Below are 72,089 nucleotides of genomic sequence, written 5' to 3' on the forward strand. Positions count from 1 at the left end.
ACATAACACAACACTAAAATTATTCAGATTTTTTTTTTTTCATTTTTTTACATCACTCCAAACTGAAATAAAACACAACTGAACACATAAACATACTGAGAATTTATTCCACTCAACGCACACACACAAACTAGAATCCTAAGACAAAAAACCATTATTCCCCGGCAACGGCGCCAAATTTGATCGAAGCCGTATCCGGTCAAATAAATACAAGTAAATGTAATACTAGGAAGTGACTCCTAGGTCGTTCTCTCAAGGAATAATGCATTTAAGCCATAGGATTCAAGCAACGGAAATTAAAATAGAGGGGGGGGGTTTTGATTGAAAAAGAAACAAATAAATGGTAACCAAACGGTAACAAACAATAAACTAAAAAGTTGGATTCCTTAACTAGATAGCTTGACCTCTTATCCTCAATTAATCTAAACATGCAAGTTACTGAGTTAAATCACATTCGAGCTCCTAATTAACCAACTAAGCGAAGATTAATTAAGAATTAAACAAAGTAAGTTGCAGTTAAGCACTTACACAACCCACTTCAATTCTCTATTTGTAAATCTCATCACAATTCACATAATCTCGTTAACTAAGCGAAAACCCAATTATATGACTTGTGAAATTAATAATGATTCGTCAATTAACTAAGCGAAAATCTAAGAACCATTCATTAAGAACTCAAATAGAGATTATGGAATGTAATTCAACTCAAAAACAACATTAAAACACCATTAACCTCAAAGAGAAGGGCCTTTCAAAGGTGCGGCTGGACCACGAGAGCGCCTCGACCGACATGGACTCGCTGTGGAGCGCGGGGGTGACCGCCGAGAAGTTCTTCCCTTAGGACTCTTTGAGCTCCGAGGACCAGGGGTTGATAGATGAGGCCGGCCCCGAGGATAGTTTCGACGCTGCCCAGATCCTTCTGCATAGGGCTATGGGCATCCTGGGCCACTAGAAGCCTAGGTGGGCCAAGCAGCAGGAGGACCTGGCCAAGAAGCAAGAGGACCTGGCCAAGATGAGGGGCCGACTTCAACCTTGGAAGGATGCGAATAAGATCCTGAGGGAGGAGAACAAGGCTCTTAGTGCTGCCCTTGGTGAGGCGAAGCGGCAGGAGGCCGAGCGTCGATCTGCGTGGGGCGACCTTGCAAGGGTGCAGAAGTCTCTTGAGATCGCCTTGCGATCCAACGAGGCTTATGCTTCCCAGGTGGGGGAGCTGCAGGAGCTCGTCACCTTCTCTCGGGGTCGCGCCCGCTCTTTGGAGGATGAGGTGACGTCTTCTCGCGGCCAAGTGCGGGCTCTAGAGGATGTTGTGACCTCTCTTAAAGGAGAGTTGGCGGCGGAGGCTGAGGAGCACCTTCGTAGCGAGGTCATTCTTGGTGGCCGGGAGGACGAGATTTCTACCTTGAGGGCGGAGCTTGCGGAGCTGGCGGCGGGGAAGGCTGTCGTGGAAGGGAGGCTTGCGGAGGTCGAACGCTTCGTTGTGATGGAGCACAAGAGGGGCTTCCACAAGGCTACTTGTCAGGCATGGCTCCTTGCTTCCGGGTTCGACTTTTCCTCCATGCATGTGGAGAAGGTTGTCCACTTTGGGAGGCTGGTTAAGGAGGACGATGTCGATGACAGTTCTAGTGAGAACGCCTCAGCCTAGGCCGCCTTTGTAATAGCTTAGTTTATTTTTCCCTTTTCTATTTCCTTGTTTAGTATATTCCTTTGAACTCAAGCGTTAAACTCCGCAAGTGTTTTGTATGTATATTGCTCTTCGAGATTTGCTTTTCCTTGCTTTGATTATTTTTTGTCTTGTCTTTGATTGTTTTTCTGCCTTATCGGGCTTAATCTTGTTTTTAGAGTAGGATAGACTGTATTAAGGGTTCGAATTCGACCTCAAACGGTGGTCCTAAGGTTCGGACTTGACTTCGGGTTTGCGTAAAATGAATTGAATTGGGGTTCGTACTTGACCTCAATTTTTGTGTAAAATGAATTTCATTGAGGTTCGGATTCGACTTCGAATGAGCGCGCCAAGGTTCGTATTCGTCCTCAATCTGGAGTAAAACGAGTTTTGCCGAGGTTCGTACTCGACCTCGTTTTGGAGTAAAATGAATTTTGCCGAGGTTCGTACTCGACCTCATTTTGGAGTAAAATGAATTTTGCCGAGGTTCGTACTCGACCTCGGATAAGAGTGTTAAGGTTTGTACTCGACCTTATAATTTTACCGAGGTTCGGACTCAACCTCGGATAAGAGTGTTAAGGTTCGTACTCGACCTCGAATAAGAGTGTTAAGGTTCGTACTCGACCTTATAATTTTACCGAGGTTCAGACTCGACCTCGGATAAGAGCGTTAAGGTTCGTACTCGACCTCGTTTTGGAGTAAAACGAATTTTGCCGAGGTTCGTACTCGACCTCGGATAAGAGTGTTAAGGTTTGTACTCGACCTTATAATTTTACCGAGGTTCGGACTCGACCTCGGATAAGAGTGTTGAGGTTCGTACTCGACCTCGTTTTGGAGTAAAACGAATTTTGCCGAGGTTCATACTCGACCTCGGATAAGAGTGTTAAGGTTTGTACTCGACCTTATAATTTTAACGGGGTTCGAACTTGACCTCGATTTGAAGTGTTGAGGTTCGTACTCGACCTTATTAAGGGTGAAAGAGATTGGTTCGATTTTGTTTTTTATAAAAACAATAAATAAGAAAATGGATTCAGCAAAATGAGTAATTTTATTGATCGTTTTTGTGTGCCTCGTTAAAAACCCTCTCAGTCAAGGACTGAGGCGGGAAAAGAGTGCACAATTTTGTTCATACAGAAAGGAGAAATAGAACCTAATGAGCTATGGTGGGGGGACCCCCTTGCTCCGGATGAGGAGATCTTCAGACTCTCGGCGTAACATTGCCAAGCTGTCTTATGATTTGCCTTGACGGAGATGATCTTGACGTCATTCCCTGGGAACTTCATGGTGAGGTGTGGGGTGGACACTACCGCTCCGAGCTGATTCAAGGTTGGCCTCCCGATGATGATGTTATAGGAGGTGTTGGCCTCCACGAGAAGGTATCGAACCATGATTCTCCTTGTATCCGGGGGTACCCCGAAGGTTGTCAGTAGGTCTATGTACCCGCGAGTGTGAACTCGCTCTCCTGCAAAGCCGACTAAGGGCTCCGTGTGAGGTTGGATGAGAGAATGGGGGACGTCTAGCTAAAGGAACGTTGGCCAGTACAGGACATCGGCCGAACTTCCTTGGTCAATGAGTGTCTTCTGTACCTCCCAGTTGGCGACCTCCACCATGATAACCATGGGATCATCTTGGTTAGGGCTGACACCCGCGTAGTCCTCGTCAGAGAAGGAGATCGGCGACGAGCTTTGGTGCGAGGCCGAGGTGGTAGAGTGGATGCAATTGACATTCCGTAAGTGCCTCTTTCGGGCCGAGCTGTTGGCGCCTCCCCTAGCGAAACCACCTGCGATTGTGTTAATCACTCCCCGTAAGGGGGCTGTCCCTGTCTCCTGGCCTATCTCGGCTTGCACTATGCCGCTGACATTTTGTTGGGAGCCAGAGGGTTGGTCCGTGCGAGCTCCCGAACCTCGGCCTCTGCCACGCCCCCGACCGCCATAGCCTCCTCGGTGACCTTGCTGTCGCTGGATGTATTGGCCGAGGTGGCCTGCCTGGACAAGCTCTTCGATACAGTCCCGGAGCGTGCGACACTCCTCCGTGGTGTGACCGTGGTTCTTGTGGTACCGACAGTGCTTGGACTTGTCGACGCTGTTGGGAGTGTGACCTGGTGGTGGAAGGGCGAGTAGGTTGTTGTTGCTGGCTTCTTCCAGAATGTGGACTCTGGGTGCGTTCAGGAGAGTGTAGAAGTCATACCTCCCCCCTCTGTTTGCCCTAGCCGACTTCTTGAACTGGCTGTCATTGTTGACTTTGACCTTATCGTTGTGCCCCTGCTCTGGCTTCGCTGGTCCTTTTCCGCGAACCTGGTCACGGAAGGCGGAGTGCTCCTCCATCTGGATGTAACCTGCAGCTCGGGCACGAAGCTCGTCCATGTCGCGGGGAGACTCATGACATAAGCTGTCGACGAATGGCCCGGGCTTGAGTGCCATGAGCATGGCATGTAGGGTGACCTCGGGATTCAGGTTCCTGATCTTGATCGAGGTGGCAGCGAACCGTTCCATGAATTCCCGGAGCGGTTCGTCATCGTTTTGCCTGAGACTGACCAGGGCGGCTGAAGTGACATGGTGAGGTCGGCTCGTCGCATATTGCACGATGAACCTCCGGACTAGGGTGTCGAAGCTGTCCATGGACTCGGCAGGCAGTTGGGTGTACCAGTTGAGCGCGGAACCCTTAAGTGAGGTCGGAAACACCCTGCACAAGATAACATCGTTGTTGGTGTAGAGATTTACCTGTGTTGTGTACAGGTCGATGTGCTCGTCCGGGTCCGTCGTGCCATCGTAGCGGTAGAGGTGGAGAGGCTTCCACCCATGAGGGAGTGGTGTCTTCATAATGCCATCCACAAAAGGGTGGCGGCGGAAGGTTGCCCGATCCCCCGCGGCATGAGTAGGAGCCTTGCTGACTTCATGGGTCGGCTTGTGCATCGGTGCATGGGACCGATGTGAAGCAGGTCTGGGGGTTGGAACCCTAGTTGCAGTCCGGGATTGGGAGACTGAGTGCTCCTCCTTCTCATTGTGGTTGCTCGTATGAGGAGGATGATCGGAATGGTGTTGAGGTAGTTGAGCGTGGATTCGCTCGTTCTCGGCGCGTAGCGCAGCCAGGTTGGCTTCATTAGCGGTACGCATTGCCGCTAGGTCAGTGTCGTGCTTGGCACGCATGTTTTGTAGGTTGGAGGCGTGTTGCTGCCGCATCTGTTCGACCTGGTCGATTAGTCTCCTCAACGCTGCTTCGTTATCCATGGTAGTTGAGTGGTTTGCGTCGTCTGTTGTGCGTCTACTATGGCTTCTGGTGAAAACCATAAGCGTGGCCGATAAAGAGCTGTCTTGATCGGCCCCACAGTGGGCGCCAAATGTTCTTACCGGAAATCTGCTGTAGAGCTGATCTGCCAGGTAAGATCGGTGAGCCTCCTTCGCTGGTACGCTTGATGCTCCAAGATGGGGGTGGTACCTGCCAAAGAGACTCCGATGCTAAAGTTTGTGTTTGTGGGAGTATGAATCTCGTATAAGTAATGCACGTACCTTAGTGTGAATTAGAGTTGCTTTGGGCCTTGGGCCTGAGATAAGATATGATAGGATTAAATGGTGGATCCCGTCTGAAGCGAGATCCCTCGAGATCGGTTATGATCTGCTTAAATGCCGAGCTGACGTCGCGTAGCGCGTGCCCGACCTCATTTTGTGCTGTGATGCCGAGCTCGGAGCTCGGCTTCGCGGTACGGACAGTACAGGTAGCAATGGAGCATGCCTGTATAATTAATTTAGTTGAAAATAATTTCTGTATTAAGATTTTTATTTTATTTCATAAAAAACATTATTATTAATTGAATTTTATTTGAGAATTTTAAGAAGTAATATAAATATAATTACTTTTTTTTATAATTACAACTTATATTTTCAGAATTTAATTTTTTAGTAATTATTAATATTAGTATTTAGTAATGAAACACAAATTTAGTAGCAATTAATAATGTTTACATTGAAAAATATTAAAAAAATATTTTTTTTAAAATTACATTGTTTCTGCCCAACTCTATTTTTTTACGTTAATTTTGTGGAAAATAATTTTTATTATAATATTTTGTATTTTTTTATTAGATTAAATAATTTACTATTACTATTAATTTTGTATAAAATAATGAATAATTTTATAATTAATACTACCTTTGGTCTTAATTATGAGAAGCAAATTAGATTTTTTTTATCCTAATGATAAGTAACAATCATTAGTTTTTAAAATTATTAAAGAGTAAATTTCTTTCATGTCCTTGACTAATTGTTAACTCAATTTCTCATGCATTTACGTATAACTAACATTAAATATAACAATTACTTAAAACAAATGGTATCTTAAGAATAAAATTTGAATTTATGGTATAATTAATTAAAAACAACCAACTTAGTAAATTCTCTTGGTCTTGAACTCTTGATAATTTATCCTATGTTGCTTATAATTAAGACTAGAGGTAGTTATTTTTTATATAAATTTTTTATTTATATTTATTTTAAAATTGCAATTAGGGGTGTTCAGATCATCTAATCCAATCTATTTGCTTTTGTTCATTTATCATCCAATCAGTTTGATTTAAAATTTAAATCAAATTTAATTCAATCCAATTATATTTCAGTTTGGATGGGATAGTTTTACGATTTTCAAACATAGCTATAACATTTTTATGAGTCAAAAAAGTTATAATACTATTATGTGATAAATATTAATATAATTAATTATTAATAATAATCTATAATATGTAAATATATAAAGACAATAGTCTGGATTGGTGTACACATTTTTTAAATGATTTTACTTTTAAATTTTTAAATATTAAAAATAATGTTGAAAAATAATTGTCTTTACAAACTTAAGACTCAAAATTAAGGCCTTAAATTTTAAGACTAGATGAAACATCAATTGTTTTAAAAAATATTGACAATTTTTTAAACACCTTTATTAAATAAAATATAGAGGTACAAAATATATCAACCTTAATAATAATAATAATAATAATAATAATAATAATAATAATTTATAACATATATAAAGGTGATAACCTGAATTCGTGTACATATTTTTTAAACAATTTTACTCTTAAATTTTAAATATTTAAAAATAATATAAAAAATTAACTATCTTTATAAACTCAAAATTCAAATTCAAGACCTTGAGATTTTAGGACCAAATGCAACACTAATTGATTAAAAAAATATTGATAATTTTTAAACATAGTTATTAAATAAAATATAGAGATACAAAATGTCTCGATCTCACTAATAATAATAATAATAATAATAATAATAATAATAATAATAATAATAATAATAATAATAATAATAATAATAATAATAATAATGATAATAGTATAACTCATAATATGCAAATTCATGAATTTAAATAATCTATCAATATTTAATAATATAATAAAATTACTACTTTAAAATAAACAAGTAAACCAATAGATTTTTAAGTACAAAATAGAAAGGTAATAACGAGATATATATATATATATATATATATATATATAATAGTATAACTCATAATATATATACAAATTCACGAATTGAAATAATCTATCAATATTTAATAATATAATAAAATTACTACCTTAAAATAAACAAGTAAACCAATAGATTTTTAAGTAAAAAATAAAAAGGTAATAACGAGATATATATATAGAGAGAGAAATTCCAATTTAATTTGATCAATCCAATCCAATTTTAAAAATAAATAATTTTTGGTTTTTTTGATTTTTTGACTTTTAGTCTTTTCAGCTCGATTTATGTAATTTACATTGGACTGGATTGGTTATGAAAAACCTAACCGCCATAAATTAATTAAATTAATTAATATGATTATTATTTTATAATATTATTTATTATCATAATGTATTATTATGTAATTAATAAAATTTTAATTTGATTTTAAAAGAATTTTATATAAAGATATTTTGGTGGAAACTTTTGGAGAGAAATAAATATATATTGTCTGCTTTATATAAATTTTTTAATTTATATCAATTTAATTATTGTAATTAATATTTTATGATACGGTTACAATTTCTTATATTAATATGTTAATATTATATAATTAATGAAAAAATTAATTTTATTTAATAAAATTTTTATATGGATTATTTTTAAAGTGACTTTATTAAACTTTAAGAATAATTATATATCTATATATTAAAATAATTCTTTATTTTCTTGTACATAATTTTAACTATTTTATCCTTATAAATTATAATCACATCTAATGTGTTCAATTACATTTTTTTTCTACAAACTTCTCTCACTTCTTAAATAATCAATTATCTATTATTTTTAGTTTTGTTTTTTATTTTTGAAATATAGAAAGGCACATTATATCTCTTTTACCCTAGTTATTTTTATCAGAAGTAATTATTGGGTGTAGAAATTAATGTATTATTACGTGAATCATGAATAGCAATTATGGCCAGATTGGTCGCTTATAAGTAAGATATATAAGAAGTAAGGTAAGACCGTAAGATAAGAATATTTTTCATTATAATTCGCGTTAGAATTATATAAATTACATTCCGAACAAAATTTGCAAAGTTGAAGCTAATTAAACAAAGTAGAATATAATGAGATGGATAATGAGAAACCACATAATCCAGTGCACAACATGAATGGAATAACCGCATTTAACTGCAAGAAGAATGTTTGTGAGGAAACGTGTATTGTATATCTCATTTTCCTTGCTTTAAATTCTCTGCATGTGTTTCTATTGCCTCTTCGTTTTCTATTCCGTGCCACCACCCTTTGCAATTGTCTCTCTGTCGTTTCCCTGCCCCTTGCGCCGAAACAACGACGTCATCATGTATAAGGTCACCGTTGTTGGTAGCGGCAATTGGGGCAGTGTTGCGGCAAAGCTTATTGCCTCCAACACCCTTAGGCTTAACTCTTTCCATGGTAATTTCATTTCTTACTTAACCATCTTCTTCCACGTATTTTAATAACTGAATTATCACCTTATTTTCAACTATTTTGTTTTTAAAGATTTTTACAACAAAAATCATGTGTATTTCTCTAGTAATGTTGGTATCGTTCTCTAACCAGAATTAAAGTTTTAACTTGATATTATGCGTAAATGTATATGATTGAGATTTATATTAAATACAAATGCATAATATGAACTAAAGGATTGTATATGAGTTTTATCCAAATAAAAATAAATCGAAATAAGCCTTTGAAAATAAGGTGGTTCATAGTTTTGTAATTAAAATGTGAAAATACAAAAATAAAAATACAAGCTGAGGGACCCCTAAAGTTTGTCTAATTAAAAATTCTAGTAACTGGTGATAGATCAAAAAATCAATTCATTATTTTCGTAGCTTTTTTTAAACATAGGAAATATAAGAACTAAAAATCTTTAAATTTTAAAGAGACTTTAAAGCTAAAATAGGTCATATTTTCATAGACTATAAGCATACTTAAAGCTACTTTTGTTTTCTCTGAAGCTTTCTTCCAAGTCTCTTGTTCTGCCCATGCATGCAATTTGCACAACAGCATAAATAGTGAATGAGTGTTCTTTACTAATTATGTATCTTTTGGGTAGAGTGATTTTCAATTTTGTAATTTGATGTGCCAAGTTGTTCTGCTAGAGACACAAATGATAAAATGGTTGTGTGAATTTTACTTGCCAAAGGAGTATATACACAGCCCCATCAGTGAGCAAATAAATTTTTCATTTTAATGTTAATTTTTCCATTTCATTTGATGAACTCTCGAATGAAATCAGATGAAGTGAGGATGTGGGTATTCGAGGAAAAATTACCAAGTGGGGAGAAGCTCACAGATGTTATCAACAAAACCAATGTAAGGGCTAGTCATGCATTTCACTCATTGTGTATGCAATATTTTTTCAATCAATATTAAGAATTTACTATTCTTTTTGGCAGGAAAATGTCAAGTATCTCCCTGGAATCAAGCTTGGCAAAAATGTAGTCGCAGATCCAGACCTTGAAAATGCAGGTACTAATCAAATTGTTCACTTTTTTTTTTCAAATTTTGTTTTCAGTGTTTCTACTTTACAAGTATTAACAGTTGTTGCCTTTTCTGAATGGTTGATTATGCAGTGAAGGATGCCAACATGCTAGTGTTTGTAACTCCACATCAATTCATGGAAGGAATATGCAAAAGGCTTGCTGGGAAAATAAGACCAGACGCAGAGGGGATTTCTCTTATCAAAGGGATGGAAGTCAAGAAGGAAGGCCCATGCATGATCTCTACTCTCATTTCCAAAAGACTAGGAATCAATTGTTCTGTTTTAATGGGGGCCAACATAGCAAATGAGGTAGTGAGAGGATACTATAACTTTTCTTTTTAATAATTATGTTATTGAAATGAAATATTCATTCGTCGATGACTAATCTTATTACACCTTTGTTTAATGAAATTACTTAGGCAAGTATATAATTAATTTATTTTCTGCTTTTATGTATACTGCTTGAACAGATAGCCATGGAGAAATTTAGTGAAGCAACAGTTGGATATAGTAAAAACAAAGAAGCAGCAGAGAGATGGGTTCAGTTGTTTAGAACTCCTTATTTCATTGTGACAGATGTGAGTTTAGTACTACATTCTTTCTTGATAAGCAATAAACTTGTGAAAAACTTGAACAAATAGTCCTTAATGGAAAAAAAAATATAGCTAAATCCATAGCAAGTTGCTTATTGTAATCAGTAATCAGTAATGACAAGAAATATTGTCATGGCAGAATCATACACAATAATGATCATTTCTTTCTTCTTCTTCTTTTATTGGTTTTCCCTTATAATCTTAAGTAATTTTAAATTGGTAATTGGTAAGTATTGAGGTACTCTTTATGCTTATGATTTTTTCATTATGATTTTATAGGTCCAGGATGTTGAAGGGGTGGAACTGTGTGGAACCCTGAAAAATGTAGTGGCCATAGCTGCAGGTTTGTAATATAGCTTCTGCAGTTTGTTGTTTTCCTTTATAGATTCTGTGAATGATCAAGAAATTGCATGCAATGGGACAGGTTTTGTTGATGGCTTGGAGATGGGAAATAATACAAAAGTAAGTCTAAAGGATTTGATGTTGAGAAAAGTTGCTTCCCCCTCCCTTTGGTTCCTATTGTTGGTTAATTTTCTTATTCTGTAAATATGTGTAGGCTGCAATCATGAGAATTGGTCTGAATGAGATGATGGTATTTTCAAAGATGTTGTTTCCATCTGTTAAGGAAAGCACCTACTTTGAGAGCTGTGGTGTAGCTGACCTTATCACAACATGCTGTAAGGACACTGATTGACTTCACCTTATTTTTCATTTTTTTTATCTTGGATTCATTAAAAATAAAAACCATGTCATTTGTGGCAGTGGGTGGAAGAAATAGGAAAGTTGGTGAGGCTTATGCCAGATATGGAGGGAAGAGATCTTTTGATGAGCTTGAAGCAGAGTTGCTTAATGGCCAGAAATTGCAGGTACATACATGAAACTTACTATGCCAAACTACTAGATATTCCGAGACACACATTTTGAATGTGCATAAATATCTAAATAATTTTGATAAATATGAAAGAATAAATTACACAAACACCCTTCAAAATTATGTGACATTGCACATAAACCTGTTATGCCCTTACACTAACCCCCTATTGTGTAACTTGGACATTACATTAATTCCTCTTAATTGTTTGTACTGTGACTTCCCAAAGGAATCTTACTGTAAACCTTATAAAAACAAGGAAATATATGCAATTTCATGAAACTTTAGAGTGTCAGAATAATTTACTCTGGATGAAAAGTAGCAAAGTAGAAGGTCTTTTAACAAAATCTGGCATAACAAGTTAAACAATCAAAACTGAGTGTAGATTTCCATATTCATTCAAAGCTCTTCGGACAACAAAGTAAAAGAAAAGAGCATTATACCAAATGATTCGTGCACGAGACATTAACCAGATTCTTCTACATCTAGAATATAATAAGTGTTTAGTGTTACATATTCCTGTGTCCTTATTGATCCCTTTTTCTTCCACGAAGGGTGTCTTAACTGCACTAGAGGTTCATGAGGTTCTAAGTGATCGAGGATGCGTACACATGTTTCCTCTCTTCTCAGCAGTTCATGCAATCAGCGCAGGTCGCCTTCCACCATCAGCCATAGTTGAAATCAGCAATGAAAAACCCAGGTATACTCTTCATTATAAGCTCAGGGAAGCAGTAGTATTTCATGTTAAGAAATAAAAGTCTATATGGATAAATTTTTCTCTAAACAATTTTAGGAAAGAAAAAAACAAAATAAAACTTTTCAAAAGTTAAAATTAACTCATACATAAATTAATTTATAGAAATCATTTCATATTAGCTTCTTTAAAGGTTAATTTTTAACTTACAAAGAAACTTATTTCATCTTTTCTTTCTATCTTTATCTTCAGAAAGTGTTTTGTCTAAACATTTCCTTTGAATAAATTCTATTTACTGTTACAATTTTAATTTGTAGAATTGCACAAAGCAGACTTTAGATGCATTTCTTTTTGAAAATCACACGTCAACGAAGACCACATCTACAAAGATAGAAGGTCATCACATACTCTCAAAAGGTTGGTAGCTGTTCTCATAGGAATCTAACTCTTACTCGAAGTTCATAGCAAGTTATATTTCAACACATGCAACAGGCTGAAATACAGCAAAGAGATTTGAATCTATCCACTGATTGCACTTACCAATTTTGAGCATGTATTAAGTCATCCAATTTTGTAATCCCCTATATGGAGCAATTGCTTCCTGATTTTGTATGATGTAGAACTGCCCCTTCTGGGATTAATATATATATATACATATAGTTCCTTACTTCCTTTTTAATTCCCCCTCTGATTTTACCCCCTGTCAAAACTTCTTAAATATAACTAGTGTCTAAGAAAAAAAGTAATAATAGTTAGACTTTTATCCTCATTCTTATAGCAAAAAACACCACGACTTATAATTCGTAATAAGCCTTAGAAACTCCAACTTTAAATTATAATAATAACAATTAAACTTACGTGAATAAGACACATCTTGTTGAGCTAATAATATCTTTAACAATATAACAACAAATAGATTGAATATAGTCTAACTTTTGTTAAAGAATGACGCATCCTGCAACACACCATCAGATAGACTCATAAGCTTCATTGGTCAATGCTTCATCTAGTTGGAAGGATTTTGTCTTATAAGGTTACAAATTAAAGTATTAGAAAATGTATCTTACAAGACTCGGTTCTTCATTCATTTGACTTTGAAAATATAAACTTGCGAAGAAATTTGTATCCTGATTATAGTACAATGTTGTCAAGTGACAAACACAAAAATAAATGAGGTATGTTAAAAAAAAAAATCATGCATCAATCATACAAATGAAAGTTTCCAAAATTCCGCCTATTGTGCAGCCAAAGTACAAAATGCTCAGACAACATAATTTTGCCCTGGATATTATTTAGTTATTTCATTAGCCTTAATTTTTTTTTTTATTATATTAGCTTTTTAAAGTTTTAAAATTGATCCCAGTGGTTCTTGCCAAAAACTAAAATAATAAATGAAAAAATAAATTTAATAATTTTCTGTATCTTTTGATAAAATAATTTAATGACAAATGTTTTAGAAGATATCAATGTGCTGACTTGCGCACAAGGTGGGAGAGCAAGAGAGGTAAAGATGCCATACCATGTGAATGAAAAGTGAATCCCACGGTAACACCAAACCTTTTCTTCAATGCTAATAGTTATCATATCTGGCATAAGCCATACTACACAACCATATGACCAATATAAAAAAGAAAAAGAACCCCATAAAACCAACCCATGCATGAACATAATTTCATTATAAGAAGAATTATTATCCACTCCTTATTCTGTCCAGCCGGTCAACACTCTTCCTTCCTTTTTCTAATTGATGATCAATGCTTTTTCGAGATTTCTCATAGCAATCAACACTTCTCCGAGACCTTTCCTTGTGATCAAAAGTCATTCTCAACTTCTCTAACATATCAGCATTATTAGACAAATTTTTCAGCTTTTCTGGCCTGTCTGTGCTCTTCCTAGGCTTTTCTCTTCGATCAGTGCTCTTTCTACTTACATCGAAAACATCCGTACTCTTTCGAGGCTGATCAAACTGATCAGTGCTCCGCCGGAAACTGTATCGTTGCGATGGAGATTTCTCAACTGTTGTTATGAACTTCTTCAGATGCCTGATATACTCAGGGAAGAGCTCCAAATCACAGTGGTTGCCTCCTTTGAGCCACAATGGTTCATACTTCTCTTTACACAGTTCCCAGAGTTGCTTGCCATGGGAGCAATCTACAACTTCATCTGAAGTTCCCTACACGATGGCATCAAGGACTATGACATATACTGGGTCATTACTATTCTTTAAGAATTTTAAAAGTTTGAAATTTAAATGCTCTTACCACCCTAACTGCATGGCAAGCACATTCTAAAATTTTACACTGAAAACAATGTATTGACCTCAGCTAATCCATTTTAGTAAAACAACATAGTAGACAAGCATTGTAATAAAAGAAAGGAGTCTGAAGGTCTTTCATTTACAGTAGGAATTATGAAATGTTTTGAAAAATTTGGAAAATATTTTAATCATTAGAAATCCTTTTAAACCATAGACAGGTAGACATGTACAGCAAGCAATGTCCAAAGAAGAGTACAAAACCATTGGCATTTTGACTTTAATCTTGCTTTCAAATTTACAGATATAGTCTTCAAAAAACAATATAGTGGCTCAATGCATGAATTGTGATGCAGCTGTATAAGCAACAAGAGCTCATGACCTGTAGGTTGCAATGCAAGGAAGCAACCTTACCTTATGTAGAATGGATTGTTAGTTAATGTTATTTTAATTAGGTTTTAATTTTGTTAGCAACATTTTAATTTGAGATTATTTTTCTATTTAGGGAGCACTCCACCCTAGAGGAGTTCTCTAGATTTATCAGGGAGTACCCTGCCAATAGTAGCTCACCCTCTACAATTAAACTCTGTCTGAATAAATTTATGTACCTATCAATAGCAGTTTGGTAACATGCTGACCATAAAGTTCATGGCCTGAAAAACCAATCATAGGCCCAAGACTTACAAAATATCAATCATTAAATAATTAAGTGCATTATCCATATAGAAGAAAATTATACCCGCATCTATTAGAACATTCTATCCTTCTTTCACGTGTCTGAACTCTGAACATTAAAAAGGTGCTTGACATACAGATTTGTGTTCTAAACTTTTTGTGATAAATAATTGAAAATGAAATATATTTTGAATTTTCAAAGTCTAGAACTAGTTAAAAAAAATCAATAGAAGGGACTTAGACTACGGGTGTCAAGAAAAAAAAAACATAAGATACCAAAAAAAGCAAGAATGCCAGTCAGGTATCCTAAGATAAAATATGGCAAAGAAAAATGTCAGAAGAATGCAACCAAACCAGAAGCTAAGCCAATACAATTAAACTATAGATGCAGTTATATAGCATACAAAATATCTTTGAAGAAAACTTACATGAATTATGAGAACTGGACAATTAACTTGAGGAATTTTGTCAATATTCTGCATATCAACACAAAGCAGCATCTAATTAGATTAAGGAATTCACAAGTATGATAAGAAATAAAAACAGCATACTACCTTATATATGTCAAACCAGTATGTACGCTTTACTGGATACATGACCCTTAAGCCAGACAGTATAGGACTGTGCAGGACAACAGCTCTTAAATGAGGCAACCTAGCTGCAAGATCCAAAGTTGGGCCACTGCCAACAGATTGTCCATACAGGATTATATCTTCCTGCTTGGCACCAAAACTTTCTTCTAGACACTTATATGCAGCCTCAATATCTGAATATGTATTCTGCTCACTTGGCTACAGTTCAGGCAAAACAATGTTCATCAGCATGGATGTTTACAGCTCTACCACCATCCAAATTTACAACATGAACAAGCATTTCATATTATTAGCAGAACACAAACCTTCCCTGATGACTGTCCATACCCAGAATAGTCATACCTGCACAACATCATAGATTACCATGAGAAAAACTCCCATTTCACACTCCATCTTTCAGCTTGAACTCAATCAACAATGTTCTCTCTAAACAAATGCTCTACGCATAAAGTACATGTACTTCCACAATTTTTGGCAACAAAGGGTAGTCCAGTATCAACAAATTAGATCAATTTCACAAAGTTGAGCTAAGTTACCCTGTTTGTGTTGCTCTAATGTCACGATCAGGGACTTGAATTACGAACACTTAATAATAGCCACTTATAGAGGAAGAAAACAAGGTAAAATGAAATAAGCTACATCAATAAGTTAAAATTAACTCATATAAAAGTTAATTTATAGCAACTCTCACATTTAACTTTTTAAAAAGGTTATTTTAACTTATACATAAGTTAATTTTAACTTATGGAAGAATATTAATTCATTTACCACAAGTGCTTACGAGGTAGATCATCTAAAGAAAGTTTAACACACGAGCTGAGACACAGTAGTAAAGGTAGTAAACTGACACCAATTAATTATATAAACGCATTACGTTAGGGTGATTACTATATATGCAACGTGTAACCACACGGTTGATATTAAGAATAAAGATTAACAAGTACTATAACAATAACCAACAAATCCTTCTTCCCAGTGGAACCGGATTCATGATTTCGGTTCGAGTTTTATGCATAGAAATAACATGATTGGGTGAGAAGACACATTTAAAGGTGATCAGTTAGACTTTCCTACCAAAATTAGACATCAACAAAGTCAAAGTCTGTGAATACTTCTCACAACTAAAGATGTATTTTAGAAATTAGTTGAGGTAAACTCAATTGGAGTTGAAAAAACATGCACACTCAAGTGTTTTTACTCTCTTCTTTCTTTCTTTTTTTTTTTTCATTGGAGGGCATGTTCATGAAAATAACTCAAAAAAGAAGACGAATTCAAGTATACTACAACACCCAGAAAACAGACATTCACAGACAACCATAACAGAAGACAAATTCAACAGCTTGGAACGAATTTGAAAAACCAAAATTTGCAGAAAGTGCAAAAGAGAGAGAGAGAGAGAAAAGGGAGGAAGCGAGCGACCCCATGAGGTTAACGCGCAAGTGGATGCTGAGCTGGATGAAGAGCTCATACATCTGGCCGAGATCAGCGGCGTTGCCGTGGGAGTAGAGCACGGTGGAGGTGGCCATGGGATGCCGCACGTACACCGCCACAACCTCCGTCCCCCGCCGCGTCGTAAGCTTCACGATTTCCACGTTCTCGCGGTGCGGGAACGGCGTCAGGAGGAGCAGCCCCGTCAGCTCGTCCGTCACCACCTTGTACGACGGCGGGCTCGGCGGGAAGAAGGCGAACTTCGCCGCCATGGATGACGTCACCCCTCCCATCCCCTCAAACGCCAGTTGCTTCCTTCAGATCTTGGCGGGTTTCTGTTTCTAGAAAGAAGAAAAGGGTGCCCAGTGGTGACAGTGAAAGAGAGCTACTTTGCCACTCAGATAAGAGAGAGAAAGTGAGACGACAAGGAACCAATGTCATTCATAATTTCCTCTGTTTTTTTCTCAGTTAATGTTCCTCCTCTCTAACTACCCATCACTCCTGAGTCCTAACTTTAACTTTAAGTAATTTCATCAAATATTCAGTTTAAGCCTTTTTTAAAAATGAATGGTGTATATAAAGAAGACATCTTTATCGATAAATACTTATTCAACTAGTATAAAGTAGAGAAGGGAGTATGACTGAAAATAAAATAAAAAAATTGAAAAAAAAAAAAGGAATTTTGCTACCATGTCTATAAAGCTTGGCAAAACGGGGTTCTTCAATGTCGTTTGGAATGGATTTTTTTTATACTGTTTTCTCGGATTCATTTTTCTTTGTCTTCTGATTTATGTTTCTTTTGTCAGAGTATTTTAGCTTTTGAGCTTGGTAACCCCTTAATGCACAGAAGAAGAAAAAAAAAATTATTCATAGTTTTTCTAGTTTAATCTACAATATAAAATTTATGTCCTAAGTAATTAGATATGCGGTTGTGTACTTGTGTTAAAAGTTCAGATGAAAGAACTTTGGTGCCTTGATGGTACTCTGTTCAAACAGAATTCATACTATTGAAATTGTAACTGGTAAATAATAAGGGTTTTGAAGCCATCTTTGCTATGTAATTTATATTCATTCTGGTTTTCTTACTACTATTTGGTTGATAAATCTTTTGTACCAGTTGTTGAACTTGCGGAAGAGATTATAAATTTGAAAAATAAAAATGTGTGCATATTAGAATTTCTTGTTTCCCCAAGCTGTGCTATGATTTTCCATAAAGGGATTTAAGTGAATTGTAATCTTATAAAAATAAGATGGTTAGCACTGTGCAACAATATAGCAGTAGGAATACAAAAGAAAAGAAAAAAATTTAAACAAAATTGTTTTAAACCATGTGTTAAATTGTTGCTAGTGTTTTATTAAGAGTTAATTACTTATACACCGTTAGTGTAAAGTCTTTTTATCAATTATATATTTTAATTGTGTCATGTTACTATTAAAAGTAAAATTACTTAAAAATTAACTCTTTATTTAATTAAGAAAATTATTTACGATTTTATTTAGTTTCTCTTAACTGTATGGTTCATCAAAGGGAGATGAGCTTCAAGAAATAATTAAAAATATTTCATTTTTTTCAAAATTTTTCTTTCGAAATTGTTTAAAATTCTATTTAATTTCTTTTTTTCATAATAGGTATTTCATATATAAAATTAGGTAAAATTTCAAGTAATTCAATAAAAAAACAAAAATTTCATTATTACTAAACAGATTTAGAATGGTAACAAAATTATGAAATATTTTTCTATAAAATTCACGGAAAAAATTATTTAAAAAATTAAATTATTTTATTAAAATTTTCCATTTAAATACATTGTTGAATTTTTTTTCTAATAAAAAACTACTAATTCAAACACTATACCCTATAATCATATATTTAAATCTGAAGGGCATCAATTTTGCCATAATTATAAAGTGCTGTTAATAAGTTTCAAATTGGTTTGAAAATTGAAGTAGCTTAATGTGTTAATTGACAGAAATTTGAAAACACAATATTTAAATAGCATAGACACTGTATGGATTTGGGATTTTTAATTATCTATATTTGATATATTATGTCTAGGCATTATTATATATCTATTACAGTTTAGTCAAACCCAAAAATATTGGAAAACTAGAATGACCCGATCCCCATTTGCTACTATTATATTGAGGTAAACTTATGTTTTGAAATCAAAATGGTCCAAACAAATTACAATAATGTTTTTTCGCAGACAAATCATATATATGCTTTTATTGAGTTTTCATTAGTGCACGAGACTAAAGTTAAGGAGGACCACAAATAGCAATGGTCTAGCATTATAGACCACAAATGGTTAGATATCAATAAAAACGTCCCTGTTGGTTTTTAATGAAATATAACAGCTAATTTTCCAATAGATAAAAAACAAAAACAAAAAACAGATTATTTTGGATACATTAATCTTTTACGGTTAGTCAAAAGTTAAAAAAGATTGTTTAATATAGAAAAAAGTTATGAAACACGCACTTAGAGGAGAGATTTTTCTGAATTAACTAATTAGCTTTTTGTTTCTTTTCCTTTTTGGGGTAACTTGTTGATTTATGAAAAGATGAATAGTGGTGATAAAAGAATTTAGCAAAAATCAATAAAGACAGCTGGAATTATGGAACCGAGGACAACTTTTGCATCCCACATAGAAACAATGACCACCACTGTCATGTTTGGCTGTGAGACCGAGAATAGAGACTTCCCGAACAAACAAACTCTGATTCCATATAATATTTCATAAATGATAAGTCAAATTTCCTCATAACTTGACCAGTAACCATGCATGCAACACACAGACCATAGGGTGATTTCATGTACGGTGTGTTAACCGTCTGTATATAGCTGCTCATCAGGTTAAATACCAAAAATGGTGATGGTTCAACTCATAATTTTTTTTTTTTTTCTAACATCCCTATTATAGACACTGATTCTATTAAAACCCTCATGCTAGATTACTTATATTTAAAGGTGAAAATGGGTTAATATAAATAAATTTTGAATATATAAATTAAATATATATGTTATATAAAATTAAAATTTCAATCTGATTTATAATCTATCATAATATTTTTTTTATAAATTTAATATGATATTTTTAATGTTTGACATGACCTATTAACTTATTTAAAAATTTATTTTATAATTAATTTATTTAAAAATTTATTTTATATTAATAACGTTAAATAAGTTAAAATTTTTAAAAGGTTAAATTGTTTTATTATTTCCTTTATTTTCATTGATTTATAATTTTGGTCTATATATTTTAAAATAAATATATTTAGTCTTTTTTTTTTTAATATAGAAATTTGATCCTTTCATTAATTTGATGTTCATGTATTATTAAGTTTTGATGTTGTCAACTGATCTATCGTTACTTAAGTGATGTGATATTTAGTGATGCGACATATAAAAATAAAAATTAAAAATAACATACAAAAGGTTTTCGTATGTATTTATTTTTAGGATTTAGGGTTTAAGGTATATAAGTAATTGATATTTATTTTATTAATAAAAATCTTATTAGTATATTTTTTTTTTCAATTTTTCTTCTTCTTAATGTTATGTTACTAAATTTTATATTATTTAAATATGAGTAAATGTTAAAACTTAATAATTAGTATATGTCAATTTGATGGGAAGATAAAAGTTCTGTACTTTTAAAATTAAAATGACTAAATGTCTCTATTTTAAAAATAGAGGGACCAAAAATGTAATTTAGTCAATTTAAAATTTTAAATAAGTTAACAATTATATTTTTAAATATAATGCAAATTTTTGTTTAATTTGCATGATAAAAAATAGTTTATTATGTTATTATTAAAATTTAGAGTTTAAAATAAAATAAAATAAAAGCTAATTGTGGGACAACTCATGCATATCCATGTACACTCATGCACATCTTATAATGAAGAAGATAATCTTCTTAAAAGTAAATAATTTTTCTAAATATTTTCTATATAATTTGAAATATTTTAAATAATCTTTATGAAGATGAAAGAAAATAGTAGGTAAAAATGTAATTACTAAATTTTTTATTTTCGATATCTTAATTTTGTACGAACAAGGAATATAAGATGTTTAAGTGTAGTAGAAATATAAAAAAAAATATTAATATCTTAAATTTTTGTATTACAAATTTATTTATTTAATTATATTATTAACAATATTATATATATATATGTATTTTTTTTATTATATTATAAATAAATAGATTAATTTATCATGTTTAATAGACTTTTTATAAATTTAAGTTCAATCTTTTTAAATAAAAAATATTTTTAAAAATTTAAGTTTAATTTATTATTAAATAAGTCAATACAATCTTTAAATAAATAAATTCATAAAATCTTGTATTAAGGTTTAATCTATTCATGTCCCGACTTATACTAATTCTTATAAAAATCTCCTATTAGTGCATGTTTTATTTTATTGGTAAGATCCGTTCTGAAACTTAAGAACATATTTTTAAATAATCAACAGGTTCTTAAGTCTTAACATTAAAACATTAATTTCTTTTATTATTTATTTCTTTAATTATTTTTTTAACATGTTAAAAAATGAAGTGTACATATAAATATAAAATTATAAAAATGTGAACTATTTATAATATTTTATTATTAAAGTAAAACTTGTAAAAATAAATTAAATTTATTTAGAAGTAATATAATATAACTTATTTAAAGTGGAATAAAAATTTAGATTACGTATAGGAACTTGCATCATATATATTCTTAATATTTAAATAACAGAAGCAGCTGTATGAGAGAAAGAAATAAGTTGTTTTTGAATTTATTTTACAATATGAGAAATGTTAATATATTTTCTCAAATTTTGAATATAAAGAAACACATGTAAAGTAGTCTTAAACATAAATAAATTTTAAGTAAATTTATTTCATTTAATTACATTATTTTAAAATATTATCCACTTAATTAAAATTATTTTTTTAATATTCTTTCTTTATGTTTGATGTCAAATTTCATTGATAATTTAGAAAAAATTTTATATTTTAAATGAAATCAGTAATAACTAACTTTCTTATTTAAAGTGAATTTGTATTTTTCTCCCTTTATATTTGAGAGCAAGAAAGAGGACATAAAAAAGGTACTTTCTAACATTTTCTTAAACACTTTCTATTAATAGTTTAAATTTATTAAAATTTAAAAAAATTTGTAGATCACATTTTTTTTAATTAGTCTCATTTGTGTGTGTGTGTTTTTTTAATAGTACAGAGGGCATGTTAATTAGAAGAAAAATTATTTGCTAGTGGTAGACTCCACAGGTCCATGTGTCATATAATTATTTTTTTAATTATAAAAAATAACAATCAATTACATATTATATAAAAATTATTAAAAATAATCATAATCTTGAATTACCTAATAACTTTCAAATCACAGTATATTTGTAACATTTATTTTCTTTAATCTTTGTTAGAATGAATTTATGTCAGAAAGGTAACGAAAATAAGTCATACTAACTAAATAGGCATATATCATAATTGGTGAATGGTTGAGTTTGAGACAGAACGTGGTATGTCCTCTAATTGTGGCAAACAAGTGAGATAATTACAATTCGAAGTGTTTGTTTAAGGAGGGCTCAATGACAATCATAATTTGTAAAAAGGAATGCTACAAAATAGTCCAATGATCTTTGCCAACGTCCACATCTGAAGCTCAATTTCACGTGGAGTTGCCACTCCCATCAACCTGACAAAAGTATTCTAGTGCAAATCGTACCAGCAAGCAACATAAACACAAGCACGTGAACATCAACATGGAAAAGCAAAACTTGCTATGAACCAAAAAAATTAAAGGGGAAATCCCAAGGAGATGATCCCAATGTTTCATATCTGGTCTGGGATCCCCAGATAGTGATGAATAAAGGTTGGGAATAAGTTATATGCAGACACAGCTCAAAGGGTCCTTTGGTCAAAATTACCCATATCAGTTTTCTAAAGGACAAATGTCTTCTGATGGACCCCTTCCCCAACAACCTCTATGAGTGTGGTAAATAATCATGCCAATCACCCTGTGGACCCAAACAATAATCTTGCAGGTAGAAAAGGACCACATAACAACTAATTATAGTCAGAGAATAACTAGGATTGAAAGCCTCGGATGGGATCAAGGGATGTTTGGTTTGTTGTGGGTCCTGTAAATGAAGCAAATTAAGAGAAAGTTAGGCTGGGATGCACTCAACTTAGCTCTCTATCTTCTAGTTGGCATGATGGGATCATGAGATGAAACATGTCTCGTGTCTGCAACATTTCCTGTTCTAATATGCCTGCCATGAGTTGCTTTCACAGTTTGGTATGGTTAAAGGCTAAAGGGCAGTAGTATAAGACATGCAAGAGTGTTCTTAATAATATTTGATGAAGAACCAAAAGGATTATCCTAATGGTGAAAAGATTAGAATAATATACATAGACTTAGAGATAAATTTGAACCATGTTATCATTATTGTAATTCCTATGAATTAAAAAAACAAGGGGTCCAATTAAAATGAATTGGAGGCACCATAAACATATGATCATGTCTTATTTTTCCTCCTAGCAATAACTCCCAAAAAAAAAAAAAAGGTTGAATTGGACAAGGGAAACTATAAGTATAAAACTCTCAATTTCTCAACCATAATTTTAATTGGATGTACACTCAAATTCTTTAGGGACGTGGAAGAAGTATGGTGCGGATTTTACAGATAAAGCCCAAAGAAATTCTAATTGACTTGGTCATTCCCAGGAGATGTTGTCCCCTTTGTCAATAACTAGGGTGAACCAGCTGCCAAAACTTGCATATATATAGACAAATGCTTAATAGGGTCACATTCTTAAATCAAACGTTTGAATTATCTTCTCCTTAATATAGAAGACATATACAAAAGAATAAATCTTCTGGATCTATTAAAAATGACTATATAATAAGGGAAAACACAAGTACAACAAACTGGACAATGAAACACTTCAAACTCCAGAAGCATCTTAGGACAGCATTATTAAACATGGCTGCATCCGAAAACCAACTGACATACACACGAGGAAATGCACTTCATGTAAACTAAGTGCCAAATAGAAAAGAAGCAAAATAACAAACAAATTTTGAAATATTAGAATTTAAAGGAGACTAAAAATGATCAAGAGAAACTACAAATGATAACAATAATAATAGTCTTATTCTATGAGGTGAGGTTTATATGAATCACACATTATTAGTATAATCTTGGTTAGAAACTAGATTCTCAAGGATATTACCTACTATGAGATCCTTTGTAATAGAGGGAAATTTTTTTTCAAAAAATCATGATTCTTGAAAATTATAAATCCAAGAATCATGATTCTTAGAAATATCTAAAATATGTTTTATTATTCATAAAAATATTCATATAGTATTCTCAAAAATTAAATATTTTCATTTTTGGTTACACTACTATATTCATAAAAATATAAATATTTTTTTACAAAAATATCCTTTATTAAAATAAATTTATTAGATGTATTTATTTACTCAAATCTTATAACAAATATGACATTAAACTATTTTTAAAAAATTAAAAATTTATAAAAATTATTTAAATACATAATTCAACGAAAAAATAGACAAAGAAAAATGGTACATAATAATTAAGAAGGATAAAAATGCATATTTTATTTTATTCAAATAAATAAATTAAAAAAAATTAACAAATACCATTAAACTATAAAAATAAAACAAATTTTAATAATATTATTAAAATTGATAAGGTTAAGAAATAATAAAATATGAGAAAGAGAGAGAAAAATAAAGATATGGGAGGGAGAGAGAGGGAGAGGGAGAGGGAGAGGGAGAGGGAGAGGAGGAGTGAGAGTGAGAGTGAGAGAGAGAAATAGAAGGAGAAAGAGAGCGAGAGAGAGAGAGAGAGAGAGAAAGAGAGAGAGGGGGGAGAGGGAGAGAGGAAGAGAGGGAGAGTGAGAGTGAGAGTGAGAGAGAGAAAGAGAAATAGAAGGAGAGAGAGAATGAAAAAGATTTTGTTTAAAAAAAAAAGATATTGTGATCTTTTATATGCATTAAAATTTCTCCCTTAGAAAAGTTAGATTTATATCACCTTCATAAGAATACTTTTGTGAAAAAGTGGGATAAAAATAATTCTTGGAAAACTATTTTCTTGTAAACTCTTTAAAAAAAATAATTATAAAAAATAAAAAACTAAGATTCACACTTTAACATTTTTATAAATATAAAAATATTTAACATACCAACTTATGGCTTCACCGGTGCTTCTAATGGCCTTCTTTGCATGTGATCAAATCATTTAACCGATTGACAAACATAAACTATTGCACAAAAAAAGAAGCTAATAAACTCTAATTCAAGTAGAATTAACACATTCAAGGTTGAATCAGAAAGAGTCATTAGAAAATTCTTCAGCCATGATTGTCTCAGTCTACAACATGGCTGAACACACACACACAAAAAAAAATAAGTTGGAAAAACAATGGCTATTTGAGAAAGGGGGGACAAATGAGCACCGGTCTGAACAGGTAAGTTTGCAGGATGTTCTCTCATGTCTGTCATAGATGGTGCACAAATTCCATGCACACAGAGGGAGGACATGTGAAACAATGTCTGATAGAAATAGGGTCTGTATATTCAGCTTCAATGAAGCCAAGCTAGAGTTTGGCAAAAGCAAAGTCTATAAGATTGGGAGCTCTAATACAAAGTTAAAAGTTAAATGTAAAAATATAAATGTTATTTCTGGCTATAAAAATGAACAAATATATAAAAGCAATCTAAAAACTAATAGTACTCTAAAAAATATAAAATCATTAAAACAAGCAAGCTGTCCTAATTTCTAATAATTACAATAGCATGGGAATGTTAAAACAAATAGGCATGAATGCATGATAGGACAAACCAAAATTGGAAAAATGCAAATTATATTGAAATTAGGAAAACTCGTAATCAAATTACAAGATTCACCATACCATTAGCAAGGATTTAGCTACTCATATCCATAGAGAAATACAAAACCCAGACCAGAATCCTTAAGATATTCCATAAAAGCAGAGATAAAAGAATCCAAAACCCCCTATGTGGGGGCATTTGGTCTTCAAATCTTCAAGAAATAGATATTCCTTGAATTTGCAACATTGAACCCCTCACAAAACTGTCTGAGAGCTCAAAAAAAAAAAAAAAAAAAACTTAAGAATGTGTCAACAGTGACCAAAAGTTCTTCCCTTGGTCAATTGACAGGCTTGAATAGCACAAAACTGAATCAGAATTACAAAAACAGGGTCAGAGTTTTGGTCAATGGCACAACTGAGGCTCATTACATACAGCCATGTAACTTCTAGCACAAACATGCTATTTCCAAACAAAGATTGTTTTCCAATGGTGCTCCAAGGCTTTCGCATGGCCATGTTGGAGATCCAGGGGCTGAAATCAGGTTTGGAAGGCTCAAATGCTTTGATAACATACTTTTTTCTGCACATTTTGGCAGATATGCCAAACCTTTTAATTCATCAACAAAATAAGGAAAATTTGGAGTTTGAGACAACCAACGTATTCAAGAACAAGACAAAGAACTAATCTTAGCTTCCAGTATCTTGATTGAAATACCAATCAATGATATATTTTTGTAGAAATAATATTCTTGCTTATTTCAACAATCCTCAATACCAGATAAAGAGCTCAAGAATTACTAAATATGAGACTAAAGGTATAAATTCCATATTTAAAAAAGAGGATGAACAGATAATATGTTTTAACAATATTAGCAATTCATTGTTCTTTTCCATTCAATTTCAAGCAACATTCACACACAAGTATGGCCAATCTTTTGTCAATAAATACACTCTGAGTGGGGGGTGACTGCTGCCACAGACTTGATTCCCAAAGCAAGCAGTATTAGCAAGAGTATGAGGCAAGTAATATTGAGTCGCTGACAAATATACAAGGCACCGGTTGTGTAACTCAGTAGTTGAGCATAGATATCTTCCACAGAGGGAATAGAAACACTAGCCAATAGATGTTGATGGACAGAATCAATATCACAAGGGAAGCCAGCCAAACTGATGAGCATGAATAACTTATCATAATTTTTCATTTGTGTTTCAATGTCAGCAGAAAGAGTTAATATAACTGAAGAAACATCTTGGTAACTATCTGAATGTGTCCCAAGTAGATAGACTTAAACTCATCTTGTTTAGGAATACTGAGCATATCTTGAATGACAGCATACAACCTCTTAATATCATTGGTATATAACGACTTCACTTTGTTCCATTCATAGCATGTCTAATACATAGTAAATGGCGAAAATACCTCTTTGGGAAAGCATGCAGAGAATAGAACCAATCCTGAATATGTCGTGTGCATTTGCATTAGAAGACTTCTTTGAAGAATTTAGAGGCACCATTTTTCTTTGACAAGTCAGTGGTCAGAGAGGATGAAGTCAATCTAGTCGTGAGATCTGACAAGAAAAAGAAAAATGGTATTTGACAAGACGTTGAGAAACAGATATGAAGTGGCAAAGACAATGAACACAACAACAAAATGCTTTATTGAAAAATGGCAAACCAACAAACACAATGGCACTGGCAGCAAATTGAAATGAATGTTGGGAGGGCATGTGAAATTAAGGCTTCACCTTCCTTGCTGTTTATCTTTCTCTATTTTAGCAGTTTTTTCTTATTTTGTTTTAGAAAAAAATTAAATTAAGGAAAAATAACCTCACATGCCAAGTGTCTTTGCTTTAAAGGGAATGGATACATACTCCAGGAATACTGGAAAATTTTCTATACGAGAAGATGCATAGTGGCGGGGCATGGTTGGAAACCAAAGCTGTTGGGATTTATTGCCCAAAAAGTACAAGAAGTAGTAGCAACTTAAATTAGAGTTTTTCTGATGTGAATGAGTTGAGAGAATTCTCCATAATCATATTAAATTTATAATTACAATATACACAACTAAACCCTTAGTTTTAGGGATTGACCAGACTAAGAACAGCAAGCATATAATATGTTTTCTATCATATTTACATAAGGTTTCTTCTGTTCACAAGGAATATAAAAGAAACAAGATTACAAATGGTCAAAAATATCAATGTAATTCTTTCAAATCAATGAAAACCAAATATTTTGGAAAATCTAATTTATGGTTCTATATGTTACACATACGGTACCTGCTGTTCATCACAAGGAACATAAAATAAACAAGAGATTACAAATGGTCAAAAATATCAATGTAATTCTTTCAAATCAATGAAAAAGAAATATCTTGGAAAATCTCATTCTTCTTTGTTATATGTTACACAGGACCCTTGGAACAATGTCTAGCTCTATTATCTACATCTATTCTATTCCACATAACTTTTTCACCTCTCTTTCCACAAATTCCTCGAACCTGGACAGACCTATCTTTATCAATAGTGTAACCTAATAATGTTTAACCAACTCTGAAAGGCCTATATCATGTTCCATGTTTTCGACCAAACCCGTATATTCGATATCATAAGCATTATTCAAGGAACCAAAGCAACATTATTTGGGAAGAAATTTTCTTTCTTAAGGTTTTTCTAGTTTCAAAGTGTATTTTCCACTCAAAATACAAGTATCTGAAAATATGATATCTCATCTCAAGAACCTATGAGATTCATCAATCTTATGCAATGCAATAGATACAAGTTGGTTCCAGACTCCAGTTATGTGTTTGCACATATATGTCATCACAAATAAATTCCCCATCCTACTACAGATTGGTATCAAAAACAAACATTTCCTGGCTCACTTTACCAGATCTAATAATACATGCATAAAATGAAATAAAAAAATAAAAATAAATAAATAAATAAAAGGTGGGGTGGGGGAATAAATTTCAACCATCAAAAACAAGTCTTTTTCTTGATTTCCCTGGAGACAGACCTTTGGACCGATTGCTTAACAATTGTTTCAATACAGTATCATTCCCGTGAATCACATTAAAAGTCACTATGTCTATTAAGAAATATCAAGCAAAATGCACCCAAAAACGTTGTCACTGACTTTTCGCGAGATCACAAGACAACAATTAGAGCCACTCTTTTCCAAAACAAATGGATTCCAAGCAACTGCATGTACCAAGTAACCCTCACTAAACCCTCAAATCTATAATTATATATATAAATGACTCCTGATTTGGTATACATAATTTTGTATATATAATTTAATAAACTTTCAATTTAACAGTTGAATTTACAAAATTTACATTTATATAAAGTTATTGAGCAGTGTAACACTTAATAAAAGTTATACCATTATTATAACCTTTATCTATATATATTATTTTATCCTTAAATTTTTAAATAATAAAAAATAATATTAAAAATTAATTATTTTTATAAATTTAAGAACTAGATACAATACTAGTTGACTTTATAAATATTAATAATTTTAAAATATTTTTTAATAAATATAAGTATACGAAATGTCTCGACTCCACTAATATATTTAATATTAATTCTTATTTTATTATTTTAGTTAAAATATTTCTTTAATATAATTTTAGTTATTGATTAAATATTTTTTTTCTCATATATATATATATATATAGTTTGTAAATAAAAAGAAATTATTTTCTAATATTATAAATAATTCATAATTTTTCATCCTAAAATTTAGTTTAGTAGTTTACGATTTTATAAAATACCGTTTAAATATTATATTGCATATTTGGAGAAAAAACACTTTTTAGTAGTTTACAATTTTCTAAAATACATTTTATGTTATATGTTAATTTTGTAAACTTAAACTACGCATTTGGAAAAAATATATATTTATAAATAAGTGTAGTTTGATTCGGTTTAAAGTGATTTCACATTTCAATCCAAAAATTAAACTAAATCATAAATTTTTAAAAATTTAAAAACATAAATCAAGCTACTCATTTTGTGATTTTTCATTGGTTTTTGATATTTTGGATCAATTTGCAGTTTTTTATTTGAGTTAATTTGATTTTGAACACCCCTAATTCAGAATGTAATATTACTTAAAACTAAACTTATAATTAATATCTATATATTAAATAAGAATCTCTATCTTGCATAAAAACTTGTTTAGAACTTGTCTTATATAAAAAGATTTTGAGGATTTTTTTTAAGTTATTATCTAATTCAATTTTTATTTACATAATTATTTATGAATTATTTTAATATTTTAAAAATAAATTATCAATAAACAAAAAAAATACTATGTTATAATATAAATTATTTATTATTAACATTTATATAATAAACATGAATGTCTGCAAGAGTATTTTTAGAAACTTTTTTTCAATAAGAGATTTTTTAGGAATTTTTTAACTTCTTATCTAATTCAATTTTTATTTGTATAATTATTTATAAATTAAATTTTAATATTTTAATAATAAATTATCAATGAATAAAAAATTATAATATAATATAAATTATTTATTATAAATTTAAACGATAATGTATATACTTAAAAATATTTTTTTATACAAATTTTAATTATAATGTATATATTTAAATATGATACCTTTTATATATAATTTATTATAAATTTTAATCTATACTAATATATAAAGGGAATACTTAGATATGTTAATAGACAATTATATCTCTCATACATAAAAAAATATCTTATATATCCTTTATAAATAATCACACACAATCTTTTAATATTTTATCTATATATAATTATTAGAAGTACGAAGTGTCTCGAACTCGACCCTTAATTATATATAATAATTATTTAACTTATGTATTACATATATTAAAATATTGATAAATGATAATTAAATAAGAATACTTTGATTAGAATGCATTGCTTTCTCAGCTTCTTGTATTTGTGCTCGTTCATCTTCCTCTTCTCCTCATGCCACAACACTCTCGAAGGTGTTTTGTTTTGTTGTTTGGTATGTGACTATTTTTATTGAACTGGGTTTAGTACTAATTCGTGTTTCCAAATGGAAAAAATTAAGTGGAAAACTAATTAAGGGAAAAAATCAAAAACAACTGCCCCCATGCAGGATCGAACTACAGACCTTCAGTTTACAAGACTGACGCTCTACCACTGAGCTATAGGGGCCACTGTTGAACATAAAATTCAATTTATTTTCTTGTATTTTAGTATAACTCAAATTCAAAGCTGCCCAACTAATAAGAAATGAAACATAATTTGAAGCTTTTTAGTGGTTAAATTAATTTATAAGTTTTTATAGTTTCACTAATTTTTAATTAAGCAATAATTTATATTTATTAATAAAATTCTTGTACGTAGTTTAAAATTTTGAAATTGAATATTTAAAATTTAATAACATTAAATTTGTACTAGATATAGTTGATGTATTGCTTTCTATATTTTGTTATGACTTATGAAGAAGCTAGATCGGTTGTGGTTCCACAACTAAAATAGTATAGTTATTCGTATTGACATCACAACAATGTTAGAATAAGCTCAAATCAATATTGTCACAAATTATCATTGATTGTATCACATTTATGCTAACATGGTCAAGTCTAAACTAATATGATCATGTTGTTGTTGACCTTGTCAAGTTCAAACTAACCTAGTCATGTAATGATCTTGGTGGATCTTATACCATCAATTTGACACAAAGAGTTTAAAGAAATTTGAAAAAAAATAAATAAAAGATAAATGAAATTAGATAAGGAGTGTAAAAAATACCACAATCCCTAAAGATTGATAAGTTAAAGAAATTTTTTTACAAATAAATAGAATTTTTTTGATGAGGATCTAGGATTCTTCTTAAGAACATAAGAGAAGCTCTCATTCAAGTCAATGACTACTTTATTACCAAATGTAACTTGTGTACAAAAGTCAACATTATGTTATTTATATGTTGGACCTTTAAATAACAAGGTCCAACTCAAACTAAATTCCAAGTGGTGTATTCGCCCCCCTCAAGCTTTCTATCTCTTGTTCTTGTTATTTGCCTTTTTATCTCAGGCTCTCCTTTCTCTCCTATTTCTTCTAATGTCTGTAGAGGTGGATCTCCATCACATATAAAAAGCCACGATAATACATTTATATCTTAAACACATTTGTAATAATAATTATGTTATGCAATGCTTCTCATATTCTATTGTAATTATGCATATAGTGTTATTTCAAAAAACTCATTCTTAAATATTGTAGTTTAGGATTACATGTAGGCTGACAAAACTACTTGACTCAAGCTCTTAACTAGGGGTGAGCAACGGGTGGGTTTGGTCGGGTTCGGGTGAAAAATGTCCAACCCGTTGTAAACCGACTTTGAAAAAATGTGACCCATATCCGACCGACTGAGCTTTCGATTTGAGGCGGTTCGGGTTGAAACGGATTCAGATTTAAGCGGGTGGGTATAATCGGGTTTGAATTTTTTTGTAGCTAGACCAATTTATCTTAACGAAGATGAAGCTTAAAACGATAAAAAAATATTTTTAAAATAGTGTATAAAAATAGAATGAAGGTGACAATAGATGGTGTAAATAGATTCGTAGTTGAAACATTTACAAACTAAAGAAGCAAAAATAAAAGATAACAAAATTCATAGTTGTTACATGGAAAAGAAATATAAAGTTAGATTACAAAACCATAAGAAATCACAGTTACACAAAATGTACTCAAAATGGAGATAAGAAGATGGAAAAGAAAGACAAAAAAAGAAGCAAAAAGATAACTCTAAAAATGGACTAGTGTGTTGAGAAGTTGAATGAGGAAGGAGAAGACAAAATAAATATCTAAGTTATGAGAAAAAGGAAAAAAATAAGTTACAAATTGATGGCTATATTATACTTGAAATAAAGACTTTTAAATTTGGACCATTGTTGTTTAGTTATACAAAAGTAATAAAAATTTAAACTTATCTCATTTTCAGTTGGGTTCGGTTTTTAGCGGATTTAAAAATTCAAAACCGAACCCGCCCAATATAACCCGTATAAAATCAAAATTTTAACCCGATTTACCCATAAGACCCGCCCGAACCCACCCAAAAGCAATATTTTTTTTCGGGTTTTTCGGGTTCGGTTCGGGTGTCGGTTTAATGCTCACCCCTACTCTTAACATCAAACACTCTCAACTAGAATGGTATCCACTAGTGACTCATCAGAGTTATAAAGTTACGCTAGGTTCATCCATCTCTCATCATGAGCTATAAACATAGTTACCAAATTATGTGCATCCCAAAGTCTAAATCTAAAGATCCTTAATATGACCTTCTTAATGTAAGATTTGACTTCAATACCTCAAAACTCTAAGCCTTTATGTAAATGATGAATGTCTTATACATATATATATTCATAACATACTTATATCTCAATCTCAATTCTAATTACACATGTCCAAATCTCAATACATGGGGTCTCAATCTCATTGATTCTATGTTTGGATTCCATTCCTCTATAACGGTTCTCTCAAGGTGTACCTCAAGTACCTTAGGATACTCAAGACTTCAATTATTCTCATGTTCACTTAATTATATAGATTAAGGCTTAGTTCTGGTTAATAAGTTCACATTTTTCTATCAAGGGGAGTCACGTTTAGGGTTGACACCCCCACGTATAGCACCATAGATACACATAGCAACTCTTTTTCTACATGGTTCTCATCTTAGGCGAAGCAACTCTCACTTATCATCAAAATCGTTATAGCTTATTGTGGTCATTGTCAATGTTGTAAAAATCACTTGGCAAACCAATTTATCGTATGATCTTGCAATTTTAAATACTATTGACGTGCTATATGGGATGAAATATCATAACACGTACACGGGATCGTTTTGATTTATGATTATTAATGTTTAATATTCCATATTTTTGATAGAACCATGCCAAGGCTAAGGAATCCAAGAGGTGATACATTAAAAGAACCAAGAGGAATGGGATGATTTGGAAGACCTTCCATATGTTTGTATATAAATTGTACATAGTTTCTTACTTTTTGCCTTTGTATTTTTGAGGCACTTTATTTTATTTTATAGACCATTTTATATTGATTCTAGGGTAGGTTACTTGGAGACTTTGACTCCATTTAACCTCATTTTGAAGTACACTCATCTTTTATTTTTTCAGTAGTAGAAGTGGGGTAGCATTTAGCAATGCTTGAGAGTGTGACTAGCAAATGTGCCAGAATTGGGCCTACACAAGATTTTACATATTAGACTCATTTTGCTCCTAATTTTTCATAGATTTGATCTAGCTAGGTCTAATCATTTTTGGGTGGACCTAATTAGACCAAATCAAACATTTTTGAAAATAATTCAAGAAGTCAAAATGAAGGAAATCCGCTTAGCTCACCTAGTTCTCTTTTGCCGAAATTCGCTTCTCCTTCTTCAAGCTTGGGAAGCTTGTGCTACAAGCTTCTCCTTAGCTTGCTTCCCAAGCAACCTAAGTGAGAAGCTTGCTCCACAAGCCTCCTAACTAGCATGGACGGTCAACCTAACCAAACCATGGTTTACTTGAACCATGGTTAAGGTTAGCTTGCTCCCTAAGCTATCTCCTTCTATATATTTGTAGCTCTAACCTTTTCCTTCACTTTTGATAAATGAAATCTAAAAATTCTTTAGAATTTCTCTCTTCTCAAAGTCACCAAAACTGTGGAGAACCTTCTCCCTAGGTTTTCTCTCAAAGGTACTTCAACCTTTGAATAAGGTTCCTCAAGCTTCTTCATCTTCTTGGAGTGGCCGAACCTCCTTAGTTGTTCTTCACCATTGAAGCTTCCTTCAAAGGTGTTCTTCATTATTTGGACGAGTCAACCTCAAGAGAAGAAGGGCCTTAGCATGGATTTACTTGAAGAACATCAATCTCCTTCAAGTAGTTCCATCAATTTTGACACGAGATGATCTTTTAATCGTGACTTGCTGGCCAATTTATCTAAATTAGATTGTAAAATTAAAACTCATTTTTATTAATCAATCCAATTCACAAGGGAAAAAAACGGTTAATTTTTATTTTTTTTCAATTTCAATTTTTCGTACGTCCCCCCTCCTTATCTTAATTCTTAACTTCCCAAGATTTGTTTCTAATATAAATATCTCTGTTTATCTTTTCTTTTCATTATTGGTTTTCACCATTACACAACTTTTTGTTTATATTATTCTTCATCTGAATCAAAAGAGTACGTAGAACTGTAGAAGTCTAAGTGTCTTGTTCTTCTTACACTCATAGGTACGCCTTTTTTTTTGGTATTCTAAATTCTTGATTGGAAGTGACAAGAGACCTTTCTTTTCTTTATTATTATAACTTTAAATAATTATAATTTATCATACCTTTAGTAATCATTTATTTTATCTTCACGTGCCTTTTAATAATTTGCATCATCTATGATTCTTGTGTGCCTTCAAAATCAAGAGTCCAACAATCCAACTATTGTCCCAAAGCAAATTACATCATCCATGTGTTATTTAAATTAATTACGTAAATAGTACTATCGTAAAACTATGTATTTTTTTATATATATTTTGTCTCCATCGATTTGAGACTGTTTTGTTACAGTTTTTATTTTACACATTTTTTTGTAAACTTCTAACTAAATTTGATGCACATTACAAATATTCTTAGTTCAATAATATATTTTTTAAAAAATTATAATACTATTTATTTGTCTTTATTATTAGTTACAACTAAATTTGATGCACAATAATGTTGCAAATATTCATTCTTATTAAATTTTTTGTCCACCTAAAATCACAAGTTTTACTAATTATGTTATGATTCATTAATTTTGATTTGTATACAGTTTTCTTGACTAAATTACTATTATTGAAATTTAAATGTAACAATGATTTTATTTTTATGTTTTTGTAAATCTTTTACTCCCACTATTTTTTAAAATTAAATATGTAGTGTTTTAAAATTTGGTTTTAACTAATGGATCTAATCATGACTTGGACTATAATCAATTTGAGTCGATAATCAAATTGGGTATGCACTTAACACCACTATACCATTTAATTCTTTATTTATAATAGACGGATGTTAGAATAAGAGTTGAATAATATCTATAAAAAAACTTGCACTTTTTCAAGCAGTGAAATATTAATGTTGATAATAAAGAGTGTTGGAGAAGAGACAGACGAAACACATAATATTTTTATACTGATTCGTGTCAACCACTAAGACTTTGTCCAGATTTCAATCCAACCAGATTAAGTTCCACTATCTTAAACAAGATACAAGTATTCTTTCAACAAGTCACTTCTAACTCAAACCTAAATGTTATTTGAATTACCTCTTCAAGTAATATACCCAAGTATTCTTTTCACACAAAGTCTCTCTAGGCTTCGAAACTAAGTATTCTTTTACAAACAATCCTCTTCTAGCTCAAACCCAATAACTAAGAGTTACTAAGACTTACAAATTATTTTTGTCTTCCTATCAATATGTGATACAACAATTATGAGTACAAAGAGTTTTACATAGAGCTGTCAAAATGGGCTTGGCCCGGCGAGCCAACCCGGCTCACCACGGGTTTGAGCCGGGTTGGGTTAAAAAAAATTTGAAAATTTTAATACGGATCAAATTTGAACCCGGCTCACCACCAACCCATGATTAATTTTTTTTTTGAAAAAATACAATAATTATTGGGTCATGGAGCAGTCCAACATGAGACAATAATAATTTAATGTTGGATTGTGATTTGTAATTTTTGTGATTTTGGATTATATTTGAAGTTTAAGATAATTTTGGATTATATTTATCTATTTGAGATTATTTAGATTTGATTTGATTGTATTTAAAATTATCATTTAATGTTTGGGATGAATAATTCATTTAAGGATGTCTTAATTAAGAATCTCATATTTTTAAAATAAGTTTAAATTTTTGGGCTTTAGTTGTATATTAAGAAAAAAAATGAAAAAAATTATTTTTTTTAAAGGTGAGCCAACCCGTTTAACCCACCAACCCGTGGTGGGCCAGGCCGGGCTCGATTTTTTTGAGCTCACTGATAAATGAGCCGGGTTGGGTTGGCCCACGAAATGGCCAACCCGTGGTGGGCCGGGCCGGGCCGGCCGGGTAGCCCGTTTTGACAGCTCTAGTTTTACATAACGAATTATTTCTTTTTAAGTTTTTCAAGATAGCTACTTCATTATGATCTTGAAGCTTCTTATATAGTAGCTTGGATGAATATGAGCATTGCAAAATCTTGATGATTCCTCACAAGTTTGCATCATTTGTCTTTGTTACAAGTTCCTTGATGTGAGAAATCACTAGTGCAAAAATTGGATTTAAAATCGGACTTTTAAGATCGGTTACAAGGTAAATAACATGAACACTTTTAAGATCAGTTAAAATTTAGCCGATCTTAAAAGTACTTTTAAGATCGGTTATAAAAGAACCGATCTTAAAAGTGACACTTTTAAAATCGGTTACACAAGAACCGATCTTAAAAGTACTTTTAAGATCGGTTATTTTAAGATCAGTTATAAAATAACCGATCTTAAAAGTACTTTTAAGATCGGTTATTCTATGACCAATTTTAAATGTGCTACTTTTAAAATCGATTATTTTAGAACCGATTTTGTATGCAGTATACAAAATCGGTTATTGAAGAACCGATTTTAAAAGTATCGTCAAAAATCTTTTATATTCCCCTCTATTCTCATTCTCTTTAATCTTTCCCTCCATTCCTTTTTTTAATCTGTGACGCTCTCATTTTCTAAAGTCTCCAATAAGGTAAATTTCGTTTTCGTTTTCGTTTTCATTTTTGTATTCTCATGTTCTTGTTGTGTCTCTTTTCGTTTTCTCATGCTTTTCTCGTCTCTATTTTTGTTGTAGCCGAGTTTTGGTAAATTTCAAACCTGGAATGGCCCGTTCTGCAAGGAGAACGGGCTGTTCTGAGAGGAGAACGGGCCGTTCTGCAAGGAGAACGGGCCACAGGCTGTTCTCCCTTGAGAATGGGCCGTTCTAAAAGGAGAACGGCCCGTACTGAAAATTAATTTTATGACCTTTTGATTAGACTGGAACGGCCCGTTCCAGTTTAATTTTTTTCCCAGCCAAACTTTTAAGGTCAGTTATTAAACAACTGATCTTAAAAGTTAACTTTTAAAATCAGTTGTTTAACCGATTTTAAAAGTCTAACTTTTAAAATCGGCTCTTTCAAAATCGGTTACAGAACCGATTTTAAAAGTTAAAAATAATCGATTTTAAAAGTCTTTTTTCCACTAGTGAATGTTTGTTGATGCATTAAATACTTGCATTAGGGTACTTATCAACTTTAGGCTATAAAGCAAACTATTTGTGGTTGTTGGGGTTATTTTATGGTATTTGTCTAATGAGATATTTTATGAGGGTTATTCTTATAAGGTTTTTACACAAGCATACTCCACAATGATGAGATATTATCCACTTTGGGCCTAAGCCCTCACAGTTTTTCTTTTTGGTCATCACCTAAAAGGCCTCTCTTACATTGGAGTATGTGTGTGCTTTATAAGTTGTTATTTTTTCTTTTATTTTATCAATGTGAGACTTGTTTGTATCTCAACAATGGCGTGTGTCAATGAAGAGCAGGTTCTACATAAACTTTTGTTGACTTTTTCCTTGATTTCAAGGATCTGTTTATCCTTGTTTCTTGTGTTAAGTATGACTTTATTCACTTTAACTGATTTATAAGTTCCAACAAGCTTTCTTAGTTCGATATGTTCAGGAATTGATTAGTCATGTAAATTAGTTGCTATTTATTATAAATGTACGCATTTAAAACTTTAATGAAGTAAGATTGTATGCTTCATCCGATGACACATTGTGTATCTAACATTTTGCATTTTATTCTTCATTTGTTGTGTATTTTGCAAAAAAAAAAAATTCTCTTATAAAAATGATCCAAGATTTTCTTTTGATTTAACACACACACACACATACACACACACACACATATATATATGAAGGGTTCAAACGATACTGATGTAACTTCTACCAACTATTACAATACTTAATAACTTTGTGTTAAATATAAATTTTGTCGATCTAACTATTGAATTATAACTTCATATCACCTTGTATGCTTACGTCAAATTCTGTTAAAATTGAATAACAATTTGAAGGTAATCAAGTTATTCATATTTTAATATATTTTGAAATTTATATATTACATCAATTTTGATCTACATGAATGAGGTATCAAATCATCTTGGATTAATATAAAATTTTGTGTATATGATCTAGGAGCATAGAACTTAATTTCAATTTAATGATAAGTTTTAAAATATTTACATTTAATATAGAGTTATTAAGCAATGTAATAGTTGGTAAAAGTTACACTAGTGTCATTTGATCCCTCCCCTATATATATACATATTAAAAATTAGTGAATAAATAAATTTTATAGTATATTTTTTTATTTAAAATTACATATTTATTCTTCTAATATAATTATAATTTATTTCTTTATACAAGAGAAAAATAAAAAAGTAACTTTTGACCAGATGAAACTTAGAACACTAGTGAATGTGATTATTTAATCACTTTAATGATCACTAAATCAATATGCTCTATTGTTATATATTTGACTTAAATAATTTATATACCATGTTTTAATTTAAAATTATGTATTAATTTATGCAGTTCAATTAGTTTATAATTTAATTGTTTTGTGAGTATTATATTAACTACAATTTTTTTAGAAGTCTTTAAAACATTGTATGAATTTTATTAAATTTGTAAGTATGAAATGTATATGACATGAAAATTTTTTAAAAAATTAATAAAGACCAAGTCATGCAGCTCAATTAGTGAGTCACTAGTTTGACTTTTGATCCACTAACTTGGTACTTTAGCCGATTTGATAACCGGTCCAAAATTTGAAACTATACAAATATGTCTGCAAGTGGCTCTAGAAATTTGGATGAAGAACGTGGCTTGGAATCATGATGTCTCAATTGATGGAGATGCAAGAAAAATAAAATGTAAGTACTGTGAAAAGGTTTATACAGGTAGAATGTATCATTAAAACACCATTCGACTGGATTTAAGATGTTGAAGTTTGTCAACCCTTCTGGATAGGAAGTAGATGTGGGATATTGTCCATAAGTTACATGAAAAACTGATAAAGAAATCAAAGCTCAAAAGAGTTTGAAGGTGGAGAAGATGATGAAAAGTCACGAAGAGCCTCCAACAAGCTTTTTCAAGAAGAAGGGAGTTAGCTCCCAAGCCACTGTCGATTTTATTTTCAAGAAAACTGAAAGAAAGGATGCACCTTACAAACTACCAAGTTTTTTTTACAATAATTTATTCCATTTAAAGCAGAAAAAAGTGAGGATTTTTCAAAGATATGTGAGTTAATAGTAAGACATGGTCCTGGATTTGGTTCTATTGAAGGGTATTAATGGAGCTTTCAAGCCAAGAGTTCTCACTACTCTAATGGGTGTCACTGGTGCAGGCAAAACAACCTTGATGGATATACTTGCTGGTAGAAAAATAAGAGGATACGTTGGAGGAAATATCACAATCTCTAGGTATTAGAAGAAGCAAGAATCATTTGCAAGGATTTTTGGCTACTATGAGCAAAATAACATCTACTTTCCTCATGTTACCATTTATGAATCCTTTCTCTATTCATATTGGCTTTGATTTTCCCTAAACATTAATGCTGAAACCAAAAAGATTGGTATCTAAATCCTATGTGCTTTTATTGGCTTTCATGTTTATTGTTTTTAGTTTAACATAGGCTTTTAACCAATTTGAACACTTGAGATTTTCATGAAGTAACCAATTTGCTCATGTTGCATCCTTGTCCCATGTTGCATCTTTCCTTTTTCTAGATTAAGCTACTATGGCAAGTCCATCCATGAGGTTACATGTAAATATTTTTAGTATCTACATAAGTTTCAAAACTAAATTGAACATTCATGAATCAAATTATTATGTCATTAAAAAAACACAAGGAAACAAATTTTATGTGCCTTACAAAGAAAAATAAAACTTGCATGTTTAGTCAATGTTACTAAGTTTGAAAATGATTAATGGTTTCAAATGTTCATTAAATAAGTCATGGAACTTGTGGAAATGAAACCACTAAGACAATTATTAGTTGGATTTTCCAGTGTTAATGGTCTCTCATTAGAGCAACGCAAAAGGTTAATTTTTGCTATTGAACTTGTGGCAAATCCTTTTATAATATTCATGGACGAGCTTACTTTTGGAATAAATGCAAGAGCTACAACTATTGTCTTGAGAACAATTAGGAACACAATAGATACTTGAGGAACAATTGTTTGTACCATCCATCAGCCTAGCATAAACATATTTAAATATTTTAATGAGGTTAAACAAAAAAAAAACAATGTAACAATTCTAGTTTGCTCTTTTCCATTATTGAGTTTTTAACCTTTTTGTCACAATGAAATGCAACTTTTGCTAATGAAGCAAGGAGGGCAAGAGTTATATGTGGGACCACTTGGACATCATTCTTCCCATTTAATTAGTTACTTTGAGGTAGAAAAATGCTATGAGAAATAAGGAATACTGAAATCATATTTTGCTTCAAATCATTTTTTTCATGTAAATATTTATTTCATGTCACACATTCATCTTGAAGGGAATCCATGGTGTAAATAAGATTAAAGATGCCTATAATCCAACAACATGGATGTTGGAAGTCACAACTTCAATAAAAGAAATGGAATTGGGAATTGATTTTGCTGAGGTGTACACTTTTATTTTATTTATATAGGTATTTTCAGTTGTGTGAAGTCTAATAAAACTACAAAACACAAAAGTAATTTGCTAGAAAACACAAAAGGGCTTAAGTTCCAATAAGGTTTTTGTTATTGTTAAAATTATTTACATTATACTAAAATGGTGTTTGATGATATTTGCTCTTTGACATTTTATTTCAAGAGAAACAAAGCTAGTGTTTGAAAGATCACCCAAAACTTCCTTATAAAAATAATTTACATTGCAAATGAAATTATTAATATTATATTAAATTTATTTCATCAACTATCACAAATTACACTCACAATTTAAAATTTCATTCACAATCATAGTTGGAAATCACTTTTTTAAAAATCATATAATGTCATATTGGTATTTTAGACTTATAGTAGCAAATACCCAATTATATTTTAATGGAGGCAAAGAAAAAAGGGAATTAACCAAAGAGTTGTTTAGACACACATTCTTTCATTATGTTTATTGTGCACTGGGGGTTTTCACATACACATGTCTCCATATTGGTAAGATATTATTCACTTTGGGCTTAAGTTCTCGTGATTTTACTCTTGGTCATCACCCAAAAGGCCTATTAAAAATGAAGACTATTGTATTATATAAACCTATGTCTATCCTCTTGTTTGAATAATGTGATATTTTATTTGTATCCCAAAATTTCTCCCCTTAAACAAATGACCATGGTTTAACCTCCCTTTGCAACAGAAGCCATCAGTCCACGACTATGTCTAATGGTGGCCCATAAAGCTCAGTCATGCTCCAAGTACTTGCATTATCACTCCATTGTTAACTCACGATAGTAGGACACACCTCTTAATCCTTAATGTTACAAATAAAACTTTCTTCCATATATGAACTCATTATTAGGAAGACTTTTGATGCAAGGAATCCAATACCTAAATCCACTTGCTAATTACATCATACTTATCGAGTTGGTCACCTTGTCAAACCACCAAATTTAATACCAATTGTGTATTAGGGGATTTCCACAAACATATGTCTCCATATTGGAAATATATTGTAACTTTGGGCCTAAGTCCTCATGGTTTTACTTTTGGTCATCACCTAAAAGGTCTATTAACAATGAAGACTATTGTATGTATATAAACCCATGTCTATTCACTTGTTTGAATGATGTGAAACTTTGGTTGTATCTCAATAATACTCCCCTCAAACAAAGCATCATAATTTAACCCCTATTTGTAGTGGAAGCCATCAGTCCATGAATATATTCAATGGTGGCCCATAGAGCTTATTCACGCTCTAGTACTTGCACCATAACTCCATCGTTAACTCAAGATAGTAGGACGTGCCTCCTAAACCTCAATGTTACTGAGAAGACTCTTTTCCATATATAAACCCACTGTTAGGAATACTTTCAACACAAGGAATCCAATACCCAGATCCACAGCCAACTACATCATACTTGTCAAGTTAGTCACTTCGTCGAATTAATGACTCTGATACCAATTATTGTGCATTGGGTGGTTTTCACACACATGTCTCCACATGGATAAGATATTGTCCACTTTGGATATAAGCGCTCATGGTTTTACTTTTTGTCATCACCCAAAAGGCCTGTTATCTATGAAAATTTGTATGTATATAAACCCATGCCATCCTATTTTTTGGACAATGTGAGATTTTGGTCGTATCCTTACAATCATCCTTTCAAACAAAGAACCATGGTTTAACCTTCATTTGAGGTAGAAGCCATCAGTTCACGAGTATATCCAATGGTAGCCCATAGAGCTTAGTCATACTCTAAGTACTTACACTTCCACTCCATCATTAGTGGGACATGCCTCCTAATCCTCAATGTTATTAAGAAGACTCTCTTTCAAATATGGACCCACCACTAGGAAGACTTTCAACACAAGGGATTCAATACCTAGATCCACTTGCTAGCTACATTATACTCATTGATTTGGTCACCTAGTTGATCCAGTGACCCTGATACCAATTTTTGTGCACCAGGGGGTTTTCACACACACATATCTCAACATTGGTGAGATATTGTCCATTTTAGGACTAAGCCCTCATGATATTTCTTTTGGTCACACCTAAATGGCCTATTAACAATGGAGACTATTGTATGTATATAAACATATATCCATCCTTTTGTTTGAACGATATGGAACATTGATTGTATCCTAACAATCCTCCCCTCAAACAAAAGATCATGGTTTAACTCCTTTTTTCAATGAAAGCGACTAGATCATGAGTATATCTAATGGTGGCTTATAGAATTCAATCACGCTCTAAGTACTTACACCGTCACTCCATTGTTAACTCACAATAATGTGGACATGCCTATTAACCCTCAATATTACCAAGAAGACTTTCTTCCACATATGGACCCACCATTAGGAAGATTTTTTACATTAGGGATCCAATACCCGAATCTACCTACCAACTACATCATACTTGTCGAGTCGGTCACTTGGTTGAACCAATGACTCTAATACTAATTGTTATGCACTGAGGGCTTTCCACAAATACATGTCTCTATATTGGTAAGATATTATTCACTTTGGACCTAAGTCTTCATGGTTTTGCTCTTGGTCATCGTTCAAAAGGCTTATTAACAATGGAAACTATTGTATGTATATAAATTCATATCTATCCTCTTGTTTAAATGATGTCGGTCTTGATTGTTTCCCAACACCATCTATTCCCAAGGAACTCGTTATTTACCATAACATTTTATCCATACATCATAGGTAGGTGATATCCAAAGCCTTATAGCCACCATTATATATATATATATATATATATATATATATATATATATATATAAATATATATATGTGTGTGTGTGTGTGTGCTTATAGTTAGTGTACTCATGCAAGAATTGCTCAAGAACCAACTTAGTACCATACCTTCCATTATCAAGGATTAATCAAACAACAACATTTCCAATTTTTAAAACAAACATGTACTTATTGTGTTCCACAAATAGAGCACTTTGTTTGGCTACATCTTATAGATTAATTCATGTCAATGTTGACAATCAAATGCTTGAGGCACTTCTCTTGGTGCAAAAGAGGCCACCAATCAAGAAGCTTTGAGAAAACCTTATTTACTCGCCTTCACCCATAGTCCCATAGAAAACACCACTATTGAAAATCTTACATCCACAATGGTTCCTTTGCACTCCAAATTCATAGCATTCTATAGTGCAATCTCAATACTTTCCAAACACGCCTCACTTAAAGAATTCAAAACTATTACCACACCTCCTTACTCAACATAATGGAAAAGCCATTCTCTTTTTGACCATTTGAAATTCCTCTAATCAACTTATTCATGTAGAGTGTACCATCAAAAACAAGATCACTTTCTCCTTTTTTCTTGTTCACACGACTATTCTTCTCTCAAACTGTTCCCAATCTCCCTAAACTTAAATGTAAAAATTAATTTAATTAATTGGGAACCAAATTGAAAATATAGTAGTATTAGTATTAAAATACCAAATGGTGACATGGCCCAAAATTTGAAAATTATTTAATACTTCATTTTATTAATTCAAATTGACAGATAATCATAAAATCATTTTATACATTGATTTGAATTTATGAAACGAAATATCAAATGGTTTTCAAATTTTTTAAAAATTTGCAGATTTGATCTGTGCATTAAAATTTTTAAATTTAACGGTTAGATCGTTAAAATTTGATATAAAATATGAGTTATTGAACGAAGTAACTTTAGGTAGATTTACTCATGGAATAAACAGATCCCTAATCATATATAATAAATTAGGAGAAGAAAAAACAATGGGAAACAAGAAGATTAGAAACTTACTTTTATTGAAGAAGATGAAATGGAAGACAAATAGTGCTACATGAAAGAGAAAAAGAGAAAGACACTTTCTTTTAAAGCAATGGATGCATTCGACAATGAGAAATGAATAAGGCATCGTGAGACATCAAGAACTACATGGATGTCACAATTGAGACAAAGTCAAGAGAAGAGTAGAATATTTCACACCAACAAAGAGTAGAGAAGCGTGCACAATAAGTTTGTCTTTCTAACTTTTCATATTTAAAATTAGTTTTTTTTAATTCTTAAAATAAAATTATTGTACGCATTGGTTGAAATCATGCCCAAGGCGTGTCTTCAAACTTCATAATTTATGTGAGAAGTTAACGCAACTGAGAACTGTAACTTTATAATTTATTGGTTTTCAAATTACTATCCTCTTAATGCCAATAGTACAATAAGAGCCAAGTCCTTACCACTCACATTTTATTACATTGTTCTGTGATTAAAAAAAAAAAAAAAAAAACACATGCAAACACGTAGGACTGTGCATGAGACCTCGGAGAAACAAATGCTGCAGCAAGAGCGAATAATTAATGAATATGATCAAAGGGTGGGAGGAGTAACGGTGCTGACAAAAAAGTCCTCGTCAATTTTTTCATCGTGGCAGCACTGAAAAGTGGTGAGCACGTGCATGTTGCGGCGACACTCGGGGCACGTGAGCCTCTCAGGGATTCTCCCCATTGAATGGGAAAACTCGAACCTGCAGCAAGGACTAATAACCGAATGAACCTTGTCGTAGTGACTCTTAAAAGCTTGTTCAAACCCGTCTCTCTCAGCATCACCTTGCCACACACCATCATACTCTACTAAGGTCTGCAACCCCGTCGTGGCATGCCCATTCACCACGATGTGGGACCCTCTCGCGAGAACCATCCACCCACCCTATTATTAGAATACAAACAAAGTCTCACATAGTAATAACACAAAAGTATAGAGATGAGTTTATAAGCATTCATAGAGTTTCCATTGGAATAAGACATTTTAGGTGATAACTAAAAGTAAATCTATGAAATAATAATCTTGACAATGAGTGTGTTTGAATACAAGTTTACGAGTGTAGAGAGCTTTTTTATCGAAAAATATTCTTTACTTTGGATAGCTAAACTCTCAAAAAATATTTTTAACTTGTATTCAACCAGACTCAATATGATGTTAACATGGAGCTATGTGTGAATTCCCCTGTGTATATCTCTATAAAACAACCCATCACCTGTTTGTCGTAGCTTAGAAGCTTCTTGATTTCCTGCATCACGTGGTCCTCGTCATCGGTTTGCTTGAGTTGGAGCTTGGAGAAGAGCATGCTCTGAAGACGGGTCCAGAAGAACCATATCATGCTCTGCTCTGACCAGTATTGTGTGTTGAGCTTGTCGCGAATTATGGTGTCGATGATTTTCTGCACTTGCTCCCTCTTGTTGCTCTTCCCGACGTACACCATCTCTAAGGGTATTTGTGTGGCGTTTGCAACCCTGCGGGCTTCCTTCACGAATCTTCTTACCCATTCAGGGTCGTCACCTCCGTACAAGAAAATGTATTTTCCATCCTTGATCTGTGTGTGCATTCACAAATCGACAATTGGTTAATTTTCAAGACAAGAAAGGCTACTAATTTGTAACACATATTGTGTTATTCTCTAAAGTTTGTGTTAAATTCGATAGATAGAGATTTATTTACTGGAAATCTCACATTTAATGAGAATGGCATAATAGAGTATAATTGGAGAAAAATCATCATTTTACAAGATAATTTTGTAAAGTTAAATTAGAGTCATAATTCACTTTCTAAAATGGTAGTAGAATCTATCCTAAACATTATCTAGTGTTGCTATCACTAAAGACATGTTGTCATTATGGATGAAAGCCTGTCACAACTACACATAATAATATTCATGTCTCCTTGAGAACTAGTTGCCATACTTTTGACCCTTTTCCCGTTAAAACTTAAATGGCTCATTTGGTTCTGTACAAGTTTAACCATAGAGTTAGCAACTTAGCAGTATGCTTTTAGGTTGGGGGCTGTGTTGCTAAACTTTTCGTGACATTCCTATTGAATTCACAGAGTTCTATACATAGTAAAAAAACACTGGTAGTTTTTTTCGATTGGATAAAAACTAATCTCATTTGCCATACTTTAATTGCTACTGACTAAAAGAGTTTTTGCAGGGACAGGGATACATCAATTAACGTAACATATGAAAAAAAGTGCCTAACTGTTAGGTGAATCCTTCATGTTAAAACATTGGTAGTCAAGGGAAGAAAAAAGGTTTTCTGATTGACAGAATATATGTATATATATGCTTACCCAGTTCAATATTTCTGAGTCAATGCCATCTACCAGCAATTCAAGTCTCCAAGTCTCTTCCTTCCATAGAGCTTCTTCTCTAGAACTTGTGAAGGGGTAGGCAGCACTTCCCCATATCCACATCATGTGAATAGCATTGGGGCAAGAAACCCTCCCTTGTGGGTCCAAAACCACAAGAATAGGCTTATTCTTGTACTTCCATTCACTTTGGATGAACCAGATAACTGGCTTTCCTATCAAAGAAGGATGAAACACTGAGTACCATGACATGTTTTCTTGCAGGCTCTCAAACTGCTTTTGCCTTGGGTCTTTCCATTCAGAGTTTGGGTCCACAATGGGGATCCAAACCAACTCATATCTACTCTCCATTCTCGGTGCATGAGCCTTTGATTCGTTGTAGATTTGTTCTAGAATAAGAAGCTCGTCGGTGGAAATCTCCATGCCTGAAAATAGAAGCAGCACGTTCTTCCTTCTCAGTGGCTCAAGGCTAACCTGTTTGTTTCCATTAGTTATATAAACATTAGCATCATCACCATTTTAACGCTCTCATCCAGCATATAGGTAGATAGCGTAGTGTTAGAAAATCAAACCCTTTTCTTGGTAACACCATCGTATAAAGGTAGAATATCATCCTGAGCGTATATCAGAGCCTTGAGAACCTTCATATTGTCAGTATGTGGTTTTGAAAATAATTCACGTAGCATTTGGTAAGCTTCAGCATCCATCTTTTTCCCTGCATTGAATGATGGTATTAATTATTAGGTGCAGTTTGGTTACAGAATATTTTGGCTTTTCAAAAATAAAATAACATTTTGGATGCCCAAATATTATTTTCCTTCTTACACCATGCAAAAACAATGTAACAATTTTATAATAAAAAATAAAAGTAGAAAATATTTTCTCCAACAAAATGGACCTCCCTATTGTAATCATTTCAATTTTTTATGATTAATTTATTTATGGATAGATAAAGAGATGAATATAAAAGTGGCATACCAATATGTTCGTGGCAGCTATGCAGTAGCTGCCTGAGATGGTCGATTATGTTTTTGAGCTTGAAAGTCAATGTGGATAGCTCCCAAGCGTCAGTGGATGTGAAGATCCTGAAACAGTGATTTTGATATATTATATGTGAGTGTCTTATTAAACAAACACTGCATTTAGTAATTAGGTACACTCATACACCATGTCTTTCAATCATGTGCTTCGGTTGATTCATTCATAAAGAGAATGCAAACCCTGTAGTTGTTAACAAACATAAAAATCTTGAAAATTGATGAGAAAACATACTCATAGCCAAGTGTAGTGAGGCTGGTAATCTGAGCTGCACAAGCCACAATACTTCTGATGGTCCAGTAGGAAGCAACTGGAACATAGTTATTGGCAGTGGTGTAGGCTGTCATGTCTTGTGTGATGTACTGAGTTGGCAGATCATGGAACTCTATCACAACCTTGGTCACCTCCAAAATGACACTAACTAGGTCATTAAGGGCATCAAACCGTGGTTTCAACGTGTTTGCATGCTCCATGATGCTAGGTAGTTGCTTCAGAATTGCCATTGATTTTGCAAGCTGGTTTGTGTCATGAATTTGAGCAAGAAGCCAGAATTCACCATAAGTCAGAGCAAAAGCGGCTAAGGCCAACACTATCTTCACATCCCACTTGTAGATTGTAAGCATGTCAAATATTGCAACTGTTGTGGAGTGTGCATCTATACCACCCAGAGTCTTGTAGGAAATCTGAAATTTCACGTGGTTTTGATATTGTTAAGTTTTTACGATTGGTGGAAAAGTATGCATGTAGCTGATGTTCTGGCTGTGTTAGGCATGAGTACATGCCAATCATTAATGAGGAAAGTAAGGTTTGGACTTGGTGGGTTTACTACATCCTTCTGATTTTTTTTTTTTATAAAAACAAATAATATAATAAGTTTAATGATCATGCACTAATAATAATGCATAACAGTACCCTTTTTCTCATAATATAATAGTGTTTTTTGTACTATTATTTGTTTCTTGTAAAAAGGATTGGAAATATTATTATATACCCCCTTTACAAATTAAGAACAAGATTTCTGTAAGTAGTTCAAACTCTTGTGACAGTTTTTCAAGCCATGTTAACATTGTTTCAGTGAGTACACAGAGAATGACATAAAAATCTTGGTCTAGGATATTTTTCTCTTACCTCACAGGAAATTCGATCAATCTTAGCAGATAGAGCCTCCAGCATGTTTGTGTGGCCAGGATGGTGGCTTCTGTCTTCGATGTGATCAACACGAGCATGGGGGCCCTGAAAGAAAGTCCAGGTTAATCAGAAGATAGGAAAATCTTAGACAAATCAAAATCTTAATTAAAACCAATCCTCAGTGAACATGATTCGAGGGAGAAAAAAAGAGAAACTGATATTGAAGAAAAATGTTATTAGATTGAATAAAATGTGTATTTATAATATAATTGCGAGAGTTTTATATCGGCCAACTATTAATTAAAAACTTCACCTCAGATACTTACAACGTGTGTTCTTTTTTCAAAGTATAGGGACTAGGACCTATTTTGACCAAAAATTGAGGTATCTAAAACATATCTTACACTTTTTCAATTGTGGAGTGGGAGTAGGAAATAAAGAGGAAACAGGACAGTATTTAAGTCCCCAAAATATTTGCATAAGCAACATTTTAAGCTATTAGCATATCATACCCTTGCAGCATCTTCAGACCTCATGTTGGAACGTGTAAAAACATCCTCAACTATGAGAAGAAGGGGCCTGACATCATATTCTATCCCCTCAGGGTTATGCTCTGTCGCAATTTTCTTCACCAAAACGCTGTCATCAGATATTGCGGCCGCAGGCATCACTCTTCCACCTTTTACCATTTGTTGCATAGCACCCAACTTGCCAATGCTATTCATGGTGAGCTATACAAAACACAATGCAGATCAAGAACTCTAGCTTTGAGTCAAAGAGACAACAAAAGGCTTGTGTAGTTGCGTTTCAAGTGCAATGTGATAGGCCTACATATAATAGATAGAAAGGAATAAACCCCACTTGAATCAACTTCCTTTCTTTCCACATAATTAAGTTCTTGGGACGTTAAGAGGAAGAAAGAAAGAAAGCCTTAAAGGAAGAAAGAAAGAAAGCCTTAAGCTTCTTTTGTCCCATGTCCCCACCTCTTCACTTTAGTATCTATCTTAAAAATATAGATTATAGGCCTAACTCAACATGTAAAGAACTAAGCACGTGAGATTTGTAGGATTAGACATTAGTGAGTAGTCTAATAACAATCTATAGTAGGTGATCCAAAAAAGATTAACAACAATAACTAGGATAGAGGCTGTTAAAGCAGTAAAACTTTTCCTTTGTTTTTTACTGCTATAATTAATTATGGTTGCTTGCATTAGTGGGTAAAGTTCTGCAGTAATTATGTTTACTTAGTGCAGTAGATAATATCTTGTTAGGTTTCTGATTTTAGGCAAATCTACACACTTAATGATGGTGGAAACATGTGTTTTACTGACAATATTTATGGGCTCTATGTATGGCTGTCATTTTTCATGTATTTACCTTATATATGAATGAAAACAAGCAGAATGGTATGGTTGTTCAGCAAATACGAAATTGCTCTGTTCCCTAACTTTTCCTCTTCTCTGTTTTATGGTTTGTATGGTTTTTATGTTTTATGCTTCTGCTGCCCATTGCTTGTCTTAACAGTGGTATCCAGAGCATTGTTCTTATAGGCCGTGGGTCTGAAAAAAAATTGAGAGGAGAGATTAAACACTTGTGAGTGAGTGATAAAATGGCTTCGGGGAATAATGGTGTATTTGCTGTTCCTCAATTTTCTGGGGGAAAACTATCACACATGGATTGTCAAAATGAGATCATGTTTGAAGTCTTTTGGCTTATGGGAGTATGTAGATCAAGATAAGGAAGTTCCACCATTGAGGGCTAATCCTACCATAGCTCAAATGAAGCAACATGAGGAGGAGACTTTGAAGAAGGAAAAAACTGTCTCATGTTTACATTCAGCTTTGACAAATGATGTTTTTACAAGCATTATGCATTTGGAAACAGCAAAACAAATATGGGACGAGTTGAACAAAAGGTATGCCGGTGATGAACGGGTGAGATCCATCAAACTATTGACTCTTAAAAGAGAGTTTGAAATGCTGAAAATGAAGGAAAGTGAATCAGTCAAGGAGTACACTTCAAAGCTGTCTCACTTGGTGAACCAAATGAGATTGTATGGAGAGGTGGTCCATGACCACAAGGTAGTCGAAAAAATGCTGATCAGTCTACCCGTAAAATTTGAAGCCAAAGTTGCTGCCATTGAAGAGTCATGTGATCTTAAGAAACTAACCATTTCCGAAATGGTCAGTAAATTGCAAGCTCATGAGCAAAGATTCTCCATGAGAATGGATGATGTAACTGAAGGTGCATTTCAAGCAAGACACAAGGGAAAGCAAGCTGGTCAGAAAAATCAAAAGAAGCAAAATTATAAAATAGCTGGTGACCAAAAGGGGAAAACCAAGATGGATGGGAGTAGTGAATCTGCAGCAAACAATCATTTTCCTCCTTGTTCTACATGCAAAAGAACAAATCACTTGTCCAAAGATTGTTGGTATAAGGGGAAGCCTCAAATCCAATGTAACATTTGCAAGAAGTGGGGACATAGAGAAAGGTACTGCAGATTCAGGCAGAACCAATCTCAACCACAACATGCACATCAAGTTAACTTCACCGATCAGCAACTCCAAGATGAAGAACACTTGTTTATGGCTGCTCAAACAAGTAGTTCAGGTTCAAATGATGTATGGTATGTTGATAGTGGGTGCACAAACCACATGGCGAGGGACTCAAGTCTTTTTACTACTTTGGATAGGGCTGTCCAAACCAAAGTTAAGCTTGGAAATGGAGATATTGTACAAGCTGAAGGAAGAGGTACAGTTTCTGTTCACACTAGCAAAGGTCCTAAATTTATTCATGATGTTTTATTTATTCCTGATTTGGATCAGAATTTGCTAAGTGTTGCTCAACTAATGAAGAGAGGATATTCTCTTTCATTTAAAAACAATGGCTGTATCATATTGGATTCAAATGATTCTGAAGTTATTAAGGTGAAAATGTGTGATAATAGCTTTCCAATCAGTTTGAATCAAGTGAATGAATCAACTCTTGTTTCCAAACATGATGATTCTGTTTTATGGCACAAAAGATATGGTCACTTTAATATGGGTGCTTTGAAATTTTTGCAAACTCATGATATGGTGAGAGACATGCCTATGATGGGTATTATTGATGATTTATGTGATGCTTGTCAATTGGGAAAAATGCATAGAAAGTCTTTTTCATCAACAAATGTTACACGAGCAAAGGAAAAATTGGAGCTTATTCACACTGATTTGTGTGGTCCAATGAGTGTTCCTTCTCTTAGCCAAAGCAAATATTTTCTTCTATTTATTGATGATTTGACAAGAATGACATGGGTGTATTTTTTATCAAGCAAAGCTCAAACTTTTGATGTCTTTAAAAAGTTTAGAGCCATGGTGGAGTCTCAAAGTGGCTGCAAAATTAAAATGTTGAGATCTGACAATGGGAAGGAGTATACATCTAATGAGTTTAATGCATTTTGTGAAGATATGGGCATTGTTCATCAATTGACAGTAAGTTATACTCCTGAACAAAATGGAGTTTCTGAGAGAAAAAATAGAACAGTTATGGAGATGGCAAGATGTTTAATTGCTGAAAACAAATTGCCAAAATGTTTTTTGGGCTGAAGCTGTTTATACAGCCGTGTATCTTTTGAATAGGCTGCCAACAAGAGCTGTTCAAGAGAAAACACCAATTGAAGCTTGGAATGGAGTGAAGCCCACTGCCAAACACCTGAAGATTTTTGGATCTATTTGTTATACTCATGTTGCAGCAGCAAAAAGATCCAAATTAGATGACAAAGCTGAAATGGGGATTTTCTTAGGCTATGCTGCAAACTCCAAAGGTTACCGGGTGTACAATATGAGGTCAAAACAGATTGTGATCAGCAGGGATATTCAAATTGATGAGAATGCATACTGGAATTGGGAAAATAATGAAGTTCAAAGGAGCACAAAAACAGAACAGTTGACAACCAATTTCGACCAGAAGCAAGCTGCAAATGAGAATAAAAATCAGATTGCTGAATCTGATTCTCCTGTGCTAAAATCCAAGTCTTTGGCTGAAATTTATGAAAAAATGCAATTTTGTTGTAAGTGAGCCTTCTTGTTTTGAAGAGGCTTCAATGCATGAAGAATGGAAAGATGCAATGAAGGAGGAGCTGGCCATGATTAACAAAAATGGCACTTGGGAACTTACTTCAAAGCCCAAGGACAAACATGTGATTGGCGTAAAATGGGTTTATAGAAAAAAATTAAATCCAGATGGTTCCATCCACAAGCACAAAGCAAGGCTTGTTGTGAAGGGGTATTCTCAAATGGCTGGTGTTGATTATGGTGATACATTTGCGCCGGTTGCTAGGCATGAAACAATTAGATTAATTGTTGCATTAGCGGCTCAATATGGATGGAAAATCTTTCACTTGGATGTTAAATCTGCTTTTTTAAATGGAGTATTGCAAGAAGAAATATATGTTGAACAGCCTGATGGTTTTATTGTTGCAGGTCATGAAGAAAAAGTTTATAGGCTTCATAAAGCCTTGTATGGGCTGAAACAAGCTCCAAGAGCTTGGTACAGCAGAATTGATTCTCATTTTCTGCAAAATGATTTCAGGAGGAGCCAAAATGAGCCTACTCTTTATGTGAAAGATTGTGGCAATGGAAAGAAAATTGTGGTTTCTCTTTATGTTGATGATTTGTTGATTACAGGTGATGATGTTGATGAAATTGAAGAGTTTAAAATCAGCATGTTACAGGTTTTTGAAATGACAGATCTTGGAGTGATGAGATATTTTTTGGGGATGGAAGTGCATCAGATTGATGATGGAATTTTTCTCTCACAGAAAAAGTATGCAAATGACTTGCTGAAAAAATTCAAATTGGAAAATTGTAATCCTGTTTCAACTCCACTTGCTGTCAACGAAAAGCTCTCCAAGGCTGATGGTGATGCAAAGGCAGATGTGACTCAATATAGAAGTTTGGTTGGTAGTCTTCTTTATTTGACTGCAACCAGACCAGATTTGATGTTCTGCAGTAGTTTACTTTCAAGGTTCATGCATTCACCAAGTTTAACACACTTTGGTGTAGGCAAAAGAGTGTTGAGATACTTGAAAGGTACTGCTGATTTTGGCATTTGGTATAGCAAAAGTGATGGAAAGGTTGAAGGTTTTGTTGATAGTGATTGGGCTGGATCTATTGATAACTCTAAGAGCACAACAGGATATGTTTTTTCACTTGGTAGTGGAGTATTTTCATGGAACTCTAAGAAGCAAGACGTGGTTGCTCAATCCTCTGTCGAGGCTGAATATGTAGCTGCAGCAGCAGCCTCAAATCAAGCTATATGGGTCAGGAAAGTCTTGACAGATTTGAGTCATATGCAAATGGAACCTACTGTGCTATGGTGTGATAACAAGTCAGCCATTTGAATTGCTAAAAATCCAATTCAACATGGAAGAACCAAGCATATCAATGTCAAATTTCATGCTATAAGGGAAGCTGAGAAGAATGGAGATGTTCAGTTGATGTATTGCAGGTCCGAGGAGCAATTGGCATACATACTCACTAAGGCCCTTCCAAGTGCTAAGTTTAATGAGCTACGAAGCAAGTTGGGAGTCCTTAAGAAAAGTTTTAAGGAGGAGTGTTAAAGTAGTAAAACTTTTCCTTTGTTTTTTACTGCTATAATTAATTATGGTTGCTTGCATTAGTGGGTAAAGTTCTGCAGTAATTATGTTTACTTAGTGCAGTAGATAATATCTTGTTAGGTTTTTGATTTTAGGAAAATCTACACACTTAATGATGGTGGGAACATGTGTTTTATTGACAGTATTTTATGGGCTCTATGTATGACTGTCATTTTTCACGTATTTGCCTTATATATGAATGAAAAACAAGCAGAATGGTATGGTTGTTCAGCAAATACGAAATTGCTCTGTTCCCTAACTTTTCCTCTTCTCTGTTTTATGGTTTGTATGGTTTTTATGTTTTATGCTTCCGCTGCCCATTGCTTGTCTTAACAAAGGCAAATACCATCTTTAAAATGCAAATTACACTACAAAACTAATTTGTAAGATGAGAGTTGTGTCCCACTTACATATACTAATTTGGTTTTATCAATGGTTGACGAAAGATTTCTAACAATGTACCAAGTCAATGACCTCTGCAGTGATAGAACAACATAAAGGGACATGTGATGTATAAAGTAACTAATTAAGTCTTGAAAAAGAAGTGTAATTTACTTATGGAGAATAGTCTACAAGATGATTATGTTTCATGTGAGAGGCATGTGACGTAAAAAGGAACTAATAAATAAATAATTAAATAATTAGGAACTAAATTATAAATGGGCTAAATGGAGCAGTTTTGAGAATAATTATTATTTAATGGGAATAAGGATCTTTAAGGGGTTATAAATACCTACTAATATAGAACAAGGTTCTCACCCTTGACAGAAAGTATTTTCTCAAATCTTAACCATCACGAAAGATAAAGAGAGTAGAAGAAAAGTGAAAGAAAGTGAAATCTTGGTTTTCTTCTCAAGCAGATGAAAGTGCTTTAAGGATTAAAAGAGATTTTCATAATGGAGAAATGTACATACTATTCCTTATTATTATATGAGAATCATGAATTTCAAAAATTCTTTTAATTTTCTATAATTAATAATATTAGAAAATTGTAAAACTTATTTGTGGTATGAGAGCTTGTATTGTGAAATTGTATGATTCTCTATTAATGATATTCTCCCAATTATATATAAACCCTAATTATGAATTTAGGGATTCATTTTTTTTTTTTCTGCAGCATGTACCAATTACATTTTAATGGAATGTTTTCATGGTTATGGATTAAGAAATTAAAGTTTCGATCTTTTACTGACTTTTATAATCGATATTAAAGGTTGACGTCGTTGAAGTCATGCATGCTTCATGTAAATCTAATTTCTTTATTATTTTTTGCTTTTACGTTTTGCGATCATGATTACTATGGCTTTTGTATTATAATTTTGTACCCTAATTTGCATTACATATGGAGAAAGCCTTTGTATGCGATCCATATATCAAAGGAAGTTTTAAAACTATATATAAATTCTTACGAAAGAAATTAAAATGTGTTAGAGCTACAAACAAATCCCACATTGATAAAGCAACAAAAGAAATAATAGTTTATAAAACATACATATACTCTAATGATTGAGAGGACTTTTGGATGATGATCAAATGCAAAACTGTGAGGATTTAGGCCCAAAGTAGACAATATTCATCATTGTGGAATTGTGTGTGAAATAACCTTATAAAAATAACCATTATAAAATATCTCCTCAGATAAATACCATAAAAAAACCATTAGTGGTATTAGAGCCACAGGTTGGATTCAGTGACAACTAATAAGTTATAACCTTTATAAAGTGACATGAAAGGTTAGGTCTTTTGTTTAAGGGGAGGATTGTTAGTATACAAACAAGTTTCATATTGATAAGATAAAAGAAGAAATAACACATTATAAAGCCCACACATATACTCCAATGATTGAGAAATCTTTTGAGTGATGACCATAAAATAAAAGAAGAAATAACACATTATAAAGCGCACACATATACTCCAATGATTGAGAAATCTTTTGAGTGATGACCAAAAGCAAAATTGTGAAGGCTTAGGCCCAAAATGGACAATATCTCATTATTGTAGAGTTATGTGTGAAATAACCTTATAAAAATAATCCTTATAAAAATAACCTTATAAAAATATCATTAAAAAAACCCATCACAATGATGTTATTGCTTTTGCCATCAAAGAATGCACGGAGTTTGTTATCTCTCATATCATATATGGAATTGATATTAAAATTTTATATCAATTGCAATATATGTACTATTATTCATGATGTACGAATTTTGGAATTAAGTGTGATAAATTTGTTAGGCACCAAAATGACCAAATTTTTATATTTATTTAATTTTAAATTAATAGTGATTTAATTCAGCGACCCACAGAGTAATGGATGCTAAATAATATAATTGTTTGTTTATGAGTATATTGAAATTCATTATTATAAGATATTTATGTATCAGCCAAAGGTTAATTAGTTGTTCTTATAATTAATGAATATAATTGTATGTAACTTAAGTGTGCTATTAGATTATTTATATACCCAAAAGTATTAGACGATTTTAATTGGTGTATGTTTGGTTGCAAAATAATGATTAAATTTATTAACATCATTATGTTTGTATATTGTGTTGATGTATCACCCAAAGGAGGGCATCAATATACTATTAATTGATGTTTGAATATATTATATGTGTAGCATGTACTCTATGTCTCAAAACACTTATGTAAAATTTTATTATGCAGTATTTATTCTTAATTCATTGAATTCTCTTGTAGCATCTATTCCAATTTTTAATGGGCTTAACTTCTTTGATTGGAATGAGCAAGTCCAATTTCACCTTGGTGTATTGGATCTAGACCTTGCTATATTGGAAGAGAAACTTGTTGCTATTACTAATTCTAGTAGCGATGAAGAGAAAACCTACTATAAAGCTTGGGAAAAGTCTAACAGACTCTACCTAATGTTCATGAGAATGACTGTTGCTGACAATATTAAGATAACTCTCCCCAAAATTGAAAGTGCTAAAAAATTTATGGGTTTTGCAGGAAAGCACTCTTAAATAGTTGATAAGTCTCTTGCTAGGACACTAATGATTACACTAACCACCATGAAGTTTGTGGTTCATGTACTATGCATGAGCATGTCATTGAGATGACAAATATTACAGCAAGACTTAAGTCCTTGGGAATGGTTGTGAATGAGAACTTCCTTGTACAACTTATTCTAACTTATTATCGACTGAGTATGGACAATTTCAAATGAGCTATAATACCATGATAAACAAATGGAATGTGCATGAATTGCATAGTATGTTAGTTCAGGAGGAAACGAGGCTTAAGAATCAAGGAAATTACTCAATTCATTATGTAAGCCACCAAGGGAATCAAGGAGCTGGAAAGAAATTTGTTAAGAAACATGATAAAGGCAAAAGGTCATTAAAATTAATGAGGAATTTGTGCAAATCCAAAAGAAAGCATCAAAGGATAATAATTTCCATTTCTATGGGAAATCTAAACACTTTTAGAAAGATTGCCTGAAACATAAAACTTGGTTCGAAAAGAAAGGTAAGCTTAATGCTTATGTATGTTTTGAGTCAAATTTAACTGAAGTTCCCAAAAATACATGGTGGATTGATTCTGGATGTATGACTGTCGTAACCCGAAAAATTTTGATCTTACGACCAATGGTTTAGACTACAACTTTTGAAAAAATCTCATTAATTAAGGAATGCCCGGAGACTAGATTAATCCTCAGATAATGGTTTTGAAAATAGGTTCATGGAGTCGTCACCAACGTTTAACTCAAAACATTGGAAAAATAAAAGATTTTGGAAAATTCAATATTGGCCTTGATAACCAAAATCGGGCTCGGGGGTCAGTTACGTGTAGGGAAGATTTTAAGCACCCCTACAAAGTCCTAAATCGGTACCTTATAACAAAATTAACACAATAAGAATTAATAGTTTAAATATCAGATCCCTTTTATTGATGGTTATTTATATACATGGAATTTAAATTACACGAATTACCCTAAGACGTCTACATGGTTATTCCTTTTATTCTAAACAATATTTATTAAAATGAGGAAATAGAGGAAAAAGAAGAGTATTGACTGAAATACCTCTTAATCGAGCTTTATTGGACCTTCAAATGAAGAGATCTCTTAGGTGCTTTTTGGTTACCTTTTACACTACAAAATGCCTCACAAATCTCAAGAAATACAAGGAGAGGGAGAGAGAGAACTTTCAAGTTATTTGGGACTTTCTAGATGATTTTTTTCAATCCCTCGGAGTAGTGTCTAACTCTGCTATTTATAGATGTCAAAACTGACCAAAATGACTCGTTTTGGTTTCGAAACGGCCCATTCTAGACCAGTTTGTTAAGGCCAAAACTTGAACCTAGAACGGCCTGTTCTAGAATAGAAACGACCTATTCCAAATTTGAATTTTGCTCCTAACAAATCATGTCGAAACAGTCTGTTCCGGATTGGGAATGGCCTGTTTCGACATAGGGTTTCTGGCCTTTTTTTAGGAGTTTGGAATGACCCGTTTTAGATTGGGAATGACCCATTTCAGACCCCTAACCCACCTTTATTGGGCCTTAAGCCCTTCGGTGTTGTATCTCTTAATTAAGTTTTGAAGTCGTTCTTGGGTTTTCGGGTGCTCCTTTTCTTTATAATAGAAGTTCATTTATTTGTTTGTGGGCCTAGACAAAATTAGGTGTCTACAATGACTCATGGTTCTAATACGATGCAGGGATTCACTACAATCCAAACCATTAGCCCAAATGAGAAGTTTGTCTTCATAGGGAATAGAATGAAAGTTCTAGTGGAAGCAGTCGAGACTTATCGTTTAATCCTTGACGTTGGACATCATTTAGATTTATTGAAAACTCTTTATGTAAGTAGTTTATTTAGGAATTTAGTTTCATTATCTAAACTTGATGTTATCAGATACTCTTTTACTTTTGGTAATGGATGTTTTAGTTTATTTAAGCATAATCATCTCATTGGTACTAATATTCTTTGTGATGGTTTGTATAAATTGAACTTGGATGGTTTGTATGATGAAACCCTCTTAACGCTGCATCATAACATAGGTACTAAATGTAGTTTAATAAATGAATGTTCTGCTTTCTTGTGGCATAAGTGTTTAGGTCACATTTCTAGAGAAAGAATGGAAAGATTAATAAAAAATGAAATTCTTCCAAATCTAGATTTTACAGATCTAAATATTTGTGTGGATTGTATTAAAGGAAAATAAACAAAACATACAAAGAAAGGAGCTACAAGAAGCACTCAAGTTCTTGAAATTGTGCATTGATATATGTGGGCCTTTTGATGTCAATTTTTTTGGAAAGGAAAAATACTTCATTACCTTTATAGATGACTATTCACATTATAGTTATGTCTATCTATTGCATGATAAATCTCAAGCAATGGATGCCTTGGAAGTTTACTTGAATGAAGTAGAAAGACAATTAGACAAAAAGGTGAAAGTTGTAAGATTTAATAGAAGTGGTGAGTATTATAAAAGATATGATGAAATTGGATAACACCTAGGCCCATTTGCTAAACTCTTTAAAAAAATGTGGCATTTGTGCAAAATATACAATGCCAGGTATACCACAAAAAAATGGTGTATCAGAAAGGTGTAACAGCCCATTTTTCGTGGGCCAAAGGCCCAATTCGTGGCCCAGAACGGGCCGTTTCAATTTTGAAACGGGCCGTTTTGGAATAGTGAGTATGGCCAAAATTGTAGAAGCAGAACGGGCCGTTCTGATGGGAGAACGGGCCGTTCTGGTTTGGAGAACGGGTCGTTCTGGAAGCAGAACGGGCCGTTCTGTTGGGTTTGAGAACGGGCCGTTCTGGTTTGGGAACGGGACGTTCCAGTTGAAAAATTTACGTAGGTTTGAAGGGCCCAGAACGGGCCGTTCCGATTTTGGAACGGGCCGTAGTGGTAGGTGGGCGAAAAATCCTATAAATAGGCCTCAAATCCTCTCATTTCTACACACCTCTCATTCTCACTCTCTCTTCTCTTCTGTTCTCTCTTTCGTTCCTCTTCTTCTCTCTGAAGACCAAGAGGAACTCAAAGGATGAGGCTCTACTCCAGTTTTAGTTCAGATCCTTGTTTAAGGAAAAAGAGGAGGAGGTTCTGCCCGAGTTCCTATTTATCCAGGTACGGGGGAAAAGGGGATTATTTATATGTGGAGTTGCATGAGGGAATTGGGTAGAAGAATAGCCCTTAGGATTATGAGTAATTTTACAATTATTTCTGTTTGAAGAATTATTGGCATTATTTGATTCTGTATATATTTAGGACAATAAATATATAATTTGTTTGTAAAAATGATGCTCTAGGAGAGAGAACGAAATTATAGAAAAGTGCCTGTAGGTTAGGTTTTGGAAAAATTGGATTATTTCTGTTTGAGGAATTAATTATACCATTAGATTCGGTACGTGTTGAGGATTATAAATATGTGAATAATTTGTAAGAATGATGATCTATGAGAGAGAACGAAATTGTAGAAAAGTGCCTGTGAACTAGGTTTTGGAACAATAGGGGTTTTACTGTGCTGAAATTATATTAAATTGATAATTCCAATGTTTATTATATTAGTTTATGAATGTTATTCTTATATTATTTTATAAGAATTGATGATCGAGATGTGAATTGCTTGAGGATGTGTAAACCCTTATTTTGTTAGACTTATCTGTTGAGTATGTGATATGGAATTGTGTATGTGATATGGAATCGTGATATGAGATGAGATGTTGTATGGACATGATTAAAAATGTGATTGCGATGTGTTTCCTCACACTAATGACTAGGGATGGCACGGCCCCTGGGTAAGTGATGCTACAGGGAGGACGTGACCCTAACATGGTGTGGGATGAGTAAGACAGTTAACACACACCACTTATGTCGATTATGGCAGCCCTGGCACAGAGTTAATTGCAAGAGACTATGTGGATTGTAATGTGATTGTGGTTCCTCACACTAAAGGATCGAGGATGATACGAACCCTGGTAGTGGATGCTTCAGGGACGAGCGTACTCCTGGATGATCGAGGATGATATGAACCCTGGGTAGTTGATGATTCAGGGACGAGCGTACTCCTGGATGATCAGGGATAATACGAACCCTAGGTAGGTGATGCTTCAGGGACGAGCGTACTCCTTAATGACTAGGGATGGCACGGCCCCTGGGTAAGTGATGCTACAGGGAGGGCGTGACCCTGGTTTGGTGTGGGAGGCAATTAACCCGTATCACTTGTGTCAGATGTGGCGAGGCCTTGGCATAGTGTTAATTGTGAGACTAGTGTGAATTATGGATGTGGAAATGATATTTGTTAAATGTAAAATTGGTGTGAATTATGGATGTGGAAATGATATTGTTAATTGTAAGATTGACATGAATTATGAATATGGAAATGATGTTGTAAATTGTATAATTGGTGTGGATTATGATGGATTGAGATATGTTAAATGTGAATTGAGATGTGAAGATGATGAATGATTGATATATATACATATATATATATATATATATATATATATTTTTTTTTTTATTAGATAATGAATTATGAGATTATATTGTGATGTGTTTGTATGTACTTTACATATAGATATTTTCTTTTCTCACCGTATAAACTGTGGATATTTTAGGTGAAGAAGATCCGGCTACGAGTGGCATCTAGAATGCCAACAGTTAAATTATGGGAATGCTCTGATAGTGTGACATCGGGGCAGAGGATTTCTAGGACAGAATATTTATATGGATTTGGTATTGTAATAAATGATTTTAAAATTGTAAACTCTTAAATTTTACCTTTCAAGTTTTATTTTTCAGTCATTCTCTTATATTGAAGAAAGAACAGATTTGAAGTTTTATGTGAACCCTTTTACGAACCCTTTGAAAGTTTATTCTTCTTAATTAAATTATATTATATATGTGTTGGGGTAGTAAAGGTGTCACAAAAGGCGTAATAGAACATTAATGGGTATAGTTAAGAGTATGTTAAGCAATTCAACTTTACCCATATATTTTTGGATGTATGCTTTGAAAATTATCATGTATTTGTTAAACAAGATTCATAATAAGGTAGTTCCAAAGACACCTTTCAAACTGTGGACTGGTAGGGCACCTAGTTTAAGGCACCTGCATGTTTGGGGTTGTTAGGAAGAAATAAGGATTTACAATTCGCAACAAAAGAAATTGGATGCAAGAACAATTAGTGGATATTTCATTGGTTATCTAGAAAAGCCTAAGAGGCATATGTTTTATTATCCTAATCATAGTATGAAAATTGTTGAAACTGAAAATGCAAGGTTCATTGAAAATGGTGAAATCAATGGAAGTACAGTTCCATAGAAAGTGAAAGTCAAAAAAGTTAGAGCACAAGTTCCTTTGACTTATGCCTCTGGCAATAAAGTAAGCGTTCATCTAACTATTGTGTCAAACAACAATGAAGAAGTGCAACATAATAATGAACCCATGATTTAGAATGAACCTATTGTAGAATAGCCACAAAAATAACATTAAGGAGGTCACAAAGAGAAAGGAGACCAACTATTTTGAATGACTATATGGTATATCTACATGAGTTAGAAACTGACTAAAGCATTAATAAAAATGATTCAGTTTCCTTTTCACAAGTTGTACGTTGTTATAATTCTGAAAATGAAAATGATGTTTAGGACCTTATAGAATTGCTGGAAGGTTGCAATAGAGTTGGTTGTAAGTGGGTCTCTAAGACTAAACGTGACTTTAATGGCAATCTTAAACGATACAAAGCTAGATTCGTTGTTAAGGGTTTTACTCAAAAGGATGACATTCATTACAAAGAGACTTTTTCTTCTATTTCACGAAATGATTCCTTTAGAATTATCATGGCATTAGTAACTCATTATGACTTGGAGCTACATCAAATGGATGTGAAAACCACCTTTCTAAATGGAAATTTAGAGGAAATGTTTACTTGGACCAACTAATGGGGTTCACAGTTGAAGGAAAGTAACACATGATGTGCAAATTAAAGAAATCAATATACAGACTTAAGCAAGCTTCCTGCGAATGGTATTTGAAGTTTAATGATACCATTATTTTCTTTGAATTTAAGGAAAACATTGTTGATCAATGTATATATTTGAATGTTAGTGGGAGTAAAGTTATATTTTTAATTCTTTATGTTATTAATATCTTGCTTGCAACTAATGATCTTGATCATCTTCATGAGACTAAGAATTTCCTCTCTAGTAACTTTGAAATAAAAGATATGGGCGAGGCAAGCTATGTGATATGAATAGAAATATTCCGAGATAGATCACAAGGACAATTATGCTTATCTCAAAAAACATATATCAATAAAGTAATAAAGAGATTTAGGATGGAAAAGTGCTCAACATCACCCATTCCAATTCAGAAAAGAGACAAGTTTAGTCTCACTCAATGTCCTAAAAATGACTTAGAATGGAAACAAATGGAAGAAATTTCGTATGCATCAGTTATTGGGAGTACTATGTATGCTCAGATTTGTACTCAACCGGATAGAAGCTTTGCAATTGGAATGTTAGGAATATACCAAAGTAACCTGGGAATGGAACATTGGAAAACTACAAATAAAGTTCTAAGATACTTACAGGGAACAAAGTGTCACATGCTTACATATAGGAGGTCTAATCACCTTAAAGTGATTGGATATTCGGACTATGACTTTGTTAGATGTGTGGATTCAAGAAAATCCCCTCTTGGCTATGTATTTCTTTTAGTTGGAGGAACAATATCGTGAAAAAGTGTAAAACAAATAGTTGTTGCTTCATCTATCATGGAAGCTAAATTTCTAGCATGTTTTGAGGCTATAATTCAGGCTAATTGGTTGTGAAACTTTATATTAAGGATTGGAATTGTCGATAGTATTACTAAGCTGCTGAAAATGTATTATGATAATTCTATAGCAATATTTTTTTCTAAGAACAACAAGTACTCTAAAGGTGTTAAGCATATGAAATTAAAGTACCTTGTCGTGAAGGAAGAAGTTCAAAAACAAAGAGTGTCAATAGAACATATGAGCATAAACCTTATGACAAACCACCCTTTAACAAAGGAATTACCGCCCAAAACATTTATTGACCATGTTAAAAATATGGGCATTATTGTTACTAATTATTGTTGAGTATTATGCTTATTTTGTATTGAGTGATTGACACTTTGAGCTCATTAATGATATATTTTTGAGTACCTATTCTCTATGATTTCATGAATATTTGCGTTAGAGTAATGTAAACAAGTGTTATCTTAAATAAAGATATTATGTTAGACCAATTATGTGCTCCTTATTAATGATCATATTAAGAAGAAAACTTGTTTATAGTACATGGAAGGGACTATGTCGATTAACTAATGTACAACCGCTATGACTCAAATTAGTTCTCATTTTTAATTATGAAATTATGATGAATCCAATGTATAAAATGATTTAGTTATTTCAATGCACATTATATTAGTTTAATTAACTTATTTATTTATTTGTCCGTTATGAGAAATGTCACATGAGACAAGTGAGAGAATATAAGATAATTATGTCTCATGTAAGAGACATGTGACGTATATATTAAGAGACTAGTAAATAAATAATCAAATAATTAAGAATTAAACTATAAATGAGCTTAATGAAACAATTTTAAGAATAATTGTTATTTGATGAGAATAATAATCTTTAAGGGGTTATAAATACCCATCAATGTAAAACAAGGTCCACACTTCTGACATAAAATATTCACTCAAATTCTAGCCATCACAGATAAAGAAAGTAGAAGAAGACTCTAAGGAAATGAAATCTTGATTCTCTTCTCAAGAAGACGAAAGTGCTTTAAGGAAATTTCCATTATAAAAAAAGGTATACACCATTCCTTATTATTATGTGAGAATCATAAATTTTAAAAATCCTTTTAATTTAGTATTATTGATAATAATAGAAAATTATAAAACTTACATAGTCCTCTAATTGCATGTAGTGCTTTAGAGGAAACATATGATAATAATTAGATCCCGAAACTAAGCTGCAAGTTATCTGGGTAAGTAAATGAACTAGATTTATACCTTTGGCATCTTTGTCATCACAAGCTTTTAATAAATGTAAAGCTACCACACGTAGCAAATTGTCCAAAAAGATGGTTTATAAATACAGCTATTCGTTAACCAATTTTGCCTCTGATTATGCGTCAATGTTCACTAAAGGATAAACAACCATGATGGTAAGTAGGAAACGTGTTGAAGGGCGTTGGTATTATATGCTTCCTTGTTTTGATTCCAGTTTTTACTTGCAATGTCAGTTCAGAATATTGTAAGCCATAATCCGAAGTTAGAAACGACAAAGGAAAGATTTGATGCCTTGCTCATTCTGATAAAGTATATGAAATTAACACCCATAGGTTAAATACAACGTTAAATTCTTGACCGAATGTGAGAGATACTCTTGTAAATTTTAATCCCAACATGGATGGTCTCTGTTTACTTGACAAGTGGATTTGTGAAAGTGAAGTTGTACAGACTCCACCTCTCCACAATCCAAATTAATAAAGTAAAGATAATATTAAGTTGGATAAGATTCTTTTGCTTAATTACATTAAAAAGTATTACTTTAAAATTAAAGTTGGGTAAGTTTCTTTAACATATTTGTTTATGTAGAAATAAAATGGATGGAATTAGAAGCTGGATAAAATAAGAAATAGTATATATAAATGTTAAACTTTTACTATTTGTTTAAAGAGAAATATGAAAGAAAAAAATTTATTTTTATGGGGATCCGTTCATCAGAAAAAGAAAATTCTTATGGTGCTACATTCCTTCTTATTTTATTCATCTCAATAACGTATATCATTACCAATTTTTTTTGTAAACCAAAAAAATATCAATACCATTTTATTTCTTTTATTTCTATGTCTTTTACCTATTTCTTTATTCTTCACTCTGATCGGTGTCGTACCCGATCAAATAAATAAAATACGAAATTTGTAGTACTAGGAAGTGACTCCCAGGTCGTCTCTCAAGGAGGAACAATACCAATCCGAGGTTCATGAAATACAAACAAACACACAGTATGGGGGGTTTTTAGATTCAAATGAACAATATGTCAACAGTAATCAATAAAACAATACATTTTCCAACTCAGTTATCACACACACATCATTGGTTCAAAATATTATCTTCAGTCGTTTTAACCCTTGGTTCAATTTCTAGTAATCACTAAACGTCATTACTCTTGTTTTAAACGCATACAAATGAAGCATTAGCATACATTCATTTATCTGTTTCACAGGATTAAGCAAACCATGAACACAACATTCAACCCAGATGAACAAATACCATTAAGCATGGAAAATAGAAGGGTTAGAACACGAAGATGTAGTGAAATAAACAGACCTCAATGAGCACTAAACTGAGTTAGAAAGTGTTACGAGTTTAGCCTTCCATGGAGGAAGACAAAGAAGAAAACGAAAAACTCAAAGGAAGAAAATGGAAGGGTTCAGTTTCTTAATACAACCAGAGAAGAAAGAATGGAAGAAAAACGTGATGAACAACTCCAAAACAAGGAAAACGCTCAGAAGAAAGAAGAGAACGTGGTCACATCAAGTTTGCCCTCCGAGTTCAAAAGTGGTGGCTGACCTAACACCTAAAAGACACATGGTCAAAACCCTAAAACGAAGTGGGCCTCCTTCCTATCTGTCTGGCCCAAAAAAGACTAAAACAAGGTAAACAAAAATGTAAGTATGTGGTTGATGTGGCGCTGATGTGACAAGTTGGTGCTGACATGGCGCTTACATGACACTTTATCTCTTGAAGTCTAAAAATAATATCCAAGCCCGAGAATGCTCCACAATTAACCTGAAAATAATTGATAAGCAAAAATTAGACCAAGTGCATCAGAATTAATTAAAATTTGAATTACTGGCCCAATGAAGCCCAAACAGTGAAATTGTACAATTATTAAGCAATTAAGCCCAAATCAACAATTAAAATAAGTACAAAAAGATAAATAAATAAGGGAAAATAATGACTCATCACACTCCTATTTCAAAATTGAACAAAACATTAATGAGTGATACATAATTTATAAAGCGGAAAAATAAGTGTTTATACTCTTGATTTAATTTTAATTATAAGCCATTAACTTTTTAAGAGTGTATATGCAAAACAAGTAAATAAGAATAGTAAAATGAATTAGGTTGAATAATTATCTTTGGAAAACGTAACAATTATTAAAGGATTGAAATCACCCATTTCACTTTCTTTGTCTCATCTCTGATCCACTAGTAACATTTTGACATGTCATTTAAAAAATTTGCATGAGTTTTTGGTTTGTCTTCGTCTCTCAAATCATCTGCACCCACCAAAAATAGTAGTTTTTGTCTCTCAACTTATCCACACCTGTAGGCAACCGCACCCACTCCACTGCTGTCAAAACCTTCCTTCCTCTCTTGGCCACCCCCAAACATGCTTGCGCCTATTTCATCGTCACCCTTATAGTTACCATACGATTATTAGTTTGCCTGCAATTACGATGCCAACGTGTTCTCTTTCTTGTGCAACAAACACAAGAAAATTACAACATTCTTCATAAGAATAATGACCGGTCATTGTCAATGGTCCCTTCATTTTGTAACAGTATTAGTAACAAGTACAACATAATTTCAAATAATTTTTAAATTTGTATTTATATATGCATGAAAGTAATGTGCTAAGTACACTAATATAAATTATGAAATTTATGTCATTATATTCTTGTCGAACAAAGAAAAATTCGACGTAAGAAATACGTGGTGACATTTTTGAAATTATAATCAAGTTTTTTACGTTGGATACCATGAGGTTCGACGTAAAATTTGAAATCTACGTTGGATTTTAGCGAGACCCGAAGTAAATTTCAAATTTTACGTTAGACCTCGTGGTGTTCAACGTAAAAAACTTATTACACACATAGGTATATGTTATCAATTTGGTACCTATTTTGACTCCGTCCAAAAATCCCTAACCTCACTCCCTTTCTTTGGCACCGATCTCCGCCTCAAGCACACCCTCCTCCTCCATGCCTCCCTCCCGGACACCACCCTCCACATCCTCGACCGTCAAGTACCTCGCTCTCCAACGACGCCTTTGTCGCCTCCCTCTGCCACGCCTACAGCGTCGTCGCCGAGTGCACCGTCAAGTACCTTGCTGCCGTCCCCGACGCCTCCTCCGCTAAGTACTCTGTCGCTGCCAACCGCATCTGGCACGACCGCGTGGTGGCACTGGAGGCGCACCGCAACAAGATCACCTCCTTTGGCGAGTTGGCGCAATGATTTCGAGGTCGCGGTTTAGGACCTTATGGTGCCGTGGGGTTCGAGGGTTGGGAACACGTAAGGTTGTTTCATACACGTAGAGGGCCAGGAGGACAGCCTTGAAGCCAGCCTGGGGCTTCCAGTCGGCGATGCGAGAGAGGTAGACGCCGCCGATGACGGGGAGGATGGAAACCATTTTACGTCGAACATGGTGGATCCGACGTAAATTTATGTCTCCCGCATTTACGTCGAACTTATTTGTTAAGTCAGACGAAGAAATTCTCAAAAAGGTTTTGAGTAAGACAAATATAATATATGTTGTTATCTCTAACAACTGAGTTAGTGTTTCAGAAAGATATGAGAACATGTAAAATGACGAAGAGGCATAAGCATCAGACGATACAAAACGAAAGACCAACATAAGCACTCAACAAGCTAAATCAGGAACAAGACCATGCCAAGCACAATCTAAGGCAACACATAAAGACTCAGATAGAAGATGGTCAAACGACCAAGAATAAAATTTAGAAGAAATGGAAAGTCTGACCATATACAAGGTTGACCAAGACAAAAGGAAAAGTCAAAACGTTGATGATCAGACAAAGGTCGAAGTATTAAGCTAAGTGTCGACTGCGCGCCAAACACAGACGAAGAATGTCACGCAATCATCTGAGGAATCAAGCCTCAAAGGAGAATTTGAATATCGTCTACACTCACAAAAGAACACACGAAGTTATTCGAATTATTAGAAGAGAAGAAGAAAGAAGAAGAGCATGCTCAAACACTAAATCATGCATATGTCAGAAAAAGTAGATCACCTTTTCAAGCAAGGACAAAAGTTCCACAACTATAGGATCAGAAAAGGACAAAAAGTTTCCTAGGACTTTGCTATATTCAGACACAACTACTAACAGAGCAAGGAAACTTCACGCATTGCCTATGAATAGGAAGCAACATTTAATGCAAGAATCTGAGCATTAAATGAGAAGATCAAACTGGTCGTGAAAGACTATATTTTCTTCAACGGACAATTACAACGGGCAGATTTAACAAGACTATATATAAGCCTCAACATCAAACCTTAAGAATTCGGCTGTTTGGTCCGAAATAGTGCAAGCATGAAGAAGAGCTATACTTAGCCCGTGAAGTAACAAAAATCAGAGACAGAGCAAATAGAGTCAAATGTACCTTAGTGTAATTCTCTCTGTAAACTAAGGAATTCTAAATGTGTACATCTTAGAAAGAAAAACCTTAGTGAGTGTAGATCATATATGTATTCTCTCTGTGAGAGTAATCCAAAACACTTGAACCCGACTACACATCTATCAGTTGTAAAGCTTGAAGAGGCTAGGAAAAGAATACTTGTAAAGCCCGAAGGGGCTTGTCAAATAATACTCACTGCTAGCTAGAAGTGGCTGAGAAGAAAATACTAGCGTTGGTGAGTGAAGCCAACTGGCCAGGAGTGGTCGAGAATACTTGGAGAACTATAAGTGGTTTAAGAATACTAGCGTTGGTGAGTGAAGCCAACGGGTCAGGAGTGGTCGAGAATACTTGGAGAACTAGAAGTGGTTTAAGAATACTAGCGTTGGTGAGAGAAGTTGACGGGTCAGAAATGGTCGAGAATACTTGAACCAAAAGTGGTGTAAGAATACTAGTGCTGGTGAGTGAAGCTGGCAGGCCAGGAGTGGTCGAGAATACTCGGGCCAGAAGTGGTCAACAATACTTATGTACTTCATTGCATATTTAGTGGAACCCTTCAGTTGAAGGAGACTGGACGTAGCTCAATTTGAGTGAACCAGTATAAAAATACTTGTTCTACGTCTTAATGTTTCAAATGCAATTTATTTGATTAATCTAATTCACTAAAAACATCGTCCAATAATTATTGTTTATCAAAGCTATCTTCAAACGAAAACTATAATTACTCAATGATTATTCTAAAAGAACAGTTTTTGTTTATGAAGTATTTTTCTCTTAGTAGATGATGAAACTTCCAGACGCAAAATGATTTTGATAAACCAATCTTGGGTTGCTTCCGTTCAAGCATTCAATAATGATATCTTTACTGGACGAAAGATAGCTTTATTGCGAAATGTTTTAAAACTCCTTTATTCACCTACACACACATATACAACCCCCCTTCTATGTATTTTTCCGCTAACTTCATTATTTACGACGTAAAAACCCCAAAATAACCGATGTAAAATACCTCTTTTGCATTAGTGGTAAGTTTCTTAACCTCCATTCTGTAACTTGTTTACTAAGTATGATTGCACCTCAGTGCTTTATTCTCCATGATCTGAATGTAAAGAGGGTCAACGAATCCAAATCTATGTATGTTCCTATTCTCTATTAAGATGTAGATACCTTAAATATTTGAAATAAACCCTAAACTTTGATATGTAATCAATTAAATGGTTTGGTTAAAATAAAATTATATTTACAATAACCATAATTGCTATACTGATATGAAGAGCAAAGTGATATTTTTTAAAATATCAA

At 33.0% G+C, this 72,089-nt stretch overlaps 4 protein-coding genes, 1 long non-coding RNA gene, 1 other non-coding gene and 1 pseudogene across 10 annotated transcripts; 3 read left to right on the top strand and 4 right to left on the bottom strand.

The window, feature by feature from the left end:
* Positions 1–8,386: 8,386 nt before the first annotated feature.
* On the top strand, positions 8,387–12,483 carry LOC109809443 (glycerol-3-phosphate dehydrogenase [NAD(+)]). Its single transcript, XM_020372761.3, has 11 exons — positions 8,387–8,571; positions 9,401–9,477; positions 9,561–9,633; positions 9,738–9,955; positions 10,117–10,224; positions 10,519–10,582; positions 10,664–10,701; positions 10,796–10,916; positions 11,002–11,105; positions 11,665–11,810; positions 12,122–12,483. Exons 1-11 carry the CDS (start codon positions 8,478–8,480, stop codon positions 12,141–12,143), a joined length of 1,065 nt encoding a protein of 354 aa, XP_020228350.3. The 5' UTR covers positions 8,387–8,477; the 3' UTR covers positions 12,144–12,483.
* Positions 12,484–13,327: 844 nt separating this feature from the next.
* LOC109808764 (alpha/beta-Hydrolases superfamily protein) lies at positions 13,328–17,279 on the bottom strand. Of its 2 annotated transcripts, none has more exons than XM_083072354.1 (5): positions 16,746–17,265; positions 15,632–15,668; positions 15,288–15,524; positions 15,162–15,209; positions 13,328–13,977 (listed from the first exon to the last, which is right to left on the bottom strand). In XM_083072354.1, the coding sequence occupies exons 1-5, from the start codon at positions 17,045–17,047 to the stop codon at positions 13,495–13,497; spliced, it is 1,107 nt and encodes a 368-aa protein (XP_082928480.1). In that variant the 5' UTR covers positions 17,048–17,265; the 3' UTR covers positions 13,328–13,494. The 2 variants fall into 2 exon arrangements, with proteins under 2 accessions (XP_082928480.1, XP_020227486.1); XM_020371897.3 differs by having other exon boundaries at positions 13,810–13,967; positions 16,746–17,279.
* Positions 17,280–26,440: 9,161 nt separating this feature from the next.
* Positions 26,441–28,999, bottom strand: LOC114916566 (uncharacterized). 4 transcript variants are annotated; one of them, XR_014432982.1, is made up of 2 exons: positions 28,655–28,999; positions 26,441–27,204 (listed from the first exon to the last, which is right to left on the bottom strand). It is a non-coding gene; the product is annotated as an uncharacterized LOC114916566 (long non-coding RNA). The 4 variants fall into 4 exon arrangements; XR_014432984.1 differs by having other exon boundaries at positions 28,613–28,999; XR_014432983.1 differs by lacking the exon at positions 28,655–28,999 and adding an exon at positions 27,508–28,603.
* Positions 29,000–30,745: 1,746 nt separating this feature from the next.
* TRNAT-UGU (transfer RNA threonine (anticodon UGU)) lies at positions 30,746–30,817 on the bottom strand. Its single transcript has one exon. It is a non-coding gene; the product is annotated as a tRNA-Thr (tRNA).
* Positions 30,818–40,017: 9,200 nt separating this feature from the next.
* On the top strand, positions 40,018–42,311 carry LOC109806943 (ABC transporter G family member 39-like; annotated as a pseudogene).
* A 3,244-nt stretch (positions 42,312–45,555) lies between these two features.
* LOC109808794 (protein SIEVE ELEMENT OCCLUSION B) lies at positions 45,556–50,528 on the bottom strand. Its single transcript, XM_020371934.3, has 8 exons — positions 50,220–50,528; positions 49,708–49,812; positions 48,814–49,262; positions 48,520–48,626; positions 48,114–48,256; positions 47,524–48,015; positions 46,436–46,771; positions 45,556–46,107 (listed from the first exon to the last, which is right to left on the bottom strand). Exons 1-8 carry the CDS (start codon positions 50,430–50,432, stop codon positions 45,769–45,771), a joined length of 2,184 nt encoding a protein of 727 aa, XP_020227523.1. The 5' UTR covers positions 50,433–50,528; the 3' UTR covers positions 45,556–45,768.
* Positions 50,529–64,657: 14,129 nt separating this feature from the next.
* LOC145957212 (secreted RxLR effector protein 161-like) lies at positions 64,658–65,059 on the top strand. Its single transcript, XM_083073431.1, has one exon. The coding sequence runs from the start codon at positions 64,658–64,660 to the stop codon at positions 65,057–65,059; it is 402 nt and encodes a 133-aa protein (XP_082929557.1).
* Positions 65,060–72,089: the final 7,030 nt, after the last annotated feature.

This window comes from Cajanus cajan, chromosome 4 (assembly GCF_000230855.2).
Source record: "Cajanus cajan strain Asha chromosome 4, NIPB_CcT2T_4, whole genome shotgun sequence".
NCBI classification, from domain to species: Eukaryota; Viridiplantae; Streptophyta; class Magnoliopsida; order Fabales; family Fabaceae; genus Cajanus; species Cajanus cajan.

Coding starts and splice junctions, on each gene's coding strand:
- LOC109808764 (XM_083072354.1), bottom strand. CDS start 17,047: ATGGGAGGGGTGACGTCATCCATGGCGGCGAAGTTCGCCTTCTTCCCG. Junction 15,525..15,631: donor ATGGACAGTCATCAGGGAAG/GTTTGTGTTCTG, acceptor CCTGAACTGTAG/CCAAGTGAGCAGAATACATA. Junction 15,210..15,287: donor ACTGGTTTGACATATATAAG/GTAGTATGCTGT, acceptor GTTGATATGCAG/AATATTGACAAAATTCCTCA.
- LOC145957212 (XM_083073431.1), top strand. CDS start 64,658: ATGGAAAAGTGCTCAACATCACCCATTCCAATTCAGAAAAGAGACAAG.
- LOC109808794 (XM_020371934.3), bottom strand. CDS start 50,432: ATGAATAGCATTGGCAAGTTGGGTGCTATGCAACAAATGGTAAAAGGT. Junction 48,016..48,113: donor ATGGTGTTACCAAGAAAAGG/GTTTGATTTTCT, acceptor GGAAACAAACAG/GTTAGCCTTGAGCCACTGAG. Junction 46,108..46,435: donor TTCTAAGCTACGACAAACAG/GTGATGGGTTGT, acceptor TTCTAATAATAG/GGTGGGTGGATGGTTCTCGC.
- LOC109809443 (XM_020372761.3), top strand. CDS start 8,478: ATGTATAAGGTCACCGTTGTTGGTAGCGGCAATTGGGGCAGTGTTGCG. Junction 9,478..9,560: donor ATGTTATCAACAAAACCAAT/GTAAGGGCTAGT, acceptor TCTTTTTGGCAG/GAAAATGTCAAGTATCTCCC. Junction 11,106..11,664: donor TTAATGGCCAGAAATTGCAG/GTACATACATGA, acceptor TCTTCCACGAAG/GGTGTCTTAACTGCACTAGA.